Source organism: Sphaerodactylus townsendi, linkage group LG09 (assembly GCF_021028975.2).
Source record: "Sphaerodactylus townsendi isolate TG3544 linkage group LG09, MPM_Stown_v2.3, whole genome shotgun sequence".
NCBI lineage: Eukaryota > Metazoa > Chordata > Lepidosauria > Squamata > Sphaerodactylidae > Sphaerodactylus > Sphaerodactylus townsendi.
The window spans coordinates 47996901-48057848 of record NC_059433.1 but is presented as its reverse complement, the minus strand read 5'-3'; the positions used below and the strand labels follow the sequence as shown (position 1 = coordinate 48057848).

Here is a 60948-nt window from a genome sequence, read left to right as displayed (position 1 = left end):
TATTATAATGGTTTATAATGTAATTTTACCATGTTTCTTTTTAATTATGTACCTTAATATCCCGTGAAAGAAAGATGGGATATAATTTTTGTTAACAACAACAACAACAATAGTTTATGCTAAAACTCAGACTTCAGAACCGAGGATGCCATTCAATTTTGCGCAGATCAGGCATGCATGCAAATTACTTTTTATCCAACAAAACTTATAGAAGGATGACTGGCAGCCCAATCCACCAGTTGGGGAGATGGGGTTGGATGGCAGATGGGGATGGTACAGTCTTCGCAGAGGTTCCCATCAGCCCAGAAAGGTAAAATAAATCAGAAACTTGCCTTCCCACAGCAAGAACCCTATCCAGCCCAATTGGCTGTGCCTGCATTTTTGCTGGCGTTAAGTTGTTGCCAGCAAAATGGAGAATTCCTGGACTGGAAGGCTTGCTGAATCCAACCAAAGTTTGCTCCACCCCCAGGGAACGAGCAGCGGAGGAGCACCAATGCAGCAGCTTCAATTACCCCCAATTACCCAGAGCTGTGCAGCTCCCTGGCACCAGCATAAGTGGCCCCCTCAGTGGCATAAGTACCACTTATGCCACGTGGACAAGGTCACGCCAGCTCCACAGCCCTTTTGCCCTCCACCCAGGATCCTATCTACAGGGTCTTTTTACTGAAAATGAGATCATGATGATATTGAAGAACTAATATGCAGTTGCATCTTGAATTATGTAAACAAAGCATATGTTAGTAGATAGTGATCTAGAAATCTTGAACTAAATAGCCATAATTGGTAACCCTGTCCACCATATTTTTTTTAAAAAAACCCACTGTTTATCAATAAATAGTCATCAACAGTATCAGAGACATGTATAGCCTACTTTTCTAAATGCCAGGTAGCATCTCCAGGAGGGAGAAAGGCACCCTTAGCTTAGTCACATCTATTTAGCTGAGAGAATCAAAGGTGGCTGTTGATTACATTGCTTCTTGCACGCTGTAGGGAGTAAATGGGCTTATACAGCCAGTGCTGTACTTTAGAAGCATAGCAAGGGGGGAAAGCGCCCAGTGCACTGGTGCGTCCTCTGCCCCTGCCCAGAACGCCCCTTCCACACACCCCGAATAGCCTCACCATACCCCCACAGGGTTGCACACTCGGTGCGTTGCGCATACACATCCCACCCCCTTGGAGCTATGCCTCTACTGTACTTTTAAGGGAATTAATTCAAACAATAATAATATTGAATAACATGTGTCCTTGCCAAGGGACTTTTAATAACCTACAGAACCACCTAGACCCTGCTTCAGGTGTCCCTGCCTTCTGAGATCAGGCAGGGCACAATCCAGGAGAGGACTTTCATTTGTTGCACCAAAATTCTGCAACTCCATCTCCAAAGAGACTTGTCTATCCCCTTCTGTTGCTGGCTTTCACCAGTGGGTGAAGACTTTTTTTTTTGTTTCATCTGGCATTCTCTCAGCAATCTCTTCTTCCTGCACCATTTTGCATTATCACTTTTAACAGTGGCTCGTAAGACTCAAATGGTCTGTGCAATCCTGATTTCATCAGATCTGGGAAGCTAAGTGGGGTTGGCCTTGGTTAACACTTGGATGGGTGACTGCCAAGAAAGTCCATGGTTACTAAACAGGGTCAGACCATCTCTGAAGACCATCTCTGTTCAATTAATCTCTTGCTCTAAAAAAACCTACGAGATTGCCATATGTGATTGCTGGTTCTTTCCACCCAGTTTACTGTATTGTATATGTTATTTTAATTTGGTTTTATTTGTTTGATTTTAATTGTTTTAGTGGTGTTTTTATTATGTATGGTTGTAATGTGTTAGCCAAAACAAAAGCCTCTCTATGTTCTTTCCATGATCATTTCGGAGACAGAAGTAATATATCGAAGTAAAATTTCAGAGATAGAAGTAACATGTAGAAGCAATCCCATGACAAAAAACATAATGTGAATAAGTCATCTCTATTCATTTTCAGTCCATCCCTTTACTTCCTCAAGCATTCCTTTTACCAAATGAAACAAGTTCTCCAAGGGAATGCACACTCGATGCACACTGCTTTCATTCTGCCAAAGTGTTCCCATTTGTGAAGCTGTGGAGATGCTGGATAAGAAAAGCTAGGCATTTGTCGTGTAAGATTGGCACCACTTGGGCTTTCTATTCTGTTCACATTTATTATGCTTGGACTAAGTATCTTGGCTGGCTGACAAAGGCGCTAGCATCAAACAATCACGAACTTTACAGAAAGTTATTTTGCTCCTAGTGAAAATTCAGGATTTCCCAGCCTTCTGAAATGGGTCAGGCATTTCAATACTCCCTCCCAACACACACAATGGCAACTGTCTTTTAACCGTAACAGTACCTTTTTCCCTCCAGTGTTTCAAAAGCCTCTGAAGTAAATTAAACTTCTGTTCTGTGGGAGGAAAAAACCAACTTTTGGTTTTCTTAATTGCTGCTTCAATTTTTCATCTTCTACACAAATTGAATTTATTCAAAAGTTAAGTGTTTCCTCAGCCAGTTGGTCTATTGTGGGCTACTAGCTTGAATGATGTCCCAGATCTAACTTTCTTGCTAAAAGATTCTATGAGTGTTCCTCACAGCTGAAATTAGAGCTTTTGTTCTAAACCAAGTTTGCATTGAGTTCATTCTCAATATACTGGTAAAAAAACATTTGCAGGAGCATTGTTCCCTATTCATTCACAGTCATCATGATTGAATGTGTTTGTTGCAGGATTACTGAATGTCGTAAGCCAAATGTTGCATATCAGAAAAATGATTCCAAATAAAAAGACAGACGTTTGAGTGTTTGTTGAAGGTTATTTTAGGAGGTTTTGAGGGAGACAAGATGGCTCAGTTACAAAGTATGTGTTTTGGATGCAAGAAGTTCCATGTTCAATGCCTGGTATTTCCAGCTAAAGAAAGCCTATGGGACTCTAGATAACTGCTGCCAGACAGAACAGACAATACTGTGCTTGATAGAGCAATGGCTTCATTTGTTTATCTTTGGCAAATAGTGATTATTGTTCAACTTTTGTTCCAGTAAATATTATATACTCACGTCTGACAAACACTGAATCCCCACCAGCTGAACACCGCAGCTGATTCTAGGATGCAGAAAAGATTACACACGTTGGCATTAAGAATACATTTTCAACCTATTTGTATAATTTCAAAAAGGTTAATTGTTCACCACGACAACATGGGCAAACACAATTCTGCTTTCATATCGCCCTGTTCAAGCTAAATTGTGTCTGTGGGTCACCAGTGATGGTGTTTTAAGAACTTGTTCTGCATCAGCAAACAAAGGAAGAGTGTTTCATTAACTGCAAATGAGGTAGCCAAACACCTCTTTAATTGCTGACAGCTTTCTGGGTCAGTAACTTCAGAGATTCCTCCTTTCTTCATAATCATATTTTCCAGCTACCCATGATCACTACTTTTTCTGTGGTTACAAAAGAGATTTTTAAAAATACATGTTACTTTTGCACTTAGTCTTCACATCTTCAGTTCTAATGGCATTACAACTGGAAGCTTGTAGATAATTGTTTCAGTGATGCGTGTAGCTGAAAAGAATCTAACTTTGGCTTTGCAGTGTGAGTTGTAGTGAACACTTAATGTTGGCTGTCAAGCAAGCAAATACACAGCTTAAACTGAAAAGGAGGCCCAGTGACTGCTTAGCATGTAAAGGGGGGGGGGGGATGCACTCAGAAATCCAGCTGCACTGATCATCTTGTATTGGTCTACTTCTCTTTCAAGCTACTGCAAGACCATTTTTCAATGTCCTTAAAACTGAACTGAGTATTTTCCTTATTATAAACAAAGATGATTCTTGATTGCCTGAAAGCACTTATTTATTTTATTTATACCTTACCTTTCCTCATGGCTCAAGGCCATGATTAATTAATCAAAGCATCAAACAATAACATACTGAGTGAGTTTCCCTTAAAACCATACAAAGCTGAATAAAATTCAATCATGTTTGCCTAAAACTGAGACTCACTGGTTAGTTTTTTATGCCTAATCAAAGCAGGCCCTCAGATGCATATTATCATTTCTGGAATGTTCTCACAACAGCCAGCTCTCAACAGCCCTGTCTAATCAGGGATTATTTAAAAGTACCTCAAGGTTCTATTTTTTTTAAACCCTGCTTTGGTGTGTGCATCAGCACAGAGCAGGCAGTCCATAGCATCAAAAGAACTAGAATAAAGAATTAAGACTCAAAATTCAGACAGCAGGGTGGGAAGGACAGTGGCCTTCCTTTATCTCAGTTGTTGTTTTTTTTAATTAAAATTAATTTAATTTTTTAATTTTAAAAAATAATTTAATTTTAATTTGTTGTTGTTTTTATTCTCAGGCAAATATGCCACTCTAGAATTAGTACAGGAGTTACACAGGAGGAAAATATGAAACTCTGAAAATCAAGAACTTTATACAAAATGCTAATCTTTGGTGGGTCGGGATGGTTCCTCCGTGGAAGCTAAGTGTTAAGGATATGGTTTCAATGAGAGAACTAGATGGCCTGTATGGCCTGTTCCAACTCTATGATTCTATGATATCTCTGTTACTAAATGAGAACTTGGATAAGGAGACCCTCTTAACTGTGCGAAGTGGAACTGGTGTGCAAATGTGTGGCGAAACAACAGGTTTGGCATTTAGGACGGGTGCATAGAAGCAGAGAAATTAAGCTTGAGTCAGCTGAGGGTGAAGCACTTTGTGAAACAGGATCTATCTTTCCCTTCTCCCACCTGGAGATCTGATATCTGCTCCTCTATGATACAACCTTTTTACTTCCACCTGTGCTTTGCTTGTATATTTGTAAGGCAAATATTACAAAAATGCTATAAGTTTCCAGTATTCTGTCCTTCCAAGGGAACCCTGATAGCACCGCCCCTGGAACTTCTCAATGTTATAGAAGTGAGGAGCTGTATACTCACAACCAACTTATGGATATCCTAACAAGGCAAGTGAGGAGAAGAGGTACTTCGACACTGTCTTCCTCTGCAGAGTCTTTGAAGATCCCCCTTCCAAATACACAGCTTGCTTAGTTTCTGTAATCTGATATTGTCAGGCTATGCAATACCATTCCACATCCCAAGCACACAACAGCATATAGTAAAACACAGAAGTTCACAAAAGAGTGAGCATAACCTCACAATTTAACATATCAGAATGAAAGGCAGACATACAGACAGATTCTTTATTGAGTCATTTGACCAGCATAAACAAATAAATGTGGGCTAACAATAGACAATCATAATTAACAAACAGGTCCACCGGAGTTCCTAGAACATCGTATGCAGAATGAAAGCAGTGATTGGGAGTTATGGCTCTAAGTCCCTAATTCAATCTTTTCTCTACAATAAGCTTATACCACACACACACATGTATACACACACACATATTTTGCTATTTATTCAAATTGTAAGCATATCAAGTACTTGTTCAAGTAGAAAGACTGAGTACAAATTATCTAAAGGGAAAAACTGTAATGGTCTTAATGATAACATTGTCTCTTAACTCCCCCATCTGCAGTAATTGGCATAATAATGTTGATCTACCAAAGATTTCTAAGCTAATGACTATGAAGCAGTTTGACCTCCAAGTGCTATAAAATGGTAAGTAGATTAGATAAGTTAAGATTCATATCATCACATAGAGCAAGCTCAATAGCAACGAATGGTATTGTTTTTGTGGCAGTAACACACTTTCTTTTCTAAAAGAAAGCTAAAAAAACAGCTCATCAGTATAAAAGAGTCTGAGCATTATTGTCCTGTTTTTCTTGATATAATTGGCTGATCTACACTGATGGACATGAAATCACAATCCTTCTTACTCCCATTGCCTTAATGTCACACAGGACTTGCTTTCCTTGATTTAAAATTTGACTCCAGCAGCACTTTAAAAGCCAGCTCAAAACTTACTTTCTCAGATACCTTAAAAATGCTACAGGACTCGAATTTTGTTGTACTACTACTGTCTGGCACTGCTATCCCCCAGAAAGTATTTCCTTGATTTTCACCAGAACATTTAGCAGGTAATTGGAGGCGTTAAAGGTAAGGCGCCTTTTGTGGTTCAAGAGCCAAAAATACCTGCAACACATACTCGCAAAGATGTCAGAATGTCAGCAAAAATGAAGCAATAGACAAGGGTTTTACTTGGTCAGACCCACTGGGAGAAAGCTTAGCCTTAGCAGCCAGTATTTCAAAACTCATCTCAGCCTCTTGGGCAGAGCTTTGGCTGTGTGCCAAGCAAAACGGTTTACTGTGCTGTTGTGGTACTCGTGTGCTGGGGGGCTGCCTACTGAGTATCAACATATAACTTCCATGAACATTCTGCAAGACATTAAAACCCATCATCTTGGTAGAATGGAACAGGCCTTCACAATGCAGATGATTGCAGATCAGTTGGGCAATCTCAGTTTTTCAAACAGAGCAAGATGGATGACACATACAATCTAAAGGGTAAAGTTGTGCACAAAATGTGAAATCCCTCAAAAACCAGGAGAAGCCACAGGAAAAATATATACAAGTCAAGAGAACATTCAACTGAAACAATTACTTTCATATGATTTACTTATTTCATTTACAACCCACATTTCCCCTCAATAGAGACCCAAAACAGCTTACATTGTTATCCTCTGCTCAGTTTTATCCTCACAACAACACAGTCAGGTCAGTTAGGCTGAGAATATATGAGTGGCCCAAGATCACCCAACATGGCAGAACTGCAAATCCTAGTCCAAAGCTCTAACCACTTCACCACACTGTATCACCCTGTATTTTTCCTGAAGACCCGAAAAACTTTAGAGCCATCCTTTTGAATGAATTGACATTTTATTTTAGTTTCTTAGCATAGGATTACATATATAACTTCTATAGAAGGGTTTCAGCACACTTTAGAGATGGATGGTAAAACTAACCTCCTTGGATCGTGGCCAGGAGCCATGTCAAAAACTCTTGACTGATTTCCCATGGAATTCTTGATCTAAATGTCAGAGGACCAAGGCTTGATGAACTGGCATAGCTAAGATTACAGTCCAGGAATTATGAAATGATTTACACACGACATATTTAACATATTTAAAATAAAACTGGATCAGTGCTCAGAAACCTAATACTATGACAAGAAGTTCTGGGATTTTTAATTATAATACGGAAATATGAGTTTTCTTACACAGAGACTGTATTGTCTATGATTGCTGTTACCTTCCCAAAATTTCAAGCCACAGTCTCAAAGGTATTGTCTAACACTACTACCTGAGATGTTTAATTTTAAAAAAACACAGATTTTCAGGGGTGAACTTGAGACCTCCTACATGCAAACCATGTGTTTCGCTGCTGAACAGTGGTCAGGTGCCAAATGTATATATAGATGTTCTTTGCAGGCAATGCTGATATCACTAGCTGTGCATCTTACAAGAATGGAAGAAACTATTTTCTGTTGGATTTTCTTAATCCTGGATTCTTTAAAGTGGCAAAGAACAGGAAAGGTTTAGGATAATAATGCAAATTTGTGCATGCAAATAATTATGATACAGTAAAAGCCTGGCAAGCCTGGCAACACCAACCAATCAGATAATGGCAACCTGTGAGTGGCAAACATAAGTGCAGTCAAACGCCACTCCTCAACCACTGCCCCTCAATGCCACTCCCCAACCAGGGAGAGCCAATGGACAGGAAGAAAAGACTCTGTGAGGCACATGGCCCAAACATCCCAGCCTACACAAGAAGGACACCTGTGTGGCAGACAGAACACTCACTCCTCCCCTAGCGAGGCAACAAACATGCTGGCCACAAGCAACCATTCCTACTCTGAGCCCACCTACCTTTCCCCTGAAAAGACTTTTATTAAAAGACTGAGGCCAGGTTCAAACCCACAGCCCATATCTGCATCTTAGCCACCAGATCAGGAAGGCAGCTGTGCAGGAGGCATGCCATCAGGCATTCAGCACTCCAATGCATCTCCAAGATATGCCAGCTTATCTCCAAGGTATGCCAGCATAGTGCTTCGTTGGTTCCCTGAGCACTTTTGTCCTCCCTGCTTTAGGATTGCACTTTTGAGTCTTAAAGGTGCTATTCCTGTTTTATTTTGTTACAACAGACTACCATGGCTACCTGTTTGCAATTATTGTCTAGTGTAGATAGAAGCATAACTGTAATGGGGAAGTAACCTAAATAGGCTATTGCTCCTACAATACAAGATGATATTATTTTTAATTAATTAATTAATTACAACAAGGGCATTAAATAATTATTTTCACTTCAATATATTACTTATGTCTGATATATTCACAGAGAGCCCACCCATGTGACCAGTTGGCAAACTCAGGGACCCCATAATTTGATACTTGAAACTTTCAGAAAAATAGTAGAGGACTCACCAATAATCCGTTTCCCCAAAGCTACCCACAACTGGTAGATGTAAGGTAGCCTTCGGCAGCTAGAAGAGTTAACATACTTATTTTGACCTATGTTTAATAAACAAACTCAAATATTATCTCATGTTAATTTTATGTTCTAATAGCAGCAAAAGCTATTTGATGCGGGGGGGATCAGCTTTATGTCATGCACTTAATGTACTGACACTTTTTAGTACTTTTAGGGGTTTTTTAAAATTTCTCTTTAGTTTTTTTCCCTTAAACAATATAAACAACTGTTTAAATTTAAGGTAAAAAAACTAAAGGCACTGAAAAATGTTGGCATGTTTGTTTTATGTGTGTGTAAACTGCTGTCTAGTCGCAGACAATGTATGATGATCCCAAAGGCAAGAGACACTCAGGACTCTTCCGCACATGCAGAATAATGCACTTTCAATCCACTTTCACAATTGTTTGCAAGCGGATTTTGCTATTCTGCACAGTAAAATCCAGCTGCAAAGTGCATTGAAAGTGGATTATTCTACATGTGCGGAAGGGGCCTCAGAGGTGGTTTGCCATTGTCTGACTCCTCATTAGCTGAGAGAGTTTTGAGAGAACTGTGACTGACTCAACGCCACCCAGCAGGCTTTATGTGGAGGTGTGGGGAATCAAACCCAGTTCTCCAGATTAGAGTTTGGTTGCTTTTAATCACAACACCACACTGATTTTCTTTAGTTTAGCATACCAAAACAACTACATGATACTCAGTGAACATAATTGTCCACTCAACTCTGATCCATAGAATTCACTGGAATACTTGATTTCACAGTTACTGTCTGTAGTGTCACTGGCATTACTTGTCAGCTCCCTCTGGTCAGTCAAGAAAACACAAATAAATAAGATTTTTAGCTTTTTTTAATTTGTCCTATAACATAATTGATTGAAAACTTGATTTTTTAAAATTTCAGTTATGTGTATTTGTCATTTCATCCTCTCACCTCCTGTTCACAAATCAATGAAACCTACATGCAGTCACTCAGACATCACTCTGAAACAGATAATATTGCATTGGCAATATTATTACTGTTATTAATTTTATGAAACAATAAAGATTTAGAAATTGAAAATTTTATGTAGAAAAATTAAGCACTGGGAAAGTTTCTTCGTTGCCTTCACCTGCCTTCTCTTCCAAACCAAACTCTCAATATTCTTTTTGGGCTTTAATTGGTTGGTTTTAATCCCATCTTCCAAACACATTGCTTTCTGTTACTGCCAACAAGCCATAAGCCAACCACACTGTGGGTTCAGTCAGGGCTTTAGCATCACCATGACAACAGTAGCCATAACTACCTCTGCCTGTTGGCACAGGGAACTAGCTGACAATGGATTACTGGGAAAGGAGGGAAGTGGAGTGAAAGAGGTGCTTCATGTCATACTCCATACATCTCCTTGTCCGTGGGGACCCGGCAAGGAAGGTATAAGGCTTGGTATTTGCTTTTGTGGAAAATGGCAAAAATGCTGCATTTGAAAAACTCTTGCAAGTACAGCAAGATGTATTGCTATCTGTGACCCAAGGAAGTGTGGCATCTCAAAGCAAATTCCCATGTGTCTGATAATTTGGTTTTATGAGTTTATAAAAAGCCAGAGTTTATAAAAAGGTTTTGATGCTAGGAGAGAAATAAGATATGCCACAAAAATATTCTGGATATTCCAGGCACATAGGGCTGCAACAATGGAGTTATTCAGCGAAGCAGGTGACGTCTGAATGACAGAGACTGTTGGCAAAGCAAAGGTCATCAGCCAAGATATACAGGGAATGAGGTCCAAATGCCAGTGCAGGACATGGCTATGAGAAGTTTTGAAGGTGAGCGTGCATGAAAAGCCAGTGCAGAAATTTGAAGAATGTCCAGGGTTAGCAAAATCCTCCCCACACTTACCCAAAGCTCCAGCAGCAGGATGGGAGGCTACCACGGAGATGGGGCTAGAGGAACCCCCCTCCTTCCGGTCAGCACCAGGACTAAGCCAAGAGGGGCTGCAACAAACTGAAGCCACAGAAGGGGCCTGAAAACAGGCAGATGCAAACAGGGGCATAGCTATAGAAAATGGCACCCGGGGCGAGCACTGAAATTTCTCAGTCAGCACAAGCCCGAGCAGAGGGCAGACAGCTGCTGGTGGTGGCACCACAGGCAGGCGGGCAGTGCTGAGAGGAAGCCAGCGCAAGAGAGAAGTGTGTGTGTGCCCCCATCCACTGTCCAGCCACTAAGCCTCACAGTAGCAGCCCAGCTTGTTGCTACACTCTCCACCCTCATCTTGGTGTGCCAGCCTGGAAGAGAGGCAGCAACAGAGGCAGGTGAGTGGGAGGCAGAAACTGGTGGGGGGCACAAGAGGAGGAGGAGGCAGCCACGGTAGGAAGCACAGAAACCACTAGATCCACGCTACCCTACTGAGGGTGGGCCTGAGTGGCTGGGAATGCCGCACAAGCTGCACGGGGGGGTGCACCACCCGGGACTTGGGCACCTCCTCCAGCACCTCTTGTGACACCTACTTAGGAATTACGAGAGTGATCTTCCTGGCCACATGAGGCTATTTGGAAGCCTCAGATTGGCTGGGCCAATAAGGGAGGAAAGCTGAGAGGGAGGTCCATTGGCCCCCAAAAAAGGAGCAAGCTAGGCCCCACCCCTATCTGAAGGCCATTAGTGGGACCCAGGGTGGCCCCACCTCCAAATTAATTTTAATTAGCATGAGGAGTTCTGGCCCGGTCTGGGAGAACAGGGCCTGGCCAGCCCAATGAAGCAAAGGGTGAAACTTGGGACTGGGAGGTGAGAAGGGACTAAGGATATTGCAAAAAAGCTGCATCCTCTACGAGAGAAACTTCCAGGTGTGCTAAAGAAAAGAAAATGCTGGAGATGGAATCTGACAAAGAGCAACATCATCCAGGCTGTATGAGGAGCAAGATCAAATATTGGGGGTGGGGACAATTTTCATGCCAGTTCCAGAACCTACTTACAACATACCAACAAGTGAATAACTAGAGGACAAGCCCATTAAAGCAGATTTTAAACCCCTAAGAGTTTTGGTTAAAAAGGCTGAAGCTTTTTGGGCACCAACAGGGCATCGCCATTCCTCCGGGCTTTGCTTTTGGAGTTTCTGCTAAATGATATGAGCAAGAAATTGGGTACCAGAACACGACTGCCTAGGAATACTAATGATGGCAATTTTTTGCTACAAAGGGCAACTAATGATGTTCAAGCTGAAGCTTGTGAGCTGACTTTAATAGTGCTTAATGTTGGCTCATACATTCCTCTTTAACATTTAACCCAGATGTGTAGACCTTGTAAAAGAGTTGGCTGTCCAGAATTCACAAATGTGGACAAAACAGAGCTGATGCCCCCCAAATCCAATATTTTGTAAAGGCAATATCCCACTACTTGGTTGCTGTTATAAAAACCTGTCAATGTTTACGGCACTGTAATAAAATTCTGCTTATGAAGCTTATAAAAAGCTTCGCAGCGTTGAAGGCAAGAGGTATATGTTTCTCTGCCCAAAGCGATTATAAGTCCTTTGGTCTGGAACTACTTCCCTGGGTAAGCTCAAACTCCAGTTTCATTTGTTTGGCAACAGTCTGTAAAGCTGCAGAATGAACGAGCAAACTTAAATTCCAGCCTGTGCCTTAAATTTCGGAAGCGGTCTGTATTTTATTTTTGCGGGAACTACCAGGTTTTTTTCCATTTCAGAAAGAGCTCTGCCCTTGGCCAGGCGCACGACCATCTGACCAGGTAAGGCAAGGCATCTGGGGCGTTCAAATATAACTTTGTGACCTGCCCAACGGTGGACGGGGCTTTTCCCAGCCCTCCACTCCAAATAAACCCAATCAGACAAGTAGCCGTAACCCGACTCCCCCGGCGCACTCCCGGGTCCGCCTCTCTTCTCTCTTCCAGCTCGGGCTCTCCCAGGCGCTCCATCCATCCATCCAAGGGAGGCATGAGCGACGGAGCCGCATCGAGGGGCTGCGGGTGAGTCGAGCGTTTCTGTGTATTTGGGGATGTTTGCGAAGGGCATTGAATGTTTGCTTAATATCAAATTGCAGGACAAAGAGGGCAGGTGATGCGAGCACATGGGGAGGGCGGGGGAGAGGGAGGGAGGGGCGAGGACCAGAGCTAGATGCATTTTGTTTTAAAATTGCAACTTTGGGGAGGGAAAACATGTGCAGTCAGAGAAATGCAACAGGTTGGCGGCTTTGCACCGCGAAGCTCCTTTCGCCAATCCTCGCGTTCCTTGCACCGCTCCGCCAGAGGAGGGCTGGGACGTGGATTCCTTAGCTGTAGAGCAAAAGTGCAGCCTATGCAAGAAGCTCTTCTCAGAGCACACCAGAGCTCAGCTTTGTTCCAGTGTAGCAAACTGGGTTGGTGGAGAGTTTCCAGGTTGCAAAGCGTGTGATATTTTTTTTTAAACGAAACTTTGGGGAATGCACAAGGAAGCAGATTATCTTTGAAAGGGAGGGAGGCTGGAAGTAGGCACCCCTGGATCCAGCCTGGCCTCAGGCGCGCCTCCCTTGCTGCATCTTATCGCGGCAGAAGGGGTTAATGGGTTGGGAGGGTGCCTGGTTGCCGGGGTACTCGTCAAGCAGCGAAGCACTCCAGGCTGCTGGCCCCCTGCCTCGGTAGAGACCCGGGGAGAGAGGGTGGAGCGAGCAAACCCACTGGCTTCGCCCCCTCCCAGCCTCTATGGCTGTTCTGGCCGAGTCTTCCAAGGGTCCTACCAGCTCTTCCCTACCCCCGGCTTTTCCACCAGCCCTTCCCTCCCTCGTGGTCCTGCTAAGAACATCTAATGATACTTTGCGTGCCTCGCGCGATTGGATTGATGTTCTGTACTTCCACACCCTATTGTAAGTTGCTGGAGAGGTTGTTGGACTAGAGGGGAGGGGGAGTGTTGATTTGTTTCCCACTCCTCTGCCGTAGATTCTGAAAATCTCGATTTTGGAGTGGATGCTGCAGACATCCTCGGCGGCGTTTGTGTTGTGTCTGGTGCGTGTTGTGCGCGCGCGTCCTGGCATACCGAACTCCGAGGATGAAACGTAAACCCAAGCTGATTTACTAAAGGTCAAGGGCAGCCGTCGTCTCGTTCACCTATTTGGAAACGATCCTAAAAATATACCTTCGCAGGCAGTTTGCCGTTAGTAATGCCCTCCTCGCAAATATAGAGATCGCTGGTTCAGGACTTAACGGCGACCGAAGGGAACGTTGTGAACTTTCCAGCCCTTTCCCAAGTTTGTTTTCGAGGGCGATTCCTCTGAATTAAAAAAAGGGAAAGTCTTGCGTGGTCTGTCCCACGTAAATACGAGTCCGGCGTTGCTCGGTATTTGCTGAGGTTGCAAAAGTCTGGACGTTTTGCACGAGAAAAAAAGGATTCCAATCTTGTGCGCGCAAAGATAATATTTGGGTTGTTCTCTTTTGCTCCGCCCCCTTTCGAAGTGGCGCTCAAGTAGAGCGCAAGGACCCGCACGAAATGCGACGGCCTGGAGCGGCGGGCTCGCCCTTGATTGTGGGTGGCTGCTAATAGCTCTGGTTCCGCTTGTCTGCAGAGTTTGTACCTGCAGAGGGTGCCGCGTCTCCAGGATTGCAGCGGGAGAATTAAATTTTTCTGGTCTCTAGAATGAAAAGGATCTGGAGTAAAGTTGCATTAAGAGAGGGGTAATGGGATGCCTTCTCCAGACCCTGGGCGTTGGGAAGACGTTTCCTTTCGGTGTAGGAAACCCAGGGTCAAAGCCCTGCCCTCAAACTGACCTCCCTCTGCCAGCTGGCAGGCAAAAATGCTTGGAGGAAGGGTGGAATTTGGAATACTAATAAATGGTTTGGAATTAAGCCATGAAGGGGTAGCTTCAAGGTATGACAATTGAAAACGTATGTGATAGAAACATTTACATCATTTGCCTTTATAATTCCATTAGGAAGCTCACAGTTTCCTAAACCCTATTACATCCAAATGAAGCCAGTATTACAACAGTTGTTTATTTGGATGGATGTGCAATTCATGCTTTTTATGATATTTGTAGAATTGATAATATATTGAACAACAGACCGTAAACTTTCCCCAGTCTAACAAACTTGAAAGAAATCTATTTCAGAACATGGTCTAAGAAAGAAGTCATTCCAACTCATATTTCTGAGCAGACTATTGCTATGATAATTGTTTTGTCTTCCCCTTTGTTGAAACAGTTCAGGAAAACATCCAGTGAAGTAGATTCTAGGAAAAAGAATGATTGATCCACGGTTAGCAGATGAGCTTCACAGCCAAGGGGAGATTTGAACCTAAGTCTACTCATCACTTCAGTCCAACACATCAACCGCTATACAGCACTGATTATTGCGGTTTCTTTTGCAAACCAGACCATAACCTTGAAGGGTTTTGCATTAACCTAACAGTTAGAACTGTTCCAAAATGTCAGTGAAATCACAACTCGGAAATCACATTTGCAGTGTTACACTCTCCTGAGTCAATTAAGTCAGTAGGGTTCAAACAGGTGTAACTTTGCTTAGGGTTGTGTTGTACTTGGCACATATGAGTAAAGCTGAGTTCCCCACTAAGTCCTGGACAAGCTTCGGAAGAAGTATTTATGGAGTTCATAAAACTTTACAGTGTTTTAATAGAAGGTGAGGATTGCCTACCCTTTTCCTGGCAAGACTCCTGTGGTTTTACAAACTGTGTGGTATGTGGGCATTTGGCAGGTTAAGTTTTCCATCTCTGGTTATGCAGGGGGGAAAGTTTCATCCTTCCAGGTGTTACTTGTAACACAAGAGCCCTGCAAAGCCAAATGCGTTCTAGTGTTTTTAACTGCTTGACTTCTGAATGTAGGCTGGGAACTTACTTTACTCTTTCAGTCAAAAGTCTTGAAACTGCAAAGTGTAGCTTTCTATGTACTGTAAAGCAGAGGCATAGCTACAATGGGGACATCAGGGGACAAATGTCCTGGGCACCCACCATTGGGGGCGCAGAAAAATTTGGGCTCATTTCTAATTTATTTGGGTATTTTTAGTGTTTTTAATTTGTCGGCCAGCAGAGGCGCAGTTTTTATGCTAGTGGCACCAAGATTTCAGGCTATTGTCAGGAGACGCTCCTGATGATACCAGCCAAGTTTGGTGAAGTTTGGTTCAGGGGGTCCAAAGTAATTGATCCCCAAAAGGGGTTCCTCCATCCCCCATTGTTTCCAAAGGGAGCTAATGGTAGATGGGGCTACCTTTTTGAGGGTTCATAACTTTGGACCCCCTGAACCAAACTTCACTAAACCTGGGTGGTTTCATCCGGAGAGTCTCCTGCTGATACCACCAGGTTTGTTGAAGGTTGGTTCAGGGGATCCAAAGTTATAGACCCCCCAAAGAGGTGTCCCAATCCCCCACTGTTTCCAATGGGAGCTAATAGTAGATGGGGCTACCCTTTTGAGGGTTCATAACTTTGGACCCCCTAAACGAAACTTCACTAAACCTGGGTGGTTTCATCAGGAGAATCTCCTGAAGATAGCCTAAAATTTTGGTACTGTTAGCTTAAACATTCCTCCCCTGACATGCACCCTCAAATTTTCCCCAGGTTCTCTCTTTCAATCCACCCCCTTTGGAGTGGATTTAAAGGGAGAATCTGGGCTCCCTAGATTTAAAAAAAAATTGAAAGTATTGTTGAAGCTTTCACAACCAAATTCAACTGGTTGTTGTGGGTTTTACAGGATGTGTGGCCGTGGTCTGGTAGATCTTGTTCCTAACGTTTCGCTTGCATCTGTGGCTGGCATCTTCAGAGGTGTATCACAGAGAGAAGTCTGTTATAAGAGAACTCCACAGACCAGGAAAGGGATTTAGGCGTCTTAGTTGATAGTTCCATGGGAATGTCAACTCAATGCATGGCAGCTGTGAAAAAGGCAAACTCTATGCTGGGGATCATTAGGAAAGGAATTGATAATAAAACTGCAAAGATTGTCATGCCCTTATATAAAGCAGTGGAGTAGCTGACCACACTTGGAGTAACTGTGTCCAGTTCTGGATTCAGCCAGTGCATCTCAAAAAAAAGGATATTGGAGGGAGATAGAAAAAAATTTTGCAGAGAAGGGCAACAAAAGGATGATTGAGGGACTGGAGCACCTTCCCTATGAGGGAGAGGCTGCAGCGTTTAGGACTCTTTGAGGCTTTGGAGAGGAGGCTGGCTAAGGGGGGGATAATGATTGAAGTCTATAAAATTATGCATGGGGTAGAAAAATGTTGACAGAGAGAAATTTTTCTCTTCTCTCTCACAATACTAGAACCAAGGGGCATACATTAAAAAAAAATGCTGGGGGAAGAATTACAGGACTAATAAAAGGAAACACTTCAACTTCAATGCTAACGTGTGATTGGTGTTTGGAATATGCTGCCACAGAAGAGGTGGCATGGCCACTCAACCACAGGATAGTTTTAAAAGGGGCTTGGACAGATTTATGGAGGAGAAGTCGATTTATGGCTACCAATCTTGATCCTCTTTGATCTGAGATTGCAAATGCCTTAACAGACCAAGTGATCAGGAGCAACAGCCGCAGAAGGCCATTGCGTTCACATCCTACATGTGAGCTCCCAAAGGCACCTGGTGGGCCACTGTGAGTAGCAGAGAGCTGGACTAGATGGACTTTGGTCTGATCCAGCTGGCTTGTTCTTATGTTCTTATGTAGAAGTCTGGACACAGTGTATAACAAACTTATCTCTGTGATACACCTCTGAAGATACCAGCCACAGATGCAGGTGAAACATTAGGAACAAGATCTACCAGACCACGGCCATGCAGCCCAGAAAACCCACAACAACCAACATTGAAAAGGATGTTGTTTGGGTGGGGGGGAATCTACCCTGATACAGCATCACTTTCAATGTTGTTTAAACTAGGGAGCCCAGAGTCTCCCTTTAGGTGGATTTAAAAGGAGAATCTGGGCTTTCTAGTTTAAACAACATTAATAGTCATGCTATTTCAGGGTGGATCCCCCCCCCCCCTCAAAAACAGCATCACTTTCAATGTTGTTTAAACTAGGGAGCTCTGGATGTGTTCAGATTTGTGTGTTGGGGCATGTTCTATAATGTGATGGTGACTTTGAGATGACCTGGTGCAAAAAATGTTGTTTGGTCGTGGTGGGGGTGGGTGGCTGCCCATATGGGGTGGGGGGGTGGGGCGCAAAACTCAGATTTTGTCCTGGGCACCATTTTCCCTAGCTACGTCTCTGGCGTTAACCCCAACCCTAACTTATTATTTTTAGTTAATTTATCTCCAAATGGTATCAACTTCTTAAATCAAAAATCTACTCTCAAGGTTTAATAATTGAAGATCTCTGTATGCTGTCACCCAGAGAGATTCTGCAAACCTTAAAAAGCAGACTTCTAGAACAGGAATACAGAACAGGGGCTCATAGCCAAATATCTTGAACTATTAACTGAACCCCAACAGTGATGGATTATTACAAGGGCCAGATGTAATACTTTTCCATTGGCCATTACAAAGGGTCGCTACCTATCTATCCCTCTCCAGGATCTGGTCTGTCCACACTGTAAAAACCAAGTGGAGACTCTTGCTCACATTATACTTGACTGTCCGAGATATGTGGGTATTAGGAATTTCTCTCCTGGGCTGGTCTTAGACAAATCTGAAAGAGACTCTGACAACTCTGTTGTGGAGTTTTTGTTAAATAATACAGAGGCCGTGCTCTTGGGAAAAGTAGCAAAATTTCTTTTACAAGTGACAGAACTTTCTAAGTAGCGTCCAATGCTAGATACAGTTTATCTGTCTGTGTTTTGAATGTACTTTTGATTTGTACTTCAGAAATGTCTGCAACGCTCTGGAGCCTATTTTAATATGCCTAATAAAGGTTGTTGTAACATTTAATTTATTCAGTCATAAATTGTTCCCAAAATTTTAACAAAAACCCAAAACCTAAAACTGGCCATAGCCCTATTCTCAGACTGTTCCCTAGAACTCAACGTAACACTAAGGCAAGCCTGAGCCCCTGTCCTTGCCTTAACCCTAACTTATTATTTTTATTTAATTCATTCAGTCATACATTTTTCCCAAAATTGTTATAAAAACCCAAAACCTGGAACAGACCATAGCCCTATTCTTGGAGTGCGCCCTGGAACTCTACGTAACACTAAGGCAAGCCTGAGCCCCTGCCCTTGACTTAGCCCTAAACCTAACTTATTATTTTTATTTAATTTATTCAGTCATAAATTGTTCGAAAAATTGTAAAAAAACAAACAAACCTAAAACTGACCATAGCCCGATTCTCAGACTGCACCCTAGAACTCAATGTAACACTAAGGCAACCCTGAGCCCCTACCCTTGCCTTTACCCTAATCCTAATTTATGATTTTTATTTAATTTATAGTCATAGATTGTTCCCAAAATTGTAACAAAACCCCAAAACCTAAAACTGACCATAGCCCTATTCTCGGACTGAGCCCTAGAACTCCACGTAACACTAAGGCAAGCCTAAGCCCCTGCCCTTGCCTTAACCCTAACCCTATTTATATTTAATTCAGTCATAAATTGTTCCGAAAATTGTAAAAAAAAACCAAAACCTAAAACTGACCATAGCCCTATTCTTGGACTGTGCCCTAGAACTCAATGTAATACTAAGTCAACCCTGAGCCCCGGGCCCATGCCTTAACCATAACCCTAACTTATTATTTTTATTTAATTTATTCAGTCATAAATTGTTCCCAAAATTGTAACAAAAACCCGAAACCTAAAACTGACCACAGTCCAAGAACCTACATACCCTGGATTTGTCATAAAATCTAATGTGCCCAGGCGTTTTTCAATCAGTTTTCTAGGTTAAATCCAGGAATTAACTGGATTTCATGAACATTGTTGTGAGGATAAAACAGACAAGAGGAGAATTATGTGAGCTGTTCGGATCATCATTGAGAAAAAAGTTGGACTATAGTAAATTTAGAATTAAAATCTAAAGTAGATTAAAAAAATTAAATTTAGAGGAAAGCAATTGTGCCCTTATTTATTTATTTTATTAGTTTTGTATGCTGTGCAGACTTGGGGTGGCTTCCAACATTTATAAAAAAGACTTCCAGTTTTAACAGTTTAAAATCTCATTGAGCTAAAACAGTTTAAAATCTCACCGTGTCCTCTCTGGAACCTCATCCTGCAAAGAGCTAATTGACTCTAATACTTCATGGAACTGTGGGGTTAGGAATAGTGGTGTTGCTTTGTCACATGAACACCCATCATAAACTAGGCACTTATCCAGTGCAGGGCCATCTCCAATGGCCCTTTTAGCCTAAGAGAAGTGGAATGTGCAAACCAAGAATTATCTCAGGTTGCTTCTGACTTTCCTGAGTGGACTTTGCAAGTAAAAATGGCAACATTTTTGGGATGGTCTTTGGGTTCTAGCAAATTCTCCACTTTGCTACCCTATGGAGCCAGCTCTGAAACGAGGCATTCCCCCTCCCTCTCCCTGAATGGGATTTTTCAAAGCATAGAGATGTGCTAATTTTCAGTGGGCAGAACCTTGAGCCCTGTTACTTGTGCTTTCCCATAGCAGTGATTTTATGTTAGGGAATAGCGTGGCAAGTACGAGTGGGGACCATGGTAGGGGAAAAGCTTCATCTCTCTTTCCTCCAGATAAACTTGATTGGACATTATGTAGCAACTCTTAAACCTGCCTCATCTGTTTTTTCACCATGTCTAGTAACTTTAATGGTGATCCAGTGATCACTTGGAGAAACCTTAAGATTGCAAGATAGCTTCTGATGCTGCTTATGTTTTCCTTTTCAGCAAGTGTGGACGTCTGTGCAAGTGCGAGGCTGTCATGGCGGCATTCAAAGGCATCTGGACGCAGGCCTTCTGGAAAGCTGTTTCAGCAGAATGTTTGGCAATGCTTATATTCGTCCTCCTGAGCCTTGGCTCCACAATCAACTGGGGTGGAGCTGAGAAACCTCTACCTGTAGACATGGTCCTTATCTCTCTCTGCTTTGGACTCAGCATTGCCACCATGGTGCAGTGCATTGGACATATTAGTGGTGGCCACATTAACCCTGCAGTCACTGTTGCTATGGTCTGCACTAGGAAGATCAGCCTTGCCAAATCAGTCTTCTACATTGCAGCTCAGTGCCTGGGTGCCATCGCAGGGGCAGGCATTCTCTACCTTGTTACTCCAAGGAGTGTGGTAGGGTCCTTGGGAGTCACCTCGGTAAACAAATTTTCTCTTATTCTTATGAAGCATAAGTTACAAGCATTAGCATACATGTGTTTTGTAATTGAAATCCAGGGATTGCCTACTGTTGATGTAACTACAGTTGCTAGGGATGATGGGTAATATGAGTTAGCATTGGCTTTGGTCATGATTGAGGAGGACGAGTGATAAAAAGGCAGACTTCAGAGAATTTGATAAATGGAATAATGATTCTGGGGTGTCGTATCATCATTCAGATGCAAAAAACAAACCACATGTTTAAAAAGAAGAGCTCCTCAGCCTTGCACACACACCTTGGTGCCTTGAAGATTGAGCCCATCAGTTTTGGAAGCAAGCTATACTTCAGCATTTACACTGTAACACAAAGTATTGTTTTGTCCTTCTCCCCAAGCCAAGGGTCTAAACTGTTGTTTAATCTTGATTTGGAATTCTGGTTTGGAAGAAAGTGAGCAAACCATTATTTGTGGATTATATGTAATATGTATGTAGTGTTTGCCACAAATGCCTATAGGTGAGCATGAGGGGAACACTGACATGGAAAGGAAAAAGAACATATAGGGCCAAACATTGACTCCAGTTTGTTGATGTGGTTTATCATTAACTCTGTGGCATGCCAATATAACGGGGAGTTATATATTCCAAAAAATTAGCCAATATGCCAAAATGAATTTGTTTAGTGTTTTTAATCTCAAACTAACCTTAATCTCAAACCTTTAATCTCAAACTAATCTTAATCAGACAAAATAAACAACTTAGTATTTGTCCTACAAAGTTGTTGTGCGACAATCCAGCAGGTCAAGTGAATTACATTAACACGACATGTTGAATCATTGTGAAAAACGGTTGACCCATTGAATTACATAGACATTTGACCTGTCGAATTGCATTGTGGAATGGATAAGATACAATATGACCATACAGTATGACCAGATACAGTACAAGTGTGACCATAAGCACCTGAACTGATGCATTACATGTATATGTGTTAAAACTTTGTATAAGTGTGATTAACGCTTGATCTGTTGGAATGACCTGTAGGACAAATGCTAAGATGCTTATTTTGTATGATTATGGTTAGTTTCAGATAACAATCAGTAGACAAATTCATTTTGGCATGTTTATTGACTATATTTTTGGTATATATAACTTTCTTTGCTATTTAAATGTAATTGGTTGAATAGAATGAGTTAATTCACAGTGAAAGATTCTGGGTATTTTTTACAAATGTGGCTCAAGACAGATCTTGTTTTAATCAATTTGTAATGCCAATGATTATTTTTGGTTTTGATTTTATATTTGCTTTACATTTACATATATATTGGTAAAGATGCACATTGGCATTACAGATCCTCTCTTTTGCTTTGTCTTGAGTATTAACAGTGATTATATAAATAGCACCAGTTGATTTAAACCTCAAATATGAAATACGTATTAGAATAGACTTATGAAAAGACATTTGCTGGCATGATTTCAAAGGATAACATGCTAAGTTTATTCTAACATTGTTATATAGACAAACGGAAGATTATAGCCAGTAGGGGATAAAGTAATCTATACTAAGGTATTTTGGAAAAGCCTTGAAGTTATGGTTCGTTATGTAGTTTTTTGTGACCATTTTTAATCCATGAAATCATCTTTGAGTAGTGCACACCCATGTGGATCCCTTTCCTATGAATGGGTTGAGCATGTATTCAGGAAATTAATTGAACAGCTTAATCCAGAGTGGTCAACAGCCAGGGAAGACATTGCCACCACACTGCTGCACTGCCTCCAGTGGGCTTACCAGCAGTGCAGCAAGGAAAAAAAGGGGAAAAATCCTGGCTGTCAACCTCCCATAGTGGACGATGGTGTACGCCACATTTTTTGTGGTGTATGTATGAGGCCAGGGAATTAAGCCATTAATCTTTATAGGCTGCCCCATGATAAAATAATTAATGAGAGGATTCAAGTGGATTTCCATTACTAATCAACTGGTTAGAAAGTCTGTTTCGCAGCAATAAATAAATAAATGGCAGCAAATATTGGCTCTTAATTAATACAGGTAACATTTATTCTTTAACCCAGATGACGAAAGTGTTCCCCCCCCCATGCCCTTGTTTTATCACACAGACAGACATTCCTTTGTCTGTGACAATTATACTTTAGCAGATTATTTTAGAACTTTCAGAAATCATTTAATTGCATATAGAACAAACAGACGTGAAATGAGATTTTGAGATGGAAATGATTGGGAATGTTAAAAACTCAGTGCCATTACAATGGCAACTGAAAACTCCCATCAAGATGACATAGTTCTTTAAAAAAAAACAGGCTGTGCCTCAGAGTTCAGCTTTGTTCTCTGCTAATAAAGGATCTCCATCAGTTATCCCCGCTGCAGGACCTATTAACACGCACTTGAGCTTCCTGCTGCCTGTGTTTAATTGAAATTGAAATTAATTGAGTTAGAGCTAATTAATGGATTTATAATAGAACACTAAATTATAGTCCTCCTAAGAAGAAAAATCACACATGTGAAAGCCACAGTGTGAGAAACTTTCCCAGGATTTTTGCAATGTATGCATACAACCCAGTGTCGCTTGTGCCAGTCCCAGTTTGGCAACCATCTGGCATCTATATGACTATGACAAAAGGCCAGTTCTTAGGCTTCCTGTGACAGTACAGAAGCTCTTGGAGCAAAGCCATGCCAACTGTTGCAGTCAGTGCAACATGAACAAAATTGTCACATTAGCATCACAGCTACACAATGTGGCCATCAGCACATCTGTGACAGGGCTTTGATTTTTAGGATTTCAGAAACAGTGCGCCATTAAATGTCATTGCCATCACTGTGGTGCTTTGGATCACTTCAAACGTTAACAATGGAGCCTCCTTCCAGTTGTCCTGGCATGTCGTTGTGACACACCGTCAGTTGAACTGCAATGTCTGTATGCAGGAGCGCACACCAGGTCAAGTGCTGCTGCTTCCATCTTGTTGCATCCACAGGAACAAGTTGACCCATCTCTATGGAGTTAACATACTTGCCTACAGATGGGATGAAGTGTACGTGAACCATGAATGACTACAGCAACTTCCATTCGTTGCATTGTGGCATACAGGAAGCCGTTGCAGTGTGTGGAAGTTGTGCAGCAGTATCAGTGCCTCATGGAGTGTAACTTGCTTTATTTAAAAGGCTTTAAAATTACTCTGAGTGCCTTACTCATTTCGTTTGACATGGCTTTAATCATTGAGGAGGAAATGATATTTTGATTTTTAAGTTTTCTTTATGCTTCCTGCAGCTCTGATGTTTTTCTTTCTTGCTAGGTACATAGAGACCTTTCCGCTGGCCATGGACTACTGGTGGAGTTGATAATTACATTCCAGCTGGTTTTTACTATTTTTGCAAGCTGTGATTCAAAACGAAGTGATGTTACAGGTTCAGTGGCATTAGCAATTGGATTGTCAGTTGCAATTGGACACCTATTTGCTGTAAGTAGCTGGATTTTCTGGGAGTATAAAAAGAAAGCCATTCTTCTGTACTTTTATTGAATAGCTTAATATAAATGTTATGTAGCCAGTTACATTTGCCGTGAGTAAAATGGTTAATGTGTGATCAGTAAATCTTCATAGGTTTCATTGGAAGAACAGTTGCATGTGTGCTCAGTTGTCTTTAAACTCATCTGGTAGAGCAGACCTGGGCATTATACGCCGGATGACCCTGACTGGCGAGCGAGGCGCCGTTGAAAGCCCTGCAGAAGCCAGTTGCCTTGGCTGCCGGCTTCTGCGGGGCTTTCAAAAGCGCCTCGCCCCCTTGCCTTGCTGGGGAGCAAGGTGCCTTTGAAAGCCCCACAGAAGCCGGTTGCCTTGGCTGCTGGCTTCTGCGGGGCTTTCAAAAGCACCTCGCCCCCCTGCCTTACTGGGGAGCGAGGCGAATTTGAAAGCCCCGCAGAAGCCGGTTGCCTTGACTGCCGGCTTCTGCGGGGCTTTCAAAAGCGCCTCGCCCCCCTGCCTTTTGGCCCGGCTCTCCACAATATTTTCTGTTTCTTATGCGGCCCCATGGAAAAAATAATTGCCCACCCCTGTGGTAGAGTGTTGTCCCCCACCCAGAGGTGGGATCCAGCCAGTTCTCTCCACTTCTCTAGAAGTGGTTACTAATTTTTTCTGAGTGCCGAGAAGGGGTTACTAAAGCAACCTCCCTGCCCAATAGGGACTGGAGGTGCGCGTGTGCGGCGGCGCCACTGTTTGAATCCCACCACCATCGGAACCTGTTATTAAAATTTTTGGATCCCAACACTGCCCCCCCACCCCCATCTTTTAAAAAGCATCATTATGTCTACTTGTAAAATAGGAAAACTCCTTACCTATGTTACAAGATTGCTGCAGAGTGATGTTGTTTGGAGCATAGGCAAGTTTTCTGTGGTGGGAAGAGGTGGTGTCTTCAGTCATAAACTGACTGATTAGGCAATCATCCTTAGCCTATCTTCTCCTATCACTAGTATTTGTGGGGTAATGTTGACCTACTAAAGGATTATTTTTAAATCATATTGAGAGATCCGTGACAGGCTTTCCACTGGTGTTTTCAGCCTTAAAAGCAGCTGCAGTATGGTTTTCTTTTTGCCTTTACTTTTACTTTATTTCTTTTTCTGCTTCCTTTTCATGCCCATTTTCCTGGACAGGCCCTCTGAGGAATGGTTTCTGCCCCTTTAGGTGCCAAATATAGTTATTGTGTAATAATAATATATAGTAATCATTTCAAATATGTATATTTTAATGCAGATCAGCTACACAGGTGCCAGCATGAATCCAGCTAGATCATTTGGACCTGCAGTTATCATGGGAAAATGGGAACATCATTGGGTAAGTGATCGTTATACTTAAGCACTTATTTTATCAGGACAACCAATAATGGAAAATGTTATTGTTTGTTCTTTTCCAAAAAACCTTGTTTCCGTACAGCTGTTTCCATCAAGATCATCTTTGAATGAGAACACTAAGTTATTTATTTATTTATTTATTTATTTATTTATTTCAATTTCAATTTCAATTTCTATACCGCCCGATCCCCGAAGGGGATTTATCTATTTTGGGTTTTTTTGAAGTTGCCTAGAGAAACTTATTTTTGTAGTACTTTAAAGGAATGCAAATCGAAGTGGGTAAAAATCAATGATTTAAAAATGAAACCAGTATTTAAAAACAGTTAAACTACAATAAGTATTTCTTTTTAAAATGGCCTGATTTAAAAGGAAATGTGACTTCTAAACATGTTACCGCTTAAACCTGAATATGTGCCTCTGTTATGAACTCATGGAAAAGCTGTTTTTCTTTCTGAAGAAAGAACTGTGAGGAAATCACATTCATTGGGCATCATACAGCACAATAGTTTATGTACCTGTATTATGGTTTGACACCAGGGGGCAGGTAACAACAAATTAGCATGGATATTGCCTGCTGATCCAGCTTTTCTGCCCAGGAACCACAAATAATCCTTGCTTCTAGGTGAGACTATTTGCTTTTGTGAACCAGGGCAGGGCAGTCTCATGACAAAGAAGGACCAGACTAAAGAGACAGGACCCAAGGAAAGAAGAAACACCTTTTATTATTTACACCTTGAACCTTTGCCAAAAATGTTGAAAAAAGGACTTCCGTCAGTGGAGTACTTCTCTGCCTCCCTGCTCCCGCTGCAGTTCCAGAAGCTCTCTGAAATGCTGCTGTATTAATTCCATTTTATTTAAAAAATATTGTATGCTGGTGTATTAAAAAAGCACTTGCCAAGGCAGATAATGGGAATGTGTCAGTCAGAATTCAAAAGAATACTATATCTTGTCTCACAAAAAGGAAGAACCTCAAAGTTGAATTAATCTGCCACTTCCAACCTTATTTCTTCTATGGACTGTTCCTCTTTGGATCCTAGCGTCCGGCACCAGCCCTCCTATATTAAGCATGTTGTATGAGCAGACATCTCAGAAAACAAATCGGGCCATTCCTCTCTCTCCTCCCGAATGATCCCTCACCCCACGGAGTTTTCTGGCTGTCTCCTCTTCCAGATCGATACCAGACACAGAAACCCAGGGGGCAATGTGGACGCTACGGGCTGAATTGCTGGTGGAACAGTGCTGTTAATGGCTGCTTCTATCGCTTGCTCTTCAGCAGCAAACTTGGCATCTCCTCGCTTTTGGAAGGGATGCCCACAACCAGGTAATACATCCTGTTGGCCTCAGAAAATGAGACAGGATGCGACCCACAGGTACTCTCTCATGGAAGATGAGCCTCCCATCTAGGAAGCACCTCCACTCTCCCACCTATGTTGCTGCTGTGCAGCTCCCCCCCCCCCCCCCCCCCCAGCATCTTCTGGGTGTTCGGTGCTGCTCCACAAGGAGGCTGAGCCATCCCACGCTTGCTTCCCAGATATAAGCCACCGCTGATGACAGATGCCCAGCCCAAGACTGAGTAGCCACCAGACACACCATGTGGTGACCCTTCACCTTGACACTTGCCTGCCTGGCCCTGGCCATATTGCTCGGCCTGCTTGCCAAGGCATGGTATAAGCAAGCAGCTGGCCCCAGCTAGTACTCAGTGGGCAGAGCCTTGGGGCTGCTGTCCGATGTCCACTGCTTGCCTGACATGTACCACTCAGATGACAGCAGCACCACTGACAACCGCAGTGCCACCCAGGGCTCGCCTCCTTCCTGATGGCCAAGCTGTACCAGAGCCCCAGCAGACTGCGCAACATGATGAGTGGCAGCCAGGTCAATTGGGCCAAGGCATGGCGGTGCCTCATGGGAGAGCAGAGGGCTCCAACCACAGAAGGACAAATCTTGGGGAAGGGACCGAGCCGGCAATCTTGGAGCCACACACTGTCAGCTGTTGCACCATGGCTGCTCAGTAGCAATCATAAGGGTTTGTGTGTGAGACTATACTATAGTTCAGTATCCAGCCAGGGATGGGTGCTGCCTCATGTTTGATTTGGCAGGGAAAACTGCTATGCTGTGCAGAGGAATATTATTTAGTACAGAAGCATGCTACTTCCTTCGAACAACCTCCAACCTTATTTTTATCTTTCTGCGAGACACGGTATAGATCCCTTTCTGTATTCATCACGTTTAGAATTCTTTTTTATAAAATATGATTGTATCATCATGCTGTGTGTGCTTATTTACTAGGACATAGGTCATGGAACATAGAAAGCTTTTCTTGTTTGTGTGGTTTGGTTGACATAACACACAAGTGAAACATACCCCTTAGGAAGTGTGTTACCAGTGTGCTGTGCAAGCACACAACTATATGAACAAAAGCTTCTCACATTTATTGTAGCACTGTAGGAGTGGCCATAGTGGAGGTTTCTTTTTCTTCAGGTTATGTACAAAATAATCCTTGTCTGTACCTGTAGTTTCTGTAGAAGCGTTTCTCTTATTGCATGGTTTTCTGTGTTTCTGTCCACATCTCATGCAGATATATTGGGTAGGACCAATTATAGGAGCAGTCCTTGCAGCTGCCCTTTACGAATACATCTTCTGTCCTGATGCTGAACTCAAGCGCCGTTTCAAAGAAGCCTTCACTAAAACCAATCAGCAATCCAAAGGGAAATATATAGAAGTAGAAGATAGCAGGAGCCAGGTGGAAACAGATGATTTGCTCTTGAAGCCTGGAGTGGTCCACGTCATTGACATTGAGAAGGGTGAAGATAAGAAGGGAAGAGACCCAACAAACGAGGTGCTGTCGTCTGTATGACTAGCAAGGAGCACTGAAAGCAGAGAACAGCCTACTAGCTTGCCCACAGATAGCCTTCCACCCATCAAAGAGACAGATCTGTTGTAAATTAGGCCCCTACTTCATCTTAAAATTTTAGGGAGATAGCAGCAATTAATTAGTTGCTCTATCAGACCACAGACCCATTCTCTTGAAGTGGTAGCAGTTAATGATGTTGATAGATTATTCCAAATTCAGAAACGTCCTTTTGGTGATGACAGTAGAGGAAATCTTTCTGTTCCTTCTCTGTCCCAAGTGAATTTTAGAAGAGGCACCCATTTTTATGCAGGCAGTTTCAAATGGGAAATAGCAGTTGTTGACAGTCAGATTGACAGATGAGGGTTATCTGAAGATGCCTATAGACATAGAAAGCAGTGTCTATCAGATTGTTCTTCTGACACTTAATTGCCTGTTGTCAATCCTGATTAGAATTTTAATGACAAAGTCTATGAAAGGCTCAGAGACAGCAAGGCAAACATACAGGATACAAATCCTTTAAAATCATTGACTTTTATACCCCATTCTAAAATAACCATTCTGTCAACTTTTTAAATTGATGCCATATCTGGGAGGTCATATTCCCACCATTAAATCCTATATATACATTTTAAAAAACCCCTTTAAATCATTACTAATAATGTTAATATTGAGAAGTACCGATGATGATACTGGAGGAATGCATCACTTTATTATCCTTCCCTTTAAATTGTTTTCATGAGAATTCAATTATTTTCAATATAACTTTATTCCATCTCAAAAGTTAAAGATCTAGGACACAATCCAGCCAAAGTTAAGCACTTTGCATTGCAATTATAAGAATACTTTCCTAAGAGTAGATCTGCTTAGGATTTCATTGCTAAATTCCATTGTATTTTACTGTGAAAACCCTGCACTCTCCCATTAATATCAGTGGAATTTTAAAGTCCGTCACTGGGGATGGAGTGTATCCAGCAAGTATCCAGATATCAGAAGGAAGATGAAGGCTAATCTGTTTTCAGTGCACTTATCCAGTAAAAAAAAAAATTACTGTGCCAAATTTATATAATTGAAATGTTAAACTTACTTATCCACTGTGCTCACAATGTGATCCGTTTATTAATAGCAAACAAGCATGTATTAATTATTTAAAATACTGGCTGTGAAATATTTTGGCAATTGCTTAGCTTTTGCCTGCTCTGTTGTTAACATGATTTGTTTTAGCGATGTTTCAGGTAACACAGATTTCCTACATAGAAATTGTTCCATGCAGAGAAAGAATAGGTACATCGCATGTGGCAGTTATTCAGGTATGTCTGTTTCACCATCTGTACATTCAGTGTACATGTGCTGAAAAACCGCAGCTAACAAAGGCATATGCAGATGTCACAACAAAATCTATGAAACGGTTAAAGTGAAATCTGTGAATTTTCAATGGCATTAGAAAGAAGCAGCATACAATAGCTTGCAACATTGTGTTGGTTAGTAGCAAGTCTGCCATTCATGAACTTCAAATGCTTGGTCAAAAATGTTTACAGTTTCCAAACATCAACAGAATTGACTTCTACTGTGACTGAGGTATCATCTGTACAGAAATCATCCATTTAGAATGGCTTGTTAATAGGTGGTGACAAAAATATCGAACCACTCTGAAAACATCATCTCCAACAAGGAATAGTAATAGCTCGGGCTGTTTCATTGGTAGGGATAGTGATAATGCACATGTAAAGACATATATTCGCAGAACGCTCCTTTCAGTGGAGATGTTGGAGCCTCTGCACGTAGAGCAAATTATTGGTTCAAGGCCCAGGGTTATGTGTACCTCATAACCTTTGGAAAGGAAATTCTTCTTTTATTATAAAGATAGAATAATAAAACTTAAGCAATGCCTTCTACTCAAGCCACTAAAAAATAGTACCTCTGAAGTTTAGAAACCAGCCAGAAGTCACTGACTGATGGTGATCGTTGTGCCAATTCTCAGTGTCCGTTGCAACTTCAATAGTCAAATGGACTATTCAGTGAAGATTTTATTCGGGGGACATATATACTGAGCTTTGGTTGCATGATCTTAACAGGCCTTCTTATGTTTTCTCCTGTACAAGGGTGACTTACAGCCCAATCCATAAAGGGAAGGTGTTAGAGCGGCAGTCGGGGTTGGCATGTGGCAGTACAGCCACACCACCTCCAATGGAATTTCAGATAGCATGGGAAGGGGAATTTAAAAGAAACAACCTATATCCCTGAAGCCCTGTAGGAAAAACCAACTTACACGACTATTTTTGGTGGCATAAGTTTGCTGCCGGCATGGGGGTATTCCCAGTCCAAAAGTCCTTTAGAAACACCCCTGGAAAACCTCCTCCTTGCTAGTAGAGTCTGTTACACTGGAAGCCCACTGCTGCAGGGCTGAACTTTGAGGTTTGGGCACAGCAGCAGCTGGCTGCTGAGGTAAATTCCTCTGCTCCACTGTTTGTGCCACTTTGTACAGCGCTGGTGCACAGGTGTCAGCACAACCCTTCTGCCACTTCCAATTTGGCTTCACCCCCTCCTCCTCTCCTTGGATTGCATAGTTAAGATATCCTTCAATTGGCTGCTTGGAGAAAATGATTTTACCTTAACCTCAAAGGTTGGATTTATGGTCTTACTATAATGTTTTGCACTGGTATCATAACTTTGGTTAAGCACTGTAGACTAGCAGTTGCGTTTTTATTATTGTTTTTTTACTGTATTTTTACCCTGTGATTTCTTTTCTGTTTAATTTTGTATTTTGGTAATACTCCATTTGTGCATGTTTATATTTTACATTTTTTAGCTTATCAACTGTGACATATTTAGAGATTATTTCAGTGGTTTATTGAGCTGTTTTACAAACAGATTTTAACATGCTAATCTTGCATTTGAGAACCCTGCTACTTTGTTCACAGCAAGCATGAGATGCAGAATAGCTTAATCTTTTATAGCACCAACCTCTGCTAATAAAAATTCTGTGCTGGCTCTGTGATGTTTCTAATGCCCCCATCAGCAGGGATAGGTCCAGTGAAGAACCTTGTATATTTAACAGGCTTTGAATACCCCATCAAACTGTTGTGGAGGCTTGGAAGTGATTCTGAAAGCAGAGAAATTGCCACTGGCATTCAGTTTGTCAGTGTATCGGAATTTTCATTGGTCAAATCTGAATGCCATCTTGCTGTTGCAAGCTCCCATGCTGCTCAGTTATGTTGGTGTTGTGAAATGTCAAGCATTCAGATTTTTTTTCCTGAATGTGTTGGCTATAGTTATTTACTGACAGTTCATTTAGTGTAATGCTGAAATTGGTTTACTAGAGCTTACTGGCTGCTGTAGCCTATACAGCTGATCAAAGTGTAACCTCCTAACTCTATCAGCATTGAAAACAGAGATTAAAATCTGCTGAATTGACTCACCTGTGTCATTCTACATGTTTAGTGTAATTTCATAGATCGTTTTCTTCTCTTTTGCAACTAATTCAAATAAACTGAACGATCCCCCTCGCTATGGCAAACTGTTTAAAAAATGGGAAATTAGTGTTTTGTGAAATCGTACGTGCTAGAATAAAGTCTTTACAGTCACCCTTTCCAGCTTTTTCACTTTTGCCAGATATTTGCAAAAAAAATTAAATTATTAAAAAACATAGATGGTGGAACTACAATCATTTTTCATTGCATGGTGGGGTAGGCAGAGTAGACCAGTGCTGAACAGATGAGTGTCATTTTTGATGTGTATTTCTTGTCCTTTTAAATATATGGCAATTCTCTACAAAAACATTTGCTTTACTTGTATCCATTTAAATTACCATTAGAAATACCCAAAGCAGCTGTTTGCTAGGATATCCACTATAGGGATGCATGCCAGCATCTCCACTACGCTTAGATAGTTGATCTTATTGGAAGTATGTGGAGCGGGAAGACATAGTTTTCCATTATTTAAAGGTACAAGTATCAGAAGCCCCATGGCTGTTTTCCACACAGCAGAAATAAAACTTCTTGAGGACATTTTAAAAAACCATTTTGGGGAAGAAGTTCATGTAGCTCTCTCTTACAAAACGTCTTCAAAACATTTTATTTTTATTAACCCGGGTTTTTCAAAAATCACTAAAATATCAATCTGTTCCCCCTATGTTTCCTGCCTGCCTTGGACCTGCATACCTAAAGGACCTGCATACTTCTCCCCATATAGCCCCGTTAGGCCCCTCCGCTCCTTGGAGGAGGACCTATTGGACCTGCATACCTAAAGGACCTGCATACTTCTCCCCATATAGCCCCGTTAGGCCCCTCCGCTCCTTGGAGGAGGACCTATTGGTGATCCCTGGCCCAAAAGTGATCAGGCTGGCCTCTACATGGGCCAGAGCCTTTACGGCACTGGCCCCCACCTGGTAGAACAGGCTCTCAAGGGAGATCAGGGCCCTGCAGGACTTGCAGATCTTCCGCAGGGCCTGTAAGATGGACCTGTTCCACCAGGCATTTGGACAGCGTGGTTAAGTACACCACTACTGTTCCATCTGGCCTTCCGTGGGCACAAGGGTGGGGAGGGGGGAGGAATACGGTGCCATCTGATGTTTATGTGGTTCCTGATTTAATAAGTGGGTATTGCAGTGGTTTTATATTGTGTTTTAAAGTTATATTTTATACTTGTTGTTCACTGCCCTGAGCCCTTCGGGGAAGGGCGGTCTATAAGCTTAATACATTTTTAAAAAGCAGGCAGGAAGTGCTTTATTTCTACCGCCCAAATCTCTTACTTTCATTTGTGTCTGCCATTTTGTGCGCTGCAGCAGAGATTCTCCGTGAAAGTTCCCCAAGGATGCTTCCTATGCTAGCAGCTCATCTGTGTGTGATTTCCATGTAAACAGTAGACAAATAGAGTTTGTTTTGCCACGTGACACTGTGCACATGTCGTTTTTCCTCTCTTTTTTTGTTTTGAGGGGTTTGTTTGCAAAGTTATAATGTCACGATTAGAGAGGCTGCAATATTCACAAATTTCTGTTGTCGCAGCTTCACAGACATTTTCTTCAAAATAAAAAAACCCACAAGTGCGGAGTTACTAGGCAAAACAAACTTTATTCATCTACTTTTTACATGGAAATTGCACGTGGATGAGCTGCAAGCAAAGGAAACCTCCATGGAAAACCTTCACCAAATGGTGGAGGTAGGAGAATCTCTACAGCAGTACACAAAATGGCAGGCGCAACTCTGAAATTGACCAGCACTCCGTTGGCCAGCAGATGGGAAAAAAGAACCATTTTGGCTGGTAACGCTTGTGTTCTCTGTGCTGTGGGAACACAAAAAGCCAAATTGTATCCTTTAAAAACGTTTGCAGTATGTTTTATTTTTGCTATGCAGAAAAAACCATTGAGAAGCAAATAAAGCCATCAAGTGAAAATGCAAAGCTGCTTTAAAGAAAACAAGATGTTTCAAGCAGACCATTCGCAGATCTCAAATACAAATTCAGAATGACATTTACTGCAGATTCTTTCAAGATGCATTACAATAATCTACTTGTGGGACCTGTGGCATGGGAATAAGTAGAAAAATACTGAAGTATCACCATCTTTTAAACAATATACATTACAATGTCATTCATACATTATCAGAACTAACTTAATATATATTGTAATATGTAACATTTGGAATCTACTGAAAATAGATATGCTACCATCAATAATAGATTGTTCTTTCATTTTCTCTCTACTATGCTGTATCCCTTATCATATGTTGTAAATAAACTATTGTCTGTTTTGATTGGCTGCTGCATTTTCCTCCTAAAATACATTTATAACATTGCAACATTGTAGTAAGATATCTGACCTAGGGAGCTTTGACTCAAAAGCTTTTGCCCTGGAAATCTAGTTTGTTTTTAAAGAGCTAATATATCTAAGGTTATATTAAGGGGTGCTCCAGTAGCTATTTGTGTGAATCAGTGTTACTTCTACAGGAAAAGGTTAGCTGTTGGTTGAAAGATGAAAGAATGTTTTAAAAGTATTTCAGAGTGACAACTTTCAAAATTGTTTATGCCTAAAATTGCAATTTAAAAACTCAAATGATATCCATGACAGTTATTGACCATGAATTAGGAACTATGGCCCCTTCCGCACACGCAAAATAATGCATTTTCAAACCACATTCACAACTGTTTGCAAGTGGATATTGCTATTCCGCACAGCTTCAAAGAGCACTGAAAGCAGTTTGAAAGTGCATTATTTTGCATGTGCAGAATGAGCCTATAATTAATTTTTTCTGTATATACACTCCTGTAATTGAAGCACTACTTTTTTTTTGCTCTCAACTCACAGCTGACTTATGACAACCCAATAGCATTTTCAAGGCAAGAGATGTTGGGAGGTGGTTGCCATTGCCTACTCCACGTCCCAGTCCTGGTATTCCTTGGAGGTCTCACAAAAGTCACCTAGAAAGCTCCCATGTAATGAGTGGGGGTCCTAGTCCACCACCTTAACCACTACACTACGCTGGCTGTCATATAAAGGCATCTCAGCTTGCTCATAATAAATAATTATTTGCACAAAATAAGATAGTAACTAAAACAGCTACTGTTCCATCCTAAGCCTGAATACTAGATATGTTGCTGGTGTGCTGCCAGTACAGCTAGTCAGTTTCCTGTGCTGTCAGCAGACAAAAGAATTTCTAAAGGAGCAGCAGTGGCGTAGTGGTTAAGAGCAGGTGCATTCTAATCTGGAGGAACCGGGTTTGATTCCCCACTCTGCTGCCTGAGCTGTGGAGGCTTATCTGGGGAATTCAGATTAGCCTGTGCACTCCCACACACGCCAGCTGGGTGACCTTGGGCTAGTCACAGCTTCTCAGAGCTCTCTCAGCCCCACCCACCTCACAGGGTATTGGTTGTGAGGGGGGAAGGGCAAGTAGATTATAAGCCCCTTTGAGTCTCCTACAGGAGAGAAAGGGGGGGATATAAATCCAAACTATTATTCTTCTAAAAATGGACCACTACAAGAACCTAAGTGCATAGCAACTGTACTGAAGTCCACAGTGACACTGCAACCTCCACCCCACCCCGGGCCTTTTCCATTTTGGTGCTCTAGTCATTCGTAAGAAAGGTATGCCCTAGACATTTTTCTGGCACGAGGCTGGCAAGTGGCATCAGCCATTCAATAACCCTTTATGACAGCGCCAGGAGATATAACTGGCAGTCACACAGCCAGTGGCTTGTGCACCACCATTGCCAGGGGGAAAGGGGCTCAGGCTCACTGTGAAGGCATGGAACTAAATGACTGCCCTAACTAGTTTAGAGACTGGCTTTAGCATAGCAATGCTAATTCTCAAAGTTTTGCTCCATCTTGTATGAAATGCCATGCATGTTGTTTGCTACAGCAGAGGAAGGTAGTAATTCCTGTATCTTATTAACATTTATCTTATTAAGAACAGCTGTCCTGAGCTTACAAGGGGAAGAGCAGCATATAGATATAATAAATAAAAAATAAATTTTCAATATTTTTGTCCAGAGTCTCAGGCAAACAGTAGTCTTTCCCAGAGCTTGGAGATTCTTTAACTGAAGAAGACAAGCCATCTGCATGCAAAAATGGTACTCTGCCACATGCCACAGCCAGTAGTACTATCAAGGTTGGACTTCAGGGTGGAAGTCTGGGGCCCCAACTCATCTTCAGTTTGCCCCCCCCCCCCCAAAAAAAAAGGCTGAAGTTTTGCATTTGAAGTATATGTTACCTCTCAGCAGGGCTGCAATATGGCCATTAAGTCTGGAGTTACAGTTATTCAATTGCCCAAATGGCCCAACTCTAGTAGCTGTTAGCATTAACTAGGACTTCTCCACTCAGCCATATAGACTATTCATTGGACAGGTACTCTGAAAACACACAGAGATAACAGGGTTAAACCTGTACATACACTCAGTCCAGGGACTCACAAAGCTGCTGTTGCCCTTTTCAAAATGCATCAGAAATTAATTCTGGACACCTTTGCTGTAGTGGGTGTTTAGCTTTGAGGAACATAATTTTTTGAACAGTTCAATCTTGCACCAGAGTTGCACACATAAAGCATGCATGTTTTCTGTTTATGCTCCAGTGAAGTCCAGTTATGTTGTATGAATTGCTATTTGTGGAAAGGATCATAATAGTTAATCTCAGGAGGTCAAGCTTACTCAGGGTTCAGTGGTTTTATCAAAAATCCTTTGTTAATACAGATCATAAGTCTACTTTGCTCTGGCCAGGGTTTGCATCGTTTCCAGTCTGGTATTCAGGTCCTTTGGTGGGGGGAGGGGGATTCTAATATTTGTTGGCTCCATTATTTCCTACAGGAAATCTTTCTAAGGGACTGGAGGGGCTTTTTTTTTAGCAAATGTTACCAAAATTACCATGGAGCTGCTGGTGCCTGTCCACGAAATAACCCCCAGGTTTCAAATCAATTGGACCTCCTGAATTGGGCCTCTGAATAAGATTGTGCCAGCTATGCACTCTTGTTTCATATGAGGAAGGGGATTCCATGCTTTCTCCAGGACAAGGAAGAGGCAAGCAAAGCAATCATTGGCCAAAGACCTCTCAAAGAAAACAGAACTTACTAGCCCAAAGAACTGATGCAGACCCAGGGAATCCCTGCAGAAGCATGCAACAATGTGACAAGCCTAACATAAAGGTACAACCTGAGAATCCAACCTTATGTCAATTCAGAGACTCTTCCAAGTGAAACCAACTAGAAACTCAGGCCCCTTCCGCACATGCAAAACAATGCGTTTTCAAACCACTTTCACAACTGTTTGCAAGTGGATTTTGCTATTCCGCACAGCTTCAAAGAGCACAGAAAGCAGTTAAGTGCATTATTCTGCATGTGCGGAATGAGCCTCAAGCTCAACAAATGTAAAATTGGAGAATCAAAGCCAATGTGCAACTCGAGAAACCAAAGCAATATCAAACCAGTTCTTACCACAAATCACAAATCCAACACAATCCAACTTGAGCAAAGAATACTTATGTTTCAAGACCAACAAAACCAATTTCAAAGTACATAATCAAATCTGAACCAACATGGCAAGCTGATACCAAGTCCTGGAAAGACACTGACACACAGTTAAATTACAGTCTTGTTAGTCTTAAAATGTTTGTTCCTGATATTCACTGTTACTCCTGAACATTTTCAGGATTTTTCAAGACTCGTTTCCTAGTATCCTGAAAACTCTCAGATACCTTATGGAGACCTGAATATATTTGAAAATATCAATATGGTATTTTTTTTTTCAGATATACGTTCCATCCGAATATATGTGAACGCACATCCCCAATACAGAAGGACTTCAAAAGTAATAATGGAGCTTCTTCTTTAGGGTAAACCACATTACTTTTCACATATCTTCAGATGTTGGTACCACTTTAGCTAATCAATCTGTTTAAAACAAACTTGTCAGGTGCCTCAAGCAGTCAGTGCTTGTGCACTATCAGACCAGCCTACAGGCAGAGACAGCTGCACACCTAATTTCTTCTGCTCCACAGTATCACCCAAAAGATAGCCATCTGGGGACTGACATATTGTTCTGAGATCAGCTGACTGAAGGGGCAATTCAGATCTTTCCTGAGTTTTAAAGTTGTAGCCTCCAGGTCGAGTCCTTCAGTCTGAGCAATTTCTTGAAAGGATGAGGATGGTTCTTGCCAGTATTTGAACTTGCTAAGTATTACAGTGCTCCACTTCTTTGACACTATTTCAACAATTCTTACAATACACCTGCAAGTAAGCAATATTATTCCTATATTGTAGATGGGCTCTAAAGGTAAAAACAAAGGCTGATCTTAGGATGACTAGGGAAGCTAAGGCAATGGTTGAACCAGGGATTCCATAGTCGTATTCTTAACTGGTAACTTACAATAGCTTTCATAGTGTGGATATGTAGAGTTCAAAAAAGGTCAGTCAAATTTGTAGGGGACATACATGGAACTGGGGCCTCATTGTGTCCACTGTTTTATGGCTTTTCCATGCTACTTTTGGCAAATGTAATATTTTAAAATGCTTTAACATTTGTAATTAATCTAAAATCTGAACAAGAAGAAGAGCTGAAGAGTTTGGATTTATACCCCACTTTTCTCAATGGTAATGAGTCTCAAAGCAACTTTCAAACTCTTCCCTTCCCCTCCCCACAACAGACACCTTGTAAGGTAGGTGGGTCTGAGAGAGTTCTGTGAGAACTGTGACTAGCCCAAGGGCACCTATCAAACTTCATGTGGAGAAGTGGGGAAACAAACCTGGTTCACCAGATAAGAGTCTGCCACTCATATGGAGGATAGGGGAATCAAACCAAATTAGAGTTTGCCTGCTCTAAGTCAACACCACATTGTCTCGTATCATCAGAGTGCAGGCAATAGAGATTGCAAGGAACTATCAGTCCAAGGCACAATGAAACAAGAATGTTTTAACAAAATCACAAAGGAGCCACATGACAGCTTGTGCAAAGGCAGCCCAGAGTTCGAGTGTCAATTAAAATGATCCTGCTCCTTCCAAAGGTTAATTCAATTTCTTTGGGAGTCAGAACCTAAAGCAGGGCCTTGACTGATTTTAAAGTCTGAGGAGGTTCACATGGGCAATTTGCAAGAAGAATACATTTCCTAACTTTTGAGTAAATACTCTAAAGTTGGCACACAAAAGAAAGCAACAGTACAAAGAAAATAAAGTCTCATTAACAGGCACTAACTAAAAAGAGCAATATTAAAAACAATACAAAACCAAAGGGGAGAAAAAGATCTTAAACAGAGTTAAAAGCAGACTGGACTTCACATAGTTCCTCAGTGCTAATAGCAACAACACCATTAAGGCATGCCTTAGTAAAGCATCCCAATCACAGAACAAGCAACCTATCTCCCCTCCAATTATGGCAGCATGCAGAGAAGGGCATCAGATGAATATTGGAACTGATGTTGTTTTTTGTTTACAGTTATATCCTGTCTTTCTGCCCAGTAGGGTCCCAAAGCATTTTACATTGTTCTTCTCTCCTCTGGTTTGTCCTCACCACAACCTTATGAGGTAAGTTAGGCTGAGGGTGTGTGACTGGCCCAAAGTCACTCATTACACTTCCACTGCACAGTGGGGATGTGAGCCTGGGTGTCTTAGATCCTAGTCTGACCACTCTACCATGCTGGTTCTGTTTACATAATTTACAGCTTCATGGGTCAAAAAAAAAACTCAGGCATGCACCAGTGACCATTGTAGTTGTTCAAACACTGTTAGAATACACTCTGCACTAGTTTTGTGCCATGGCAATTTTTCGGCAGCGTTCCTGAGCAATCTCATTTGGAGTGTATTATAATAGTTTAAATACTACCACAAAAGCAAGAATGGCCAAGGTTTCATCTTCCAGCAGAGTGCACTGCAGGGACATCAGTAAAAGGCTCACAACTGAGCCACAACTATTACATGAAAATCCAAGAGCAAATATGACTCCAGAAGAGTACCAAGCTGATCTTTCTTGGAGAGTATGAACCCATCTAGATCAGGCTTTCCTCCTTTCAGTCCACGAGCAGTTCAATCCTAATCAAAGTTACAACCAAGAAGAGGAGTCCAAATTTATACACCAATTTTGTCCACCTTAAGGAGTCTCACGGTTAATAATCTCCTTCCTTTCTCTCCACAACAGACACCTTGTGAGATAGGTGGAACTGAGAGACTTCTGAAGAACTGTGATTAGCCCTAGCAGGCTTCATGTGTAGGAGTGGGAAAATGCTAGCCAGATAAGAGTTTGCTGCTCATGTGGAGAAATGGGGAATCAAACCCAGTTCTCCAGATTAAAGTCCACTGCTCTTAACCGCTATATCACACTGGCTTTCTCTAAAGCTATTGACTTCAAATGTAGTAACTCTGCTTAGAATGGTGCTGTGAACCATTCTGATCACTTCCATTTTACCCAGAGGAAGCTTAAATTTCAGTCCATTACTGCCCTTAGGTGCAAACTCAGGATCTCATCCCTTCAGTTGGATCCATCCTAATGTTAAGTAACATGTCACTATGCACATATTAGAAGTAAACAAAATACTTCAGACTAGTAATTGGGATATTCAAAGTTCCTTAATTGTTCATGTTTGCCAAAGTCAGATTTGCCCAACCACAATGTGGTTGTTATCTGAATATTCCATACTGTGTTCATACTGATTTTACTTCAACAATAAGGCAACTTCACACATCTCTCCGAAGGCTGAGCCATGAGGTCAGCTGTGGTATACTTTGGATTTGCCCTGTGGCTGGTCCCAGTTTGATTGTTAGCTGTCCCTTTGAATTGGAATGTTTGGAGAAGACGCTAGATTCCTGAATATCAGCATATACATTCAACAATTAACTCCTAACAAATTACAAGAAAACATATATTTCACACAAGTCAATGGGACATAGTTATTTTTGTCTGTAGAAGCTGGCCTTGAATTTGGACAGAATCAACCATATCCAAAGGGTGAAATAAGCTTTATGGTTGAAGGAGACGGACACAAAGTTGCCATAAGAAATAAAAAGTTCTTGTGGCAACCCTTAAGGGCCACAATGAGAAGAGGGTGGGGGAGAGATGTCCATCTCATTGCATGATAGGTTGAGTTGTCCCTGTAACAACTCATTGCATGATAGGTTGAGTTGAGCACATGCCGAGGGACATACTTTAAAATAAAGACTAATATGTAAAGATGAAATATGACAGAGTAGAGACAAAACAAGCTACAGAGATCAGAGAGATGTTGGGCTGTGCTGTCATTTGCCTGTTGGTGATGCTCCAGAGAAACAGCTGCACAACATCTTCTCAAAGCTAATTTGGACCAGCTGCATCACTAACGGGAGGCACATAACCAAGGACAAACGTTTTCAAAAGCACTTATTATTTCTCACTCTCCACAGCTGTCCAGAACTGTTCAAGTTTACTGACTGGCGCACTCTGCTAGGGGACAAGTAAGCAGCTCCTGTAGCCTCCAGACTTAAATCAGAGCATGTCGCTCTGTGTCCTACAACCTTTAATATCTGAAAATGCCTAAAACAGAAATGGGGGAGGCCTTACCACAGGGGAAGGAGGAGGTCAAAGACTCCATCTAGAGACGTCCCTCAAACTAATCAAGTCCTCAAGCTACCCTTGGAAATTGATGCCATAGATACAGTCCAATTTGTGTGGAAAAATTTCATCCAGCTGACTTGAGTACTAGCTTTTACAAAGGGCTTGTATAGGCAATTCTTTTTTGAGAAATGACAGCACACTTGAAGCTTTTTCTTGGAGGAGGAGAAAATGCAGGCATTTTCCCTCCAGTGGTGCCTTTCTGACAGGAAAATTATTTTTTCCCCCAACATCAGAATTAGTCTAGTGGTGCTGTTGCTAATGTGATTCTTGACCTGAGTTAGCACCTTCATTGCCCCTGAAATCATTGCTGTGGGTAACGGGACTGCCATAAGCACCTTTTTGAGAGTGCCTATATGATTGCAAACAAAAATGGTACTACTAGTTTACTACCTCTTGAATGGTTTTCAGGATTTTTAAAAAATTATTTTCCTCATTGTCACATGATGGATAGTGTAGCATTTTAGAAGGAAAAGGGAGGAGACATATGAGGAAGACTATCTTGTATCTTCCTTGCCCTGCTATTCAGAACTTTTTCAGTCTTGGATTTTGAGACTCATGTCTATGAAGGGATGTGCATGCCACCTCTCCTGCATTGGTTTATAATTACCTGTCTGTTGCCTTAAAATGGGGGAGGGGGTTTTCCCGTCAAGTCCTGTCAAAGTCACAACCAATTTATGGCAACCTGGTAGGGTTTTTAAGGCAGGAGACTAACACAGTCCAAATTCGGTTGTATTATGTATACTGGGATTCCTGGAAAGTTTGTTCCTTTCATAGATAGAAATACAGCTACTGTCTAATATTTTGTTTTTACTGTTTGACACATCTGGCTCTTTGGCAAAGACTTTAGTTAATCCCTGATGCATTTATAAGAATAACTTCCATCACAACAGTGATTTCCATATCCAAGTAGATAACTTTATGATCATGGTGAACAATTTAGCCCATGTGTGTTGAGTGTTTCTTCCAGTATCCTTGCTAGTGGGCCTCGTGGGGACCTGGAGACATGAAGAATTGTTTGTATTGCTAATTAGAAAGTCAGACTCAAAGATGAGCTCATGGTCTCTGAATGGTTATGGTTTATTCTGTCCTCTTTGGAAAATGAATTATCTCACTGGAGGATGTCACCTAGCTTGTGATACACAGCCATAAATAATCTACTGAAAATGGAGTTTATTGAAAGGATAATTTAATGCTGTCCAGTGGAAACTGAGGAAAACATTAAGGTTGCAAAAATATAAAACATTGGAATACTAATTAATGATATTGAATGGCTGGCAAATTATTTTATTCATTAAAGAAATAAGGCACCTTAGGGTCTAGATTTAAATCAGGTGTCTAAAGCAACATATTCCCTTGTTTATCTTGGGCCCATTCTGCACAGCACAAATAGAACATTCTGAGGACAGAAAAAAGGTTCCTTTGGGAGGAAGATAGCTTTTTCCACAAGACATCCTCAGGACACCTTGTTTCAAGATGTGTTTTTAAGAAAAAAAAAGTCGCAATTTAAAATTTTTTTAATTTTATTCATTAAAGAAATAAGGCACCTTAGGGTCTAGATTTAAATCAGGTGTCTAAAGCAACATATTCCCTTGTTTATCTTGGGCCCATTCTGCACAGCACAAATAGAACATTCTGAGGACAGAAAAAAGGTTCCTTTGGGAGGAAGATAGCTTTTTCCACAAGACATCCTCAGGACACCTTGTTTCAAGATGTGTTTTTAAGAAAAAAAAAGTCGCTTAAACATGGACTTTTCCCCTTGAAGTCGTCTCCTGTTTTCTGTGAGGAGCTCAGGAGATATCTTATTTTCCCTACCCGACCATTAAACCTCTCATCAGTTTTCTCTGTTACTTACACCCAACATTTTATGGTGCTGCAGTGATTCTCCGTCCCTGCAGCCATTTGCTGAAGTTTTCCCCAGGACGTTTGCTCTTCAGTCTCTACTGCTGGGCACCTTTTCAGCCCGAAAAGTGCATGATTGTACACAGCTCATCCTGCCCATTTCAGTAATATAGTTTTCCCTTTTTTATTTTCAAAGAGCTATCTTCAAAGACACATGGCAGATATGGCAAAGACATGGGCAGACATGATTTCAGAATCCATGCTGATTTTCATATAATTTTGAGTGTCTTCAAAAACAACTCTTTGGGGGGGGGGAAGGAGGGGAGACTATATATTGCCAGAATCTTCGGGAAAAGCTGAGTACAACCATGTACTTTTCAGACAAAAAAAGGCACCCAATAACAGAGCATATAGAGCAAATGTTCTGGGGAAACCTTCAGCAAATGGCTGTGGGGATGAACACTGCAGCAGGGGCGTTGCTAGGGAAAATGGAGCTGGGGAAGACTCCGAGTTTTCCATCCCCCCTATGCCACCTGCACCTCCCCTGTGCCCCACTTACTTTAGCCGGTGGAGTGGCCTGGTGGGATGGGCTGAATAGGGCTTGCATAGCAGCCTCTGCTAGCCTTGCAGATGAGGCCGGGCAGGGGTGCCCAGCAGCGGCCCCCACCAGGCCTGGCCAGGTGAAGCTGGCCTGGCAGGGGCCTCTGCCAGGCCTGATGGGGCAGGGAAAGGGTTTGGGGGCAATTTTCCACCCATGTGACCCCAACTGCATCTGCCCAGAGCACCTATCCCCACCTCGCCCTGTGGTAGCTACGCCACTGCACTGCAGCACCATAAAATGTTGAGTGCAAGAGCTCTAAACTTGGCCCGAAGGAAATAGCAGCCGGGGGGGGGGGGAGCTTCTTTCTCCTCTGACACCTTTTTTGTTCAAGCTGTCCGGACAAAAAAATGAGGTTTTTTAAAAGACATCCCCAGGATGTCTTATGTGTGCTGTGCAGAATGGGTCTTGGTTGCTTATGTAAAGTAAAATATGAATTACTCCGATCCTGGGTGTCTCTTCAGCCCAAGAAATACCTACCCTGTTTCCCCGAATATAAGACATCCCCTGAAAATAAGATATAGTAGAGGATTTGCTGAAGTGCGAAATATAAGGCATCCCCCAAAAGTAAGATGTAGCTAAGTTTTTGTTTGGAAGCATGCCCGACGAACAAAACACAGAAAAATAAGACATCCCCTGAAAATAAGACATAGCGCATCTTTGGGAGCAAAAATTAATATAAGATACTGTCTTGTTTTTGGGGAAACACTGCAGTTGTACTCAGCTGGTCCTGCCGATTCCAGCGATAGTTTTTTTCTTTTTTTCCTTTTCAATGAGCTATATCTGTAGCTATGTAGACACAAATTTGAGAATCTTAGCCACTTGGAAGACCTGCCTACCTCCCACTGGGAAGCACTGGGTTTACCTGCCCACCACGGGCCAATTTTTTCTTACTGCACAGAAAAACTTTGTTGGTCCGTGGAGGGCAGGTCAACCCAATGCTTCTCAGTGGAAGGTAGATGAGTCTTTTGAGTGGCTAAGATTCTCTTGTTTGTGTCTGAGTAGCTACAGAGATAGCTCATTGAAAAAAATTTTAAATAGGAAAACTATATATTGCAAGAATCAGAAGGACCAGCTATGTACAAGCATGTATTTTGGGGGCTGAAGAGGTGCCCAGGATCAGAACCTGCAGAGCAAACATCCTGGGACAACCTTCACCAAATGGTAACAAGTAGAATCCCTGCAGCTGCACAGACAATGTCAGGCTCAAGCTGAGGGTGAAACTGACCAGAAAGCAAAATGGTCAGGAGGGAAACAGCCTCTTTTCCCTTCTGAGGGCTTTGCTGTCTGGAAAGCAGTAAGACATCCCCTGAACATCTTATTTTGGGTGTTCAGAGTGAAAAGAGTCAGTCACCTCTTTTTAAGACATCCCAGAGATGTCTTTTTTGTGCTATGTGGAACAGTCTTCTGTTTAACAAGATGCTATTTAAAATGAACATATTGTTTTAAAAAAACACTTTCTCGCTTACAGCCACATGTATATGTTGAGCTGGCTAAGGAAACCTCATCATCAGTATATGTCAGATCTCCAAAGACCAATCAGAAAATGCTTGGCAAAAGCCCACCTGGCCCCACCTGCCTTCTATAAAACACAGGGTGGGTAGCAGGAAAGGTGTTGGCAGGCTCCATGTTTACCCATGGGCACCATGTTGGGAACCTCTGATCCAGAGGATGCAGAATTAATAACTTGGGTGAATAACATAGAAATGGAGTTTGTGGCACCTTTTAGTTTATTTCTTTTTACTCAGGTTTTATTTTAGCTCAAGTGCTATGCATGAAGTCCACAAAAATGTATGCTAGAATAAAATCATACTAGTCTTATAGTGCCACAAGATATTTGTGGTGCAACAGACTACCCCAGAGAGAGGCAGGAGGCTGAAGGAATAACTGGATTAAAAAAATGAAAGCATGAACTAGATTTATGATGTTTTATCAAAGCTTCCTGTACTCAAGTACATAGTAAACAACTTCAGCTGAGAGAGAATAGCTTCATTTGTGATGTAGCTGTGTTCAGCGGAATAGCCGGCAATATTCTGCTATTCCTGATGCATAATTCTTAACTTCAGATGCACCAATGTGATAACTGTTCAGATATCACCAATGCATCATCTGGAATGTGAACAGAAGTTTTGATTATAGAAATATCTTTAAAATTGTGGCATTAAAATGAAATTTCAGTGCCAGGATATCCAGAGTCTATTTTTCATAGCAACTGTCCCTTTAAATTGTTTTCCATTCTACTTCTTCAAAATGAATTCATTTTTCTCCCATAACTAACCACAGAATTTATGAATTGTCGAAGGCTTTCACGGCCGGAATCACTTGGGTGCTGTGTGGTTTCCGGGCTGTATGGCCGTGTTCTAGCAGCATTCTCTCCTGACGTTTCGCCTGCGTCTGTGGCTGGCATCCTCAGATGATCCTCTGAGGATGATCAGCCAGACAGGCACTGGCAATCACTAAACTACTAAATACAACCAGTCCACACAGCACCCAAATTTATGAATTGTTATCACATCTTGATTTAGGGAGGAAATGAGGAAATTATACACAGTTTTTCACTTTACAGACAAAGCCACTGCTCCCTGTTTTTTTTTTTATGATTGTTATAGTACTATTGCAATATTGTAATAACCTGAGACCGTGGTAAAGAGTAGAAAATAAATGAAAATAAATAAATGTTATGACCAACAATGTACAAATAATAATAGGTGGGGAAAAGAAACCTACAAACTTTTAGCATGAAATCCAGAGTGCTATAATTAACTCAACTGTCCATTTCTAGTGATTAATGTAAAAATTTGTTCTGACTGCAATGTACCACTCCATCTTCCCTTTCACATTCTTTACTATGCTTTCCAAGGAAGCAAAATTTGTGGTATGCTTGGAGCATAGATTGTTTTCAGGATAGCTTGTCATCTTGGGGTATAGTTTTATAATGATACCCAAGAGCCACATGTGAACATCCTGGTATTTATTACTGGAATTCATTTGTGTATGTATTTTACCTCTGGCACAAAATTCACCCTACAGTGCCTGCTCACCTAAGCTTTCTGTGTTGGTGTGTGTAGCCACAAATAGCAAGATTACTTTTTTTTCAGTTGGCATGGCAGGTTCAGATACAGCTCAAGGCTTGCATCTTTGTTCACTGTAGAACACATGACTGACCTTAACACAATGAATGCAAAAAAATGCAGCTTCGTTACCTCTGGTTATTAAAGCCTTGAGGAACAACAAAACACTTTGCGACAAGTTTTTCCCCCAGAAAAAGCAGACTGATCTGAAACTATGGCATCACTAAGAAGACTTTGAATTTAAGTAACCGATCAGTTGTGCTCAAGCCCATATTTTTATCCACAAGGAAATGATTTAATTTCTGCATTTTATTTTTACTTTTGACTATTGACCAACAATATGTTGGTTTTGCCATCTGGAAACTTTTGCTATACATTCAGCAATAATTTTATAGTGGTTTTGTCACTGTAAACCAGAATTGCCTTGACCTGCTTCCATAAAAACAAAACCTACCTTGGTTGTCCTCATGTACTATTCAGGTGATAGTGAGTGTGTATCAGTGCTGGCCCTCCTGGACTTTCGTTAGTTGTCAGTATTGATAACCAATGCAGTATCCCAAGTCATCTAGTCAAAATGGGATTAGAAAACTCCCAAAGGCAGCTGGTGGGCCACTGCGAGTAGCAGACTGCTGGACTAGATGGATTCTGGTCTGTTCCAGCAGGCTCTTTCTTATGTTCTTATAAAACTCTGTTTTGCAGTGGGTCTGATTCTCCTTTGTGGAATTGGGCACTTTTATTGAGGTCAATTCTGGAAAATCCATTATCTTGTGTCAAATGGAAGGTAGATATTTGAAAGTAGTGCTAAGAGGTCAGAATCCTAAAGTTGTTTACTACCATTTTCCCTCCAAAAAAGAAGTGGCACCTTTTTCTGACTCAAGAAGGGTTTTTTTGCCAGGAGCACATGCTGATGTGAATAGTAGGATACACCTCATGATTTCCTGTATGATGAACACCATTCTCTTAGAATATACATAAATTCTTGGTCATGGTCAGGTCATGATTCACAGGACCTAGTCTGATTGGTAATTTACAAATCTGTTTTCTTTAAAGTTTAAGAACCCCATCTAAAGGTGGGGGTCAAATCCACTCTTGGAAGCAGTGTATTATATCTACATTTAATGGTGAATTGCTTTAGATACACTCTTGTGTGGTGAGAGCCAGAGCTTACCACATTAGCCATAATATTAGGATTCTCTTTCACACAGTGAATGGTAGCTAGGGTTGCAAACTCCTGAAGCATGGAAATTCCTGGCAATTTGGGGGGGGGAGGTGGAGCTTGGGGAAGGTGGGTTTGGGGGAGGGGAAGAACCATAGAAGTGTATAATGCCATAGAGTTCAAGCTCCAGAGCAGCCATTTTCTCCAGGGGAACTAATTGTTATAGTCTGGAGATCAGTTATAATTCCAGGAGACCTCCAGGCCCCACCTGGATGTTGGCAACCTTAATTCTAACCTTTTAACGCTAAAGATATCAGTACACAAAATCTAATCTATTACCCCGTCACTCTAAGAAGCTCAGGGCAACATACAGGGGTTTTGCCTCCTACATTTTCCCCCTGAAGCTACCTTATAAATCAGAATAGGCTGAGAGGAATATACTTCTGTCCTCTGAAACAGTTTGAAAAGCACTGCTATCATCTGATTAAATTCCTTTCAACCTTCTACCTTATTCTTTGTAGGGGTGAGCCCGTGAACCCAGCAGAACCGTAGAAAGAGCGCTTGGAATGCCAGTGCCGGCTACGGCCTTCTGGGCGCATACGCTCCCCCAACCCCCGCTCCCCCGTGAGTCACGGGTCATGAACTGCCTGACTCGCGGTCACCAGGTGTCCCATACAAAGGGACAAAAGGGCTCTTGCCCTCAGGTGAGGATTAGACCCAGACGCGGATGCTTCCTCCCGCATGTAGCAGCCCGATGAGATCATGCATCACATGATGATCTCCCGTTCTCCCACTCTCCCGACCTCCCGCTCTCCCGCCTGCCCGACCCCTTTACACGCCCCCAGTGAAACCCTAATAAAAGGTGCGAGGGGCGAGCACACGGCAGAGTTGCCAGGATCACGGGATCCCGCGCTTCCTGCTACTGGCTCTCTCCACCAGATGAAATCTCCGCGTCTCGTCTCTTCCTTGGGGCCTCGTGGGCAAGACTTCATTCTTACAGTAAGTACATGTTTTATTATAGTCATTGTTCTCCTCTTCAGTCATTTAAAGTTGATGCAAATGTTGCTCATTGCCATACACAAGCTGCCAAAAGAAAATCTCAGATCTTGTTTCCATTTGGTGATGTTCTGTGCAGACAACTACTTGTATTGTTCTAGTACAGGGTTTAATCCAATTGCATGGACTGTCTTTAAGCATTCCATTTGGCTGGATGGATGCCCATGGAGCATCATCATGTAAAGGTAAGGCGGGGGCAAGGCTTAGTTAACATTTGTACTGGGACACATTTTGTTTGCATCCTTCTTGGGGTACGGTGTTTCCCAATGGAAAACATAGTATTCATTAACTTTCCCACTGACGGGATTAGGATTATGTTAGTTTGTCTAGTTATAGTATATTACTACTGACTTACATTGCAGCAGCACTTGAGCATCAAGGTAATGTAGCAATAATCAAATCATAATTAATTATTTCCAAAGTTTATCCCATTTGACACCTTTGTACTTGCCTTTCTCATAGTTGCATTTGTCAGCGTGTGCTTCTTTCTATTTATTTATATTTTCAAAGGAAGATGCTATAGCTTACAGGGCAGGAAAAAACTGAAGGAAGAGGTAAAAGGCTCTTTGGGAAACAAGAAAAAATTTAACAAGGAACAAGGAAGGAAGGAGGATCAGGTGGGAAAAGTTTAAGCAATTTAATTGATTCAAAATACTCTTTCAAAGCTAGGGCTCCACTTTGCTCATCTTTTTTAGAATCCCCCCATTAGTAGTAAGGACAGGAAAGGAAAGATCTGACTGGAAGAGTTCAAGGTAACTTGACCAGGCACATCTAGTTATGCCGGCACCGGCTGTTGTTCCTCTCAGGCTCTGCCATTCAGAATTATTGTCTTTGCCATCTTTTATCTTGCTCACGGGGGACAAGGGCCACCAGGAAACATACGTAAAAATCATCTGTGGCACACAGAAGGGGAAGAGAGAAAGTTGTTGGTACATTTCAGCATGCCTCATTAAAAACAACTTTAGGCACTACAAAGTACATGTTATCAATATGCATATGTGAGGTCTCTGAGGCAGAGCTGCCTGTGAGGTATATTTTCAGCAGGACCTTTTCCCATGTGAGGCAGGGAACAACAGTGAATCATATGCGTGGGAGGGAAAGGGCTGCAGGCTATGTACAGTATTTATTCCCTTTTGTGTCTTGCTTCCCTGCTCTGCTCTCCTCCTCTTCCCCCTCCCTATTCCTAATGGCTTCTGCAATTACTGGAAACCAGGCTTTGCTAGCTGGCAGAAAATGGTGGCGCTCTCACAGTCTGATTGTTTCAAGGGATTTGTGTGCATAGTGAAATGAAAAGACTGCTTATTGCTCTCAAATGAAGACACTCATCTAGAATCTCAGCAACTGAACGAGTCAGCAGGAGACTATGGTTGCACATTGACTACTGCCTCAGATAAAAGCAGGGGGTGTCTGAGGCATGACTTTGCATTATTAAAAATACAAGAGCAGGCCCTGAAATGTGAAGTGAGCTGTACAATGTGCACAATGATATTTTTGAACATTCCAACAGGAGGTTTCAAAACTAGGTCAAGAGACTCCGATCTCCACTTGATAGTTAAAACATGGAAAAAAATAAATTTCCCGTGTGCTTTCTATAACTAGCACCAATGCCTGATCTTTCTTTTTGTTTTGCAGATTGTTAAAGGAGAGTCCATCCTAAAGTATTGGTGCATACTAGTTCATTAGAAACAATTATTAGATTTCGTTTAGAGTCATGGATATGCCCAGTAGTGTGTGTGAATGCAGTTTATAGAAACTTCTCCAGAGACATAAATGTAAAAGGTAAAACTTACATTTATTCAATCATCTTCAGTTCACAACTTTGTTCCAAGAAAAGGTAGATAGAAAGAACCCTAGTCTAAAGAGATTACTTTCCCTACAACAAGTGGGCACAACTAACGCGCCATCACGTGTGTGGAGGTGAGAGGATGCTGCAGTGGCAAAGGCCCCACTGAGCAGGCTGCCATTGACCATGCGCTCGGGTCAAAGGCTAGAGCAGAAGTGAGGCTAGCATGGGGAAGAAAGGAAGTTAGTGGGAGGTCTCCTGGCCCAGACAAGGAGGGCAAACAAGAGAGGCAACATCACAGTTAGAGTGAGATACACAGCACCCCCCAGTGTCCAGGCATGCAGAAGTCGCTTATTCCAACAACAATTTCCTGGCACCTTTCAGTGTTCAAGGTGGTGCTTTGTAGTTTATCTCAAGCATTTATTCTAACACCAACACTGTAATATACAAGCCTAGACTTTTTCATTTTCTTAACATGGAAACAGGCGGATGTCTATAAAGCCACCAGAGTCCTCTTGTTATATGTGATTTTGCCCTCCGTTTAATTAACTGAAAAGGTTCTCTCCCTCCCTCTTTCTCTCAGCTAATTACAGAGAAGGTAAAATATTTACTATGGACCAGGAATGGACAAAAACAGCTTAATTCTCCCTTTCAATGCCTGCTTTCTAAGGAACATTTTATATGTTTAAGAGTCTTCCTCATCAATGATCTTTTGTGTCACATACAGTCTTTTTGTATATCTTTTTCTTTCTCTTATGTAATTGTTTGCACTGTCTCAATGTTATTCAGACAAGGCTATGGGTGGCCAAGTACTTTTTCAACTCCCCGCCAATCCTGTCACATGTTCTAGCACCAATGACTGAGTTGGTTTGTGAGTGGTCGGTAAGGCAATGTTAACAAATGATTGTGGTGGATTACATGCTGCTATTACAGAGGAAGCCTGAGGAGGTAGAATAAGAATTTGAGGTGATTTCTACTGCTTCCATCCTTCCTTTCTCCTGGAGTGATTCAAACCAACACCTTCTTTACATAACACGAAAAATAAGTTTTGTCTCTTAATTAGAAGGGGTGGATATTTAGAGGTTTGCTGGATAATGCAAGGAATGTAACAAGTTATTGGTTAGTATAGCAAGGAATTGCAGGATTCAGTTTTAAAACAGTTACAAATTCACACACTTAGAGCTATATTGAACTGGCAGGCTATTTCTGTCAGAGTGAGATAAAGAATAATTTCAATTGGAACTCCTCTTGAAACCAGTTCCCTCACTTCTTCCCTACCTACTATATTCCTAAGGTCTCTTTATCAGCCCCTGATCCCTATGTATCTATACTGTAGATGTCTGAGTTCTTTTTCTTCACCAGGCAAAACTTAATTGCCTAACTGTTCTCCAGATCGTTTTTCCTGTTTCTGTGTCATTTCCACAAGCCCTATCTGAGGTGATGACAGACTTTCCCTCCACTTAACCATCTTTTCCATTCCAAGGGCCCTTCCACACGGGCCAATAAACTCAGGATATGGGCAGTAAAAAACCCGCTGGGGGAGGGGGAATTCGCACGGGTCCCATCCCTAAAGTGAAGCTGCCCCATGTTAAGTTCCCTGAACTGGGTTTTTTGAGAATTGCACTATCCACAATTATTTTGTTAAAACCGTTTTGCAGTTGCTCATGAGCAAATGGCTGGCCAGGAGGCACTTTAATTGGCCAGGCTTCCTTTTTTTTCAAGCCAATTTTTAAAAGGCAGCTGTGTAGCTGCATGAGGTCACAGGGATGTCTCGTGCCATCGTGAGACATCAGCATGGCTGTAAGGGTCCATGGCTGCCCGCCTGCATAGCTATGCAGTGGAGAGGGGTGAGTTAGAAAAAAAAGATGTGCCTCTGTGCGAAGGCACGGCAGCAATCCGCACTGTTTCTGTGGGCTCCGGTCACTGCCTGCATGCTGGCTCTCCAGGACCTGAGGAGGACAGGAGCTGGCCTGCAGGAAGACCGGGGGCGGGGCTCAGCAGCGGGTGGCCCAGGAGCCGCCCACCAAATCCTGCCCTTCCCTGGCCTTCCTGCTGGCTTCTGTAAGGAAGCCTGTCATGCCCCCAGGCACCATTTAGGCCCAGTTCACCACTGTCTCTGAACAGCATGTTCATACATCTTCCTGGAAAACTCCTTGCATAGAGGTTTGCTCACTCTTCAGGCTCTTGATAACATTCTTAATTGCCTGCTGTTGAAGTGACAGAGAATTCTATCTTGACTTGATCTTCACTGCTTAAGAACCTTGCCTTCATCCCCAGCTGGTGTGGAGCAGAACAGAATAATCTCCCCAAGTCTATGCAGTGTCTGTACGCCAGGATTCAGAAACAAAATGCTTGACTCTGTATATTAGGAGATGCAAAACCAAACAAAGGAGGACAGCATACAATCAGAAGTCAGTCCTTTTCTAGAATCAAAGCCTTGCCACAGAGAGCCAGCAACATTACTGATATAACTGGTACTTTTGAAAGAGCAGACCTGTTTAGTGCAATCCTCATTTGTGGACATATATTTACTAGTGAATGGAAATGTCCCTCACAGCAGTATTTTGGTTCATCTCTTGAACCTTCATGAAGCCAGGAACCAAAATAATGATCAGATCTAACGATCTCCAGTGATCACTGATTTTAACTTTCTAATCTGTGTTTAAACAACCATATTAACGAATTGGTAATTGTGGGTTCCAGTTTTGATGAGTTAATATTCACACTTCAGCCGGGATTTCAACATGAGGCATTTATGCCCAAACACCTCCCAAATATGAGAGAGGGGGAGAGGGAGAAGAGTGTTTGAGTGAGTGACTGAAAAGTCCTTAATACAGGAAATGTTATTCCCCTAACTACCTATCCCAAAAGTTATGAATGTGGATACCAGGATGTTCGTAGACAGGAGAAAGAAAAAAATTATTGCTTGAATTTAGGCTTTAGTTTAGAGAAATACTATATTTTATGAATATTTTAATTATGTCTTCTTAAACTTAAGAACATGTTTAAGAACTTTTATTATAAATTGAAAATATATATGACATATGAAACTTCTGTTCACCTCGTCTTTGATATGGCATAGTGATCTATTGTTATCTCCAAATCAGTCCTCAGTTACCGGTAATCAAAAATTAACCTGCCAAAAGAAGAAGAAATTTAAGCACGACAAATCCCTTAAACCATCTGGCTGCAGTTTTCTCCTCTGAATAAATGGAGTTAATTGGCAGTTGCCACAGAGGGGAGAATCTGTGCAGTTAAAAATATAATTAGGCAGGTATTTGGAATATGAACATATAGAGGTCTTACAGGGCGCATATTGATCTGGGATGGGGGAGCAATGGTGCTAAAGAGAGGCACATGAAACTAAGCAGTGCTCCATTTGGTGATTCAATTAATCCATCAAGTGCCTCTTGTTTGAAAAAGCATTCTGATGACGTGTTTGATGACACGGTTCTTAACCCTTCACTGTAATGTTAGAGACATTTACACAGATTGTGGGGTTTTTTACTCTAACAGTTTCAGGAGGGTTGTCGAAGGCTTTCACGGCCGGATTCAATTGCTTCTGGTGGGTTTTCCGGGCTGTGTGGCCATGGTCTGGTGTGTAACAGACTTCCCTCTGTGATACACTTCTGAAGATGCCAGCCACAGATGCAGGTGAAACATTAGGAACAAGATCCACCAGACCACAGCCAGACAGCCTGGAAAACCCACGAGAACCAGTTTAAGGTGGAATTATCATCATTTATTTTCCTCCTTTCCTTTTGCTCCCAGATTCATTAATTATTTTCTGTTATCTTGCAACAGCCACACTATTCCTGAATCAATAGTTAAATCACTCTTATTTGAGGTAGGGAGATGTTGTACTTTTCATTTACATGGCAATCTTTCTACACATTTGTAATGTTTGTTATCATTTATAATACTGATCATAAAAATAGAGTGTTTAATCCAACACTTCCTCATAAAAACAAATACAATAATTGAGTCAAAAAATAAATAATTTATCTCCTTTAATACAAAGAAATAAAAGGAAAACTGCTGAGACTTACTTCTGACAGTTCAGATATCTGAATCCTATCCATGCTGATAGCCATTTTTGGAGATGTTATAATTTGCTTTGCCTCCAGAGTGGGACAGATTTGCCAATGAGCACAGCTTTGCCCCGGGCATCTTCCCTCCTTCCACATTCAGCCTTCCTACTCTGTCACACTGCCATCCACACCTTCCCCCTCGCCACCCCTTCCATGTTGTCAGCTGCTTTAAGTCACAGAAAAGAAGCTCACTCACATAGGCTTAGCCAAAGCTCACCAACTTCTAGATCAGGGGTCTGCAACCTGTGGCTCTCCAGATGTTCATGGACTACAATTCCCATCAGCCCCTGCCAGCATGGCCTGATGGGATTTGTAGTCCATGAACATCTGGAGAGCCGCAGGTTGAGACCCCTGTTCTAGATTCTCATGTATTGAGTTATCAATATTTATTTATTTATTTGATTTAAATCCCACCCTTCTCTGACAATGAAGTAATAACAGAGAGCGCTTGGAAATAACAAACCTCTCTGTCCTTCAGCAGTAGCAGCAGCAGGAAGTGTGGGGGGAGGGGGGAGGGGAAGAGAAGAGAATATCAGCTCTAGGACTGTCCCCATCTTTAGCAGCCTGTGGTCCCAGGAATTACTATGCCTCTTTCATTTGGAGGGGATTATTTTTGGAACAGTAATATCAATATAAGTACAGTTTAAGGGGTTAAGCCAGCAATCTTGGCTACCCGGTGTAACAAGATCTGTGTCTTTAAGGATTACTTGTTGAGCAGAGTTCAGGGAACTAGGCCCAGGAGAGAGCTCTGCAGAAAAGCTCCATGGCAGGAGTAGGTGCCTCCTTTTGTGTAAACAGAGAAATGTGAGGAGAGCCCATTACAAGCCTACTGAGCAAAGAAGAGCCCCAAGGCAAGCATTCCAGAAGAGATGTTATTAGAAATATTTATAGAAGCATATTTTTCTGAACTTGGTTGTGTGACAAACAACTAGACACTGCTGAATTTCTGTGTGACTTTGGTGTATGCTGTTATCTATCAACTAGAATGTCTCAAACTAGTGTCTGGGGACCTCGGAGATCTATAAGTCCACTGCAAAGACAAAGAGTGAGTCCTTGTCACACCCATCCTGCCCATGTGAAAACATAGTCTCCTCTTCCAGGAATGGAGGCAGGACTCCGAGGAAAGGGTACAATCAGCATTTCCTGCTTTTGAAGGATAGGTGCTCATCAAATTGCTGCCACCTGCAATCTTTACCTCCCAGATCACTTCAAAGCACAGCCAATGCACCAATTAGAGCCTCATCCTAGGAACACTGTCGTCGAGTTGTACCAAGGAAGTGTGACCCTGTTGCAATCATAGTTACCTCCAGTGAAAAACTGAACAAGTTTTCACACTATTTTCTAATGCAACAGACTTGATCATTGAAACAAAGAAACATCTCTCTGCATCCAAAGATGGCAATGTGTGTAAAGTATCAACAAGTCACAGCCAACTTGTTGTGACCCTGTAGAGTTTTCAAAGTAAGAAACTAACAGTGGTTGTTTGCCATTGCATTTCTTTGCATAGCATATTCCTTAGGGCCGTGGTGGCGAGCTTTTAGCACTCCAGATGTTATGGACTACAATTCCCATCAACCCCTGCCAGCATCACCAATTGGCCATGCTGGCAGGGGCTGATGGGAATTGTAGTCCACAACATCTGGAGTGCCAAAGGTTCACCACCACTGCCTTAGAGGTTTCCCATCCAAGTACTAGCTAGGAGGACCAACCCTACTTAGCTTCAGAGATGTAATGAGATCAGGCTAACCTGGGCCATCCAGGTTAGGGCATAAATGACAATGCACAGTGGCAATTTTCAGATGTATGTTCAGGTGTTGTGTGCCACTTTTAAAAATTCTATGAGCTGCTCCCTTCCTGCTGCTGTTCGTTTGGTCGTTTCCAAATTAGGGTGAGCTCAATTAAAATTTGAGGCAGGGTATTCTGTGGTGTGGTCCTATAGAATCAATTACCTTCTGAGACCTGATCTTTCAGGCCATGTAAATATTTTATGTAAACTTGCTTTTAATGTGTAGCTGATGTGGTTGACACTGTATTGTTTTGAGGACACTAAAGGACAAAGTCTCCATGGCTGTCTTTGAAAGGGGAAGATTAAGCACCCACAATAATTTTTAAATCAATCCAGGAGTCCTCAGGCAGCTGAAGCTTTACAGCTGCTGGCAATCGAACAGCAGAATATTCTGTGTGAGGGCTTGCATTAGCTAGTTTCCTTAATTTAGCTCTACAGAAGCTGTTTTCTTCCAAAATTGTTTTAAAATAATCCCCAATAAAATTAATAATGAATTGTAACAATGATCCTTCTCATGTGGTAAAATATTAGGGAGGCATTACTCTCTGTCCTAAGTATTTTCACAGAAAATGGCTTCCTAAATAACTAAAATTAGTGCTTACCTTTAATTAAGTGAGCCCTAGAACTACATGAGGGTTCTGAGCCCTAACAAACTGCTTGTCATCTATTGCCCCAGAATAGAATGATTTTTCTTTTGTTTCAAAGGGTCTTGTGTGGCCATGTGGTTAATTAGTGAAGGAGACAAGGTAACCTCCCCTGGGGTATCTCTACCTTAATTTCAGGCCTGAAAAAATAAAAAGCATATCCCTGCCACTTGCTTTGTCTATTTTAGCCCTGCTGTGGCTATGAATTTCAAGATGTCTGACTGTACTTACGACCCTAGAATAGCTCAAAGACGATCAGGGTAAAGATATCGCTAACATCAATAAATATTTCTGTGACCTTTCAGTTACTCAAGGGAAATTAGATATTGATTTCTTTGAGAATAGGTGTGAAGATGGCTCAGGGGGCTGACAGTGGAAGATGGGAAACAGTTGCTCTTTCTCATCAGCCCAAATACCTGTCTGGTCAGGAGTGAATGACACACACACACATATACAAAATCAGTGTGCAAATATTATTTTATTATTGTGAAGCATGAGTTTAAATTGAGCTCATTATTGAACTCACAAAGTTAGTTAAAAATGCACATTCTTAGTGTAGGTCAATTGGCTAGTTCTACTGTTCATCATTTACCTACAGAACTACAATTTTGCAAAGCAAATATGTTTTTAAGGCATTCTGTTGCTGACCTGGATGTGTAGGTTTCAATTCTTACTTCCTCACATGTTCTATAAAATGTCTTATTTTTTTGTATGTGTTACACAAGCCCCGTTAGGAAATTCCTTTTAGACAGATGTGCTGATATAGATTGCCTCTTTATTTGCATTTCATTTTGTTCATGTAAATGGAGTCAAAAATTCTCCTGCTTAAAGCACATACACATTCATTTGGGATAACCCATCTCAGGATGACTTTGCATCATTTGAATCATCCTGAAGGAGATTATGCCAGATAATAAATGGAATTACACCAAATAAACTCAGTCTAAAACACTTGTAATAAAAAGTAGCCTCCTTAGTATTGTTTTTCCTGATATTCACAGCTTCGTGCTCATCTTAGGCTTCTGAAGAAATATTAAAAATTCCCCCACCCCAAGAAAACACATATATCAGAAGAGATACTTCTCTGAGTGCACACATACATAGAAGAAATGTGTAGTTTTTAAGGTGACAAACAAGAGTTCCCTTCTCTGACCAGCAGGAGGAGGAAGAGCTCATTTAATGAGCTGGACTACCCCCACCCCCCACCCCCCAGTTGTATACCTTTTTTCTTGGGCAGGCTCCTATTGATCCATCATACACACTATACATCCATAATGCCACAATAACAAGGAAATCAAGAGATTTCAAATATATTACACTCTTTTCTGGTATAGAATTAAGATATGTAAAATGTGTGTGTAATCCTATTCTTCACTCAGGGGCATGAAAAGAAGAGCTAACTGCATCTTGCGGTGCAAGATTATTTCTGCTTCTCATGTGAATGTTACAAATACAGGGGCTCTGCCAGGAAAACACTGAAGGAAGCATAAGTGATAATGATATAAAATGAGCTAGGACAAGCAGGGAGGCATGCAAATCCAAGAAAAGTTTTGTTAAACACTCCTGAGCATTGCTCTGTGTTTTTCAGCAACATGTAGGTTTTAGTGTGTGTCTTATAAAAACCAGAATACTTGATGATGTTTTATTGAGGTTTTTTTTAATCTTCCAAAGGCCTTGTCATTTTTTACTGATCCAATTGGTTTCTTCAAACACAGGAAACTTTAGACCTTCAATCTGGAATAACAAATATATAAAAACTCTGTTGTGACTTGGTCTACTGGAGCAACACAGCATCAAACATCTCACTGTACTGGCTCAGCTAATTTGGAGGCTTTGTTTTTGGTGACTTCCAAAAACCTTCAGTACCCAGGCTGGTTTTATGAAACAATACAAACCTTTCCATTTTAAAGAGAAAAATAAGATGGATATGAGCTTGACCATTTGCCCTTTCTTAATGGCTGCATGACAGGAGTTAGGTCACGGCCATTTTCTATCCTCTGGCCTACCAGGGTGAGAGCAGAGCACTCCTTCACTCACCACATTCCAGAAGGCAGGGCAGACTGTTTTATTTCAGAGATATTGGTAGATTCGTTTTGGCAGATTCGGCTTATCTTATTAGAATACTGGCTTCTTGGTAGGATCTGTTTTGTTTCTACATACTAGATTCTGCTTGACATACTGCAAGTTACACAAGTGTTAAGCAAGATGCTGCAGTCATGTATTTAGTACATGGATGCTGAATTGTGTACTTAAGTATAAATCCATGAGAGGGTTAACTGCTCAGTGACAGAACACAAGTGTTGTATGCATAATGTCTGAATGCTAGCACCTGGTGTTTAAGGATCTTGGGCAGAAGTGATGGGAGGGACCTCTACCTGAAAACCTAGGTATCTGGTAGTCAGAAAAAAAAACAGTATTCAGCTTGGTGTAGCAGTCTGCTCAGCATAAGGTAGTCATGTTTCTGTGAGTTTCAACTCATTTACTTCCTTAGTTTTCTACTTGAGTCTTGCTCTCCTACTGCAAAATAAAATGGCTACCCAAGTAAACTAATTATCAATATAGTTGCAGCTGGACAATGATACTTGGCATAACTGCATGGTCACATCACATGACTACATCCCTGTGCTGTAATTGGGCACCTAGTAACGCCAAAATAACTTGTTGGTAGGTAACGTCAACATTTTCTCTTCTTGGCATAACCGGAACAAAACACAGAATGTTCCTGCTTGTTTATTTAAAAATACAGACATTCCTGAACATAACAACTTATGGCCCTATACTTTGTGGAAGTTTTTATGCTTCATTATTTACAGCAGACAACAAAATACAACTGTTAGCAGTGTTAAATAATAGCAGGGAGAGGAAAATTAAGAGCTATAGGCAAGGAAGAAAAGATGCATTTTCTGATGAGATTTGAAAAGAAGTGGAAAGTCAATGAAGCAGGCAGATACAGGGAAGGCTATTCTTAAGGGGGAGTAAACAACAGAAGATGATGCTACTGTTGTAGCCAGATGGTACAAGTAAACTTTGAAAGAACCCATAAAGCTCATTTTAAAATGCATCAGTAACATCTATTTGGACTCCATTTTGCACATTTGCTCATATATACTGTACCATCATTCATTCATTCAGTGCCTCAAACAACGAGTTCAAAATAAATTGCTGCTTCAAAACTGAAGGACTTGTATAGCTATTATGACTATTCTGTGAAGTTCTATAAAAGGCCATTGCCATGCCTTAAAAATATTCTAGTGGTGTGTGAGTGAATGTACATATCTCCTGTGAATGCATGCAAATCCATCACTTGATGATTGCCTCTACATGGGGGTGCATGCATATATGAAGGAACCACCACAAACAAAAAAACCCTAGTAGAACAATGTTATTGCTTCCCACCACCCCAAGAGGGGTCAACTTAAGCATTTTTCATGGCAACTGTCCCCTCTGTAAGCCCTTCCAGATGCCAGCTTTCCCTGAATGTTCCTGGCCCTAGTCCCTCCAGTAGCTGCCCCCCACTGTTACAGAGGTAGAAGGCTTTTATCAAGAGTTTGGGGAAAAAAACATGTAGTGAACACACTGATGTACAACTACATCAATATGCCAATTGC

At 41.7% G+C, this 60948-nt stretch overlaps 1 protein-coding gene across 2 annotated transcripts; it reads left to right on the top strand.

The window, feature by feature from the left end:
* The first annotated feature begins 12239 nt into the window (after positions 1-12239).
* AQP4 (aquaporin 4) lies at positions 12240-30165 on the top strand. 2 transcript variants are annotated; one of them, XM_048507762.1, is made up of 5 exons: positions 12240-12370; positions 20145-20559; positions 23863-24027; positions 25315-25395; positions 27988-30165. In XM_048507762.1, exons 1-5 carry the CDS (start codon positions 12339-12341, stop codon positions 28264-28266), a joined length of 972 nt encoding a protein of 323 aa, XP_048363719.1. In that variant the 5' UTR covers positions 12240-12338; the 3' UTR covers positions 28267-30165. The 2 variants fall into 2 exon arrangements, with proteins under 2 accessions (XP_048363719.1, XP_048363720.1); XM_048507763.1 differs by lacking the exon at positions 12240-12370 and adding an exon at positions 13088-13242.
* The last annotated feature ends 30783 nt before the right edge of the window (positions 30166-60948 follow it).

What these genes read in the sequence shown, in the direction of transcription:
- AQP4 (XM_048507762.1), top strand. Translation starts at nt 12,339, where the DNA reads ATGAGCGACGGAGCCGCATCGAGGGGCTGCGG. An exon ending in GCCGCATCGAGGGGCTGCGG is followed by an intron (nt 12,371 to 20,144) that starts GTGAGTCGAGCG and finishes TTTCCTTTTCAG; the next exon opens with CAAGTGTGGACGTCTGTGCA. An exon ending in GAAAATGGGAACATCATTGG is followed by an intron (nt 25,396 to 27,987) that starts GTAAGTGATCGT and finishes CATCTCATGCAG; the next exon opens with ATATATTGGGTAGGACCAAT.